General features: G+C 37.5%; 2 protein-coding genes across 2 annotated transcripts; both read right to left on the reverse strand.

Moving 5' to 3' along the window:
• Positions 1–25,544: 25,544 nt before the first annotated feature.
• On the reverse strand, positions 25,545–43,261 carry LOC124461634. The gene is made up of 3 exons (XM_047013138.1): positions 42,404–43,261; positions 35,654–35,797; positions 25,545–25,886 (listed from the first exon to the last, which is right to left on the reverse strand). The coding sequence occupies exons 1-3, from the start codon at positions 43,259–43,261 to the stop codon at positions 25,545–25,547; spliced, it is 1,344 nt and encodes a 447-aa protein (XP_046869094.1).
• Positions 43,262–43,713: 452 nt separating this feature from the next.
• Positions 43,714–44,634, reverse strand: LOC124461635. The gene has a single exon (XM_047013139.1). The coding sequence runs from the start codon at positions 44,632–44,634 to the stop codon at positions 43,714–43,716; it is 921 nt and encodes a 306-aa protein (XP_046869095.1).
• Positions 44,635–72,089: the final 27,455 nt, after the last annotated feature.

Below are 72,089 nucleotides of genomic sequence, written 5' to 3' on the forward strand. Positions count from 1 at the left end.
ACTGTTTAGCTTTCGAAAATCCACGCAGATTCTATAGCAGCCATCTTCTTTTTCACCACAACGACTCGACTGGCAAAATGGATGACGATCGGCGAACGATTCCAGCATTGATCCATTCGTCGACTTGTTGCTTCACTGCTGCAGAGCTTCAATAGGCGGCAGACGACTTGGTGCTTGGCGAAACGGCAAGATAACACCATCTGGGACAATCTGTAGACTAACTGCATCAGTTGATTCTGCTACTAGCCCTGCAGCATTCTGGGTTCTCTCTTCAACGTTTGGTTTTCAACGGCCTTGTAGTCGTTAATCATTGCTCGCACATCATTTTCGAAATCTGAGGGTACACCTATATCAGAATCGGTTTCTGTTACATTATATATAAAACTTGTATCCTGCTTCCGACGACGTATCGAAGAACTTCTCCATAAAGTCATAGCCGAGTACAACCTCATACGGCACATCTTCGTTTGCGACCACACAAATTTTTGGACTGTCTAGACGTCGTCCACCTTGACATCAGCTTGAAAAGTACCAAGCGGATGAGTAACTTTTCCGCCTAGACCAACCAAATTCTTGACAGCTTTCTGCAGACTTTTAACTCCAATCTTCTTTACAGCGCTTCTGGACACCAAAGACTTATCCGCTCCTGTGTCAACCAAAGCGTTAATGTTGCAACCTTTTATGTCCACTTCCTTTATGCGTTTTGGATTTTGTACTACACCAATGTTTGCAGTCTCCATGCGCTTTGAATTATACACTGCATCAATACTCGCAATCTTTGGACAGTTCTTGAGATATGACCTTCACCATTGCAGCGAAAATCTAAGATGCTCGCTCGATCCGCAGTTAAAGCAACGAGGCTTTTTCTCGTAGTTTCTCTGGCTAACTTTCTTCAGACCTTGTGGCACATCGGTCTTTGCCATTTCCATTGCGTGCTGATAGATTTCAAATTTTTCTCGTAGCCCTCTGAATGACTGGGCGCAATATAAGTTGATCATTAAGTCGTTCTTATGTTCAAACCGTCTACTATATAGCGCAGTACCGATTTCATATCTATATTGCGTTCTGCTGCGATTGACTTCATATGAAACATGTACTCCCGAAAGGTTTCCTCTTTCTGCATCTTACGCTCACGTAGCTTCTGATGTATATTAGCGCTACATTCGTCGTCCATGCAAATTCGTTTTCCAACTGGTCACGAAGATCATCATAACTGCGAACTGGAGTTGAATCTAAAAATAACTTTGCAACTTTAGTCATTTTAGATCGTGCCTGAACATATTTTTGCTTCATAGTTAGTCCATATTTTTCCTCAGGCCTCAGCATTCAGTTCAAAATTATTGAACCACATCTCCACAGGCATACTTTGTCCATCATAGTCGGGCACCACTTTAGCAAAATCGTCCGCTTGAATGCCTGAGTCACCCTGTTTCACTTCGTCAGCTTCTATTTTCAGCGTCAGCAACTGTATCAAATTTTTCAACATCGTGTTGTTCTCTTCTTCCATATTATTCTCTTTCGTGTTCTCTTCTCGTTTTTCGACCAAATCCAGCATCAACGCTTCGCGTACTTCTCTGGCTCTTGTTATGCATCCAACTTCTTGCTTCTCTTCTTATATTTCAATTTCGTCAGCTTTTCCAAGGTCTCGTGTTGTCGCGACATTTCGGCGCCCGCGCGTTTTTTGTCAGTGTTTTTTGCCGGCGTACGCTTCGTTTTCGTCATAACCGATTTTGTTCAACAACAACAACTTTTTAATTTTACAACTGTTCTCGGGAATTTTCCAATAGCAACTTACAACTTTAAATGATTTTTACCAACTTTTAAAAACCATTTCACAACTTAAGCACTGATTGTCTTTATATTAACCGATAGCAAGAGGTTGAGCCCCCAAATGTAATGGAATGTAATGGTTTTATTTGTATAAAAACAAATAGAGAGTTTTAATGCTATATCAGTTTACAAAAACAAAATTAGTTCAATAGGTTTCAGAAATTAGGCTTCATTAAATACAACATTTTAAAGCGACTTGATTCTTCTACTTATTTCACCGACGACTTTCGGCTTCACTCGCAGACAACTTTACACCGACGATGCTACTTCTCGACTCCCGCCAACTTTCTGCCTCTTCTCTTATTCGCCAGGGCTACAAAAACGACCAGCATCCCAGCACACATCTTACATGTATGAATTTTACCATAACCTACCACAATTTGACCTACATTAACATAGTGTGTAAATTTTGCTAAGTCGTAACAAATTTGATTGATTGATACTAACTATACATTAATATAGCAAACTTGTTAAGCATTTTACCTGTAATTGTGTGAGATGGATCGAGGTGAGATTCTAACTTTACGTATTGAGAGTTAGGGCTAGAGACTACAGGCCTTAAAGCTGAGCTGTAATCGCGTCTATTCGCTCATTACGATCTAATACAAACTGAGAATGACGGGCAGCAGGCAGATTTCGACTCGGCTAGAACAATTCGAGAAGTCCCGAACGCAGATGGGCAAAGGTCATGGTTCACACTAAAAGATGTGGAGTTTTGCGGTTTAGGTTCGATTGATGTTGTACAATGGACTAGGGAGCTAGAAGGATGCGCTTTAACCGTACAGTGGAGTCAGTTACAGCTTTTTGTGTATGCAAAAACGTTTATACGTAGTAAGAGAGATATTTGTAGTTGGGAGTCACTGAAAGTAGCTTTAAAAAACGAATTCAGAGTAAAGGTTTCATCAGCCGAAGTTCGTAGAAGACTAAGCAATCGACAGTTGAGGAGAGGTGAGAATTTGTATGAGTTTTTGTATTCGTTAATGGAAATCGCAAAGCCGATCGATTTGGATGACGAAAGTTTAATCGAGTATGTCGTAGAAGGTATACCAGATATACCAGACCTGAGAGCAAATAAGGCATTATTGTATCAAGCCAGAAAAGTGGCTGCGTTGAAATTTCAAATAGAGACCTACTTAAAATCCTATGATCCTAGGAATTCGTCAAAGAAAACAACATTGGAGTCATCTTTTCACAAGCAAGGTAGAGATAATAGAGGGAAAAGTTCGATAACAAAAGGTGATCGCAATGTTTTAAGTGTGGTGATCCTTCACACATGATGAGAGACTGTAACAAGAAAACGTTTACATGTTTTAAATGTGGCAAAACAGGCCATAGCTCATTTGAATGTAAGGGAAAAGATACCAGCAAAGTGGAAAGTACCAATGTTGTAGATGATAAGTTAGTAAAAGCATTAAGTAAATTTAACCCTCTAGGACGTAAGAGTGCCTCTAGGCACGTATTTTATTTTTAATTTAAAAAAAAACTACGTGCTTTTAGTTAATTTAAAAATGGTTAAAAATAACTGCCAAAAAGCACTGCCAATGTTGTAAAGCGCTCCGAAACTTTTATCGGTGCTTTTGATAAACATATTATCGAATCATGTGTTACTTCGCGCCAAAAATTTCAGCTGCTGCACTTTGTTCTTTGCTGTGTTGATAAAAGTGAATTTATACAACCAATTGAACTCAATATTTTTTTTCGTGAAAGGTAAGTTAATGTACTATTTAAATAAAGTTTAATATGTGCGAATATGTTAAAGTTCTGCTTTGTAGCATCGTAAAAGTGATAACTGCCTTGAGGCACTCTTGGGGCTCCACGGTAAAATTTGTTGCTAGCAGCTATTTCACAACTGCTTGCACTTCTTGTGTGATTTGTGTGTGATTTTTATTTATTGTTGAATTTTTTTAATAAAGATGAATAATGGATTTGAGAGCTCGCTATAAATGGTCTGATTTGACGGATGAACAACTGCTGGAGGATGAAGACGTGGCAGAGGCACTTAACACTCCATTAGAAGATGTCTCTACTGTATCCTTAACGTGCAGTAATATTGAAAACAATGATAATACTGTGCAGAGCCATGAGCCTTCCCGAAAAACTCGTAAGAGGCCTAGATCACCATTGCCAGTTATTGAAGGAGCAACACCTGTGTCTTTACCGTCTTCTGGTGGCTTTAATGGGCTTGGAAAGCCAATCATTACTTTGATTACTTTGATTTATAATACAACTCATTAATTTATTTATGAATAGGTATCGAATCAATTATAAAGGAACCTAGTAAAGTTATGTGGCGACAGCAATCTATGCAATTGCACATAAACAATGTTGCTTTTCAAGGCGACTCTTCGTTGCCATCCAAATAACAGATCTGAAAACTCCGTTTCAACTATTTTAAACTCGGACATTATAAGTATGATCGTCGATAAAACAACAAGTTTAAGATAACAACGGAAGATATTCATCACTATATAGGAATTTTAATTTACACTACCCTAATTTGAAAAGTTACTGGGGGCAAAACGCATTTGCACCCATACAAACTTGTATGACCCATAGCAAATTTGAAGCAATTAAGAAATACTTCTCATTGTGTGACGAGAGTAAGCGAATCAAAAATCGTGAGCCTGGCTACGATCCACTATTTCGCACGCGAAGAGTTATTGACATTTCGAATGAAAGATTTGACTCCGTGCCTAAGCAAGCTCGATTATGCGTTGACGAACAAATGGGCAGCACAAAAATGAAGCACCATTTGCGGCAATACATGCCCAATAAACCATACAAGTGGGGTATGAAATTATTTGTCCTATGTGATTCTTTTGGATATGCCTACCGATTTGAGGTATATAGCGGCGCAGGTGATAATGCGATATTACCTGGTTACCCTGATATCGGTGCGTCAGCCAACATAGTTGTACGCTTGACGAAAACTGTTGAAAGTTTCAAACATCATTTAATATATTTTGACAATTTTTACACATCTCTGCCTTTGATGGTGTACCTTCGGGCAAAAGGGATTTATAGTTTGGGAACGGTTTGGGTAAATCGGATACCAAACTGCAAGCTCCCAAACGATAGTGCCATCAAGGAAAAGCCAAGAGGTTTTTCAGTTGAGTACGTGCGTTCCTCATATGAGGTGGAGGTTAGTAACGTACTGAGGAAAGACAACAAGGCCGCAAGCGCAATCTAGAAATTGACTGCCCACAAGTTATACGGGAATATAACGCTCATATGGGAGGCGTGGATCTGATGGATGGGCTTATAGGCCGATACCATATAAGAAGTAAAACTCAGGATGCTGCAACCCGAATTTTCTACCATTTAGTAGATATGGCAACAACAAACGCCTACATCCTATATAGACGAATCCAAAAGGAAACCATGAGCAGCGAGAAATTCATTGAACTTCCGGATTTCCGAGAATCTATTGCTGCGGGTCTAGTGGGCTACCAGTCAAAAAACTTGCCAGGTCGTCCACTCAAGAAGAACAATTTACCTTCACCATCTTCATCTTTGTCTGCGCAATCAAGTCGGTCGTCATCAAAGACTTTGCTGTCGCATATTTCTCGGCGACCATTGCAGCCACAACTCAAACAAGGCCAAAAAAGGACTTGAGGTTTGACCATTTCAATCATTTTCCAGAGTGGTTGGATCGCAATACGGGAAAAAAAAGCTGCAAGCACTGCAAAACTTCCCAAACGCAGAGCATTTGCACAAAATGCTACTCGGCCAACAAGAATTGTTTTGCTGAGTATCAAAGCAACAAATAAAATTATTTAATCAAATAAAATAAAACAAAAATGAAAAAAAATTCAATTTATTTGGAAACTACTTTTTTACCCTCAAAGCCCCAAGCGTGCCTTGAGGCTCTTATTTACATTTTCTCACCTTCCAGGTGAACGAAAGCTTCTATATTTTTTCTGAGTTCATATTTAAGCTCAGCAGCCCCTATTTATCATATCATACGTAAAAGCGTGTTTGTCGAACTTGGAATTAAGTCATTAACAGGATATTCGAAGAGCCTTACAGGCATTGGTGGAAGTCATGTGATGACCTTTGGTAGTTTTAGCATAAGTGTCGAGATAGATGGCATTGAGATGGAAGTAGAGTTTCATATCGTTCCTGATGAAGACATGGCATATGAGGCAATTTTGGGTAGAACCATATTAGATCACGTGAGTTTGGTTGTTACAAAGAAAGGTACAAAGTTTGTGAGCATCAAGAGAAAAGAATCACTGTGTAAAACAAATAAATCTTGTGCTGAGTTGTTTAAGGAATTTGAAAGTATGAGTATGCACAGTGCAGAACAGAATAAACTGGAAATCAAGAGTGACTTGTCACATATCAGTGCAGAAATCGCTAGTGAAGTCAAGAGGTTGATTAAAAGTTACAAACCTATTAGAAATACAAACACTCGTATAGAAATGAAGATTGTGTACTAACGGATGAGTTGCCAGTTTATCAGCATCCAAGGCGTCTAGCAGAGTCTGATCAGAAAATTGTTGATAGTACAGTACAAGAATGGTTAGAGGAGAAGATAATAAGGCCAAGTTTTTCCGAATATGCTTCGCCTGTTGTACTTGTAACAAAAAAGAATGGGAAAAAGCGTCTGTGCTGCGATTACAGAAAGCTAAATGAGAAAGTGGTCCGAGATAATTTTCCTATGCCACAGTTGAATACCGTATTAGAAAAACTTTAAAGTGCGTTGGTTTATACTACTCTAGATCTAACAAACGGATTTTTCCATGTTCCTGTTGAGGAAAAATCTCAGAAGTACACAGCATTCGTAACTCAGAATGGTCAGTATGAATTCCTATATGTACCATTCGGAATTTCCAACTCTCCAGCAGTTTTTACAAGATTTATAATAGCAGTAATGAGAGAATCAGTGTAGAATGGAGATTCAGTGGTGTATATGGACGATTTAATTATACCAAGTGTTAGTGCGAATGATGGTCTAATTAAACTTAAAAGGGTGTTGAAGATAGCTACGGAAAATGGGTTGAGAATAAACTGGGAGAAATTTCAGATACTGCAGAGTAACGTAAATTTTTTGGGCTATATAGTTGGAAATGGAAGTATTAAGCCAAGTAAGGAGAAGACTAATGCTGTTTCAAGATTCCCGATCGCACATGATAAGAAGTCAGTTCAAAAATTTTTAGGGTTAACATCGTATTTCCGTAGATTTATAGAAAGATACGCAGTAACAGCTAAGCCCTTGACGGACATTTTGCGAAAAGACAACCAGTTTGTGTTTAAAGAGTTGCAAGTTAGCATTGATCAAAGGTCCCGTTTTAAAGTTATACAATCCTAAGCTAGAGACTGAGATTCACACTGATGCCTCGAAACAAGGTTTCGGAGCTACGCTTTTACAGAAAGATTCAGAAGATGGTTTATTTCATCCGGTACAATATAGGAGTCGGAAAAACTAAACCTTGCGAAGAGAAGTATAATTCATATGAACTTGAGGTTTTATCAGTTATTGGAGCATTAATAAAGTGGCGTGTATATGTGTTAGGATTGAGATTTAAGATTGTTACAGATTGTAATGCGTTCACGATAACAATGAAAAAGAAAGAGGTTCCGTTACGTGTAGCACGTTGGGCAATGTACCTACAAGATTTCGATTATCAGATTGAACATCGTTCAGGTTCAAAGATGCGGCATGTGGATGCTTTGAGCCGTTTGTCTTGTTTTCTGCTAACTGACACCATAACCTATAGATTGAGGGAAGCACAGTTGTCAGATGATTGGACTAAATTGATCAGGAGTTTAGTTCAGGAGAAGAGATAAGAAGATTTTACATTGAAAATGAAATATTGTTAAAGGACCCCAATCAAGAACTTATTGTCGTTTCCTCGCAGATAGAAAAAGAAATAATACAGATTGCACACAAACAAGGACATTTTGGATCTGGAAAGACTCAGGATATCGTTGAAAAATCGTATTATATTCAAAATTAAAAGAAAAGGTAGCCCGTGTTGTTGAGTGTTGCGTGGAATGTCTTATTGTTAATGCCAAAACCGGTAAAATGGAAGGACCTTGTAAGACCTCAACAGTGGCTGAGTTTATAAAGCCTTGGCTAGGATCATTCGGGTCGAATGACTTGTCAGGACAGCCGATTGTAGGAAATGAAGTGTCAGGCGGCCATAATCATGGCAGTCGGGCAGTAGCTAGTGAGCGAGACAGAACGACACGCAGCGGCCCTACCTATCTGATTGACTCACTCATTAGCAAATAAAGAGAAGCGTTGATTTAAAGAGCACTGGCAATCGTACTCTCTCCTCGATCACATCGCGCACCCAAATTATCACTAAGGCCATTTAAATAATATAAAATATATGTATTCTTAACACAAAGAAACATTAATAATATAAGACCAAATAAGGAAAGCACATCCTTTAATAATATTGAAATAAATAAACCGGGATAAAGTAAAATCCCACATATATAAAATTGTAAGCCGGTTTTTTATACCATACTCCCATAGGGTGAAATGGTATAAAGTCGCTAAAATGGATGTAACAGGCAGAAGGAAGCATCACCGACCCCACAAAGTATATATATTCTTGATCAGGATCAACAACCGAGTCGATCTAGCCATTTCGGTCTGTCCGTCTGTCCGTATGAACACCTAGATCTCGGAGACTATAAAAGCTAGAGCCACCAAATTTGGTATGTAGACTCGTGTAGTATGTAGAGTGATCGAGTTTATTTCAAATTTTTGCCACGCCCCTTTCCGCCCCCGCAATTTAGAAAAAGCTTTTATCTCAAAAACTATTCCAGCTAGAGTCACCATATTTGGTATGTATATTCGCCTAGTAAATGCACATGTTGTATGTATATAAATTTTGCCACGCCCTTTTCCGCCCCCGTAATTGGAAAAACTTCATTATCTCCCGTAATTTTTTAACTTATGCAATCAAATTTGGCACACCTAAATTTAATACTAATATCTAGCAAAATACCAAATTTGATCAAAATCGGACAAAAAGCAGTCGAGTTATGCATATAAACGTTTTTCCATAAGGCCGGAGTTAGCCGTTGGCTGGTGTGGGCGCTAGGGTGCTCGTATAATAGAGTGAGCCAGATACTAAGAGATACTAAGATATGCTTGTAAGAAGCATGTGAAAATGCATTTGTTTAATAAAGTTGAAATATTTGCTTTACTGGTGTATGGTATACCAAAGTCGTCAAGTCGACTTACTTCATTTTTATAAGGAATCAACCAATTTCGCCCATTTTTTTAAATATTCGTTATGGCGCAAGGAATTTTTGTTTTTCCAAAAGATAGCTAATTTGGAATTTAACCAATTAACTTAAGGCGTTTTAAAACGAATGAATAAAACATTCAATTCAATTCAATGTAAACCTCTAACGTCTAGTGTTGTATAACATATAGCTTTAATATACCAGTGCTGCTGCCATACATTTAATGACTGATGTATTGTTTATATGGCATTCGTCGCCAGATCATTGCATTCGTGACTGTTATATGTCAATCTTTTGCGTTCAATAAGAAAAATGAGGTTAAAATTTAAAAAATTAAGTGAGTTGTATATAAACCACATTAAAAATGCCACTTCCAAGACGTTCAAATACTGGTAGACGAAGAGAATGTCGTAGACGTAATGCGAACACGGTTGAAAACAACATGGAATTGGCGGCTCATAATTATGATAGCACAATTGATTATAGCATATATTCCAATATTGGACGTAATGAATAAAGAATGTGTGCATTGCAGAGCATTGAAATTTATGAACGAAACGCCTGCCATGTGCTGTGCTTCTGGAAAAGTTAATTGCCTGCATTAGAACCTCTACTAGACCCTTTGCACTCATTAATTTATGGCAATTCACAAGCGTCAAATAAGTTTTTGTAAAATATTCAAAAGTACAATTCGTGCTTTCAAATGACATCTTTTGGGGCTACAAATATTAAGAGAGATGGATTTATGCCGACCTTTAAGGTAATTACTTCTTAGTACTTACTATGCAATTTGATTTATGAGAAAAAAAATTCCAGATTCAAGGTCAGATATACCATAGGGCTGGGTCACTGTTGCCACTCCCAGATGCTGACCATCAGTTTTTACAAATATATTTCATTGGTGATGTTGATAGAGAATTGAACCAGCGCAATTGCTACAAATGTTAGAAGAGAAATCTTGAGTGAGCTGCAAAGATTTTTCCATCAGCACAAAGAATTGGTCAAATTATTCAAGAATGCACCGGATCAGATGCCCACCGATGACCATAAAATCATAATACGTGCTGACAGAACACCACTCGGACAACATGCCAGCCGATTTAATGCACTTAATACACAACAAACAATTTCATCAAAGAGATATTGTTTTGCATCGTAGGAATGAGCAACTAAATCGTATTTCTGAACTCCATCGTTGTTATGACGCATTACAATATCCGATTTTGTTCTGGAGAGGAGATGACGGTTGCCATCAAAAGAAGAACTAATTGATCACGTGTTTCCAAACATAGTTAAAAACTATACAAATCAGGATTGGCTGAGGGAACGAGCAATTTTAGCACTAACCAATTCAAATGTGAATGAAATAAATGATCAAATTCAACAGAAATTACCAGGTGACATAATATCATACTGCTAAAGAAGAAGACGCAGTAAATTATCCTGTGGAATTTCTAAATTCTTTGGAGCTATCCGGTATGCCACCACATATTTTAAAATTGAAAGTGGAACAAGACTTTGTATAAAAAAATTAATGCCTAATTTAATCGAAGCAACAATTCTAACTGGCAAAGAGGAGAAGTTGTATTAATACCAAGGATTCCATTGATATCAACTGACATGCCATTCGAATTAAAAAGTCTTCAATTCCCAGTGCGACGATAAATAAAGCGCAAGGACAAACCCTTCAACACCCTTCAAGTGTGTGGATTTAGAAGAGCCGTGCTTTTCTCACGGGCAATTATACGTGGCATGTTCCAGGGTGGGAGCACCAAATAATTGGTTTTTTATGCACCTGCAAACAAAACAAAAAATATTGTATGCTCAAAAGTATTAAACTAAGTTAAGTGCGTAGCAAAAAATTTGAAAATTGCCATATCGAACATTTAATGGATGAACTAAACAATTAATTCGCCAGCAAGTAAAAATGGGGCAGAGCAACGCTTGCCGGGCCAGCTAGTTTTACCAGATGCCAGCAAATATGCATAAGCGTTAACTCAAACTTATGGCGATAAGCAGTTGCCAGTAGCATACTCGTCCCGTTCATTCACTAAGAATGAAATAAATGAAAGTAATAAAAGTACTACTGAGCAAGAACTAGCTGCAATACACTGAACTATTGCACACTTTCGCCCATATATATATGGCAAACACTTCAGAGTCAAAACTGACCATAGACCACTAACGTATTTATTCTCTATGATAAATCCGAGCTCAAAACTAACAAAAATGAGACTTGACCTAGAAGAATATGAGTTTACAGTAGAATATCTGAAGGGAAAAAATAATTTTGTTGCGGATGCATTATCCCGCATTACAATACAGGATTTAAAAAATACAAAAGCAAATGTCCAATAAGTCACTACCAGGCAACAAAGTAGACAAAATAATCTTTGGCCAGAGAATAAAAATGTAAATACATTTAGGCACGTATCTAATGATGCTTCTAAGCCCAAAATACACGAAGTACTCTGCAATGATGAAGTATGAAAAGTAATGACCTTGCGCATAACACATAATTTATGTTTCCTCAAACATGGGAAAAAAGTTATAGCCAGAATTGAGATTGAATATCTGTGGAAATGGAATGGAAATCTATACTTAGGTCACTACTGCAGTATCCAGATTTTAGCAAAGAATTTTGTATAATAACAGATGCGAGCAAATATGCATGTGGAGCAGCGTTAACTCAAACTTATGAAAAACAAGCCTTAATATAAACCATAATTTTCAGTTAACCAATTAACTAAAGGCGTCTTAAAATGAGTGAATAAAATGAATTCAAATAACGAACCAGTGTTGTACAACGTATACCTCTAACGTATAGTGTTGTATAACATATAGCTTTAATATACCAGTGGTGCTGCCATACATTATCTATATATATGTAGGAAATGAAGTGTCAGGCGGGCATAATCATGGCAATCGGGCAGTAGCTAGTGAGCGAGACAAAACGACACGCAGCGGCCCTACCTATCTGGTTGGCTCACTCATTAGCAAATAAAGAGAAGCGTTGATTTAAAGAGCACTCGCAATCGTACTCTCTCCTCTATCACATCGCGCACCCAAATTATCACTAAGGCCATTTAAATAATATAAAATATATGTATTCTTAACACAAAGAAACATTATTAATAATATAAGACCAAATAAGGAAATCACATCCTTTAATATTATTGAAATCAATAAACCGGGATAAAGTAAAATCCCACATATATAAAATTGTAAGCCGGTTTTTTATACCATACTCCCATAGGGTGAAATGGTATATTAAAGTCGCTAAAATGGATGTAACAGGCAGAAGGAAGCATCACCGACCCCACAAAGTATATATATTCTTGATCAGGATCAACAACCGAGTCGATCTAGCCATTTCGGTCTGTCCGTCTGTCCGTATGAACACCTAGATCTCGGAGACTATAAAAGCTAGAGCCACCAAATTTGGTATGTAGACTCGTGTAGTATGTAGAGTGATCGAGTTTTTTTCAAATTTTTGCCACGCCCCTTTCCGCCCCCACAATTTAGAAAAAGCTTTTATCTCAAAAACTATTCCAGCTCGAGTCACCATATTTGGTATGTATATTTGCCTAGTAAATGCACATGTTGTATGTATATAAATTTTGCCACGCCCTTTTCCGCCCCCGTAATTTCAAAAACTTCATTATCTCCCGTAATTTTTAACTTATGCAATCAAATTTGGCACACCTAAATTTAATACTAATATCTAGCAAAATACCAAATTTGATCAAAATCGGACAAAAAAAGCAAGACAAGAAAAGCAAAAAGCATTCGAGTTATGCATATAAACGTTTTTCCATAAGGCCGGAGTTAGCCGTTGGCTGGTGTGGGCGCTAGGGTGCTCGTATGATAGAGGGAGCGAGATACTAAGAGATACTAAGATATGCTTGTAAGAAGCATGTGAAAAAGCATTTGTTTAATAAAGTTGAAATATTTGCTTTACTGGTGTATGGTATACCAAAGTCGTCAAGGCGACTTACTTCATTTTTATAAGGAATCAACCAATTTCGCCCATTTTTTTTAAATATTCGTTATGTGTAATGGTTGCGTGTAAATTTAAATACTAATTATCCGACGCATATTTGAGTTTATCGCAAACTATCGAGTGCGATCAAAAATATGTGGCGAATTCATAACCGTTTATAGTAATAATGCATCTCTGCAGAAGCTTTGCAGCGTAACCGCAGCTAACTTCATAAAGGGAGGGCTTTGAGAATAGAAGGGAAAGGGTATATAAGAACCTTCCACCCTCACTTCCACCTCTTTTCATTATTCTGGCTTAACGACGAATTGCTTTCGTTCCCCGAAGAATAAAGTGAACAGTTAAAATTTCTTTTGTGAAATTCACCAAATAAATAAATTCACTCGGGTTAAATAAAATATTCGTAAGCCCAGCAATAAGCCAAAAGTAAAAGGCAGCTGCAGTAATTAAATTTTTTGGATACCAATCTCGACATAGAGGCATAGGAGGCGTAAGCCTAACCTAAAGACCTCGTGGTGAACCCTAGAACCATAGGTTATTCAGCCTCTACATTATATTCATGTCACAAGGTATGTCGACTAGAAAATTTTTTTTACATTCGTCTAAAATCACATTATTCGATCTAGGAAAAATTTACGTAAATTTTGGCATAATCCGTCATAGGCCTATCACCAACACCACATGGCCAAAACGACAATTCAACCAAACTCTACAGAAGGAGAAAATTAATTCGCTCGTGTTAAACATCAGTCAACAGTGACGTCATAGTTTGACCAGTTTGAATGTTAGCTGTCACAAGGCGAAAAGTTGTGTGTCAAGGAGAGAAAATTAGAAAGTGGTCATACAGAAAATTTTTGTTTGTAAATGAACATACTCAGTTACAAAAATTGTTGGAAAAAAAAAAATATTAATTTTAGTTGTCGGGGTTGTAAACGAAAAAAAAATGTAATTGCAGAAGAAACGAAAATTTTTATCGAAATTAAAAGTGTCAATTCTATAACGGAAAGAAAGATACCCTTTTTCAGCGCACCTATGTTAGAGTTAATTTTTTTATTGTGAGTTTGTGTGTCGGTATTAAGCATTTAAAACACTAATAGAATCGTATAATTCGGTAAAACCAAACCATAAAAAGTATATTTAAAAACATCAAAAACCAACACATGATCCAGCTGCTGAAGGCCTTCATCGGTGGACTTTCCAAAATGTAAGTGTATTCTTTTTATCACTTTGACCTTTTTACCGCTAGAGCGCATAACATATGGTGATTAAGATTAAAGTGCAAAAGAAAAAAAGGTTTGACGACCACATATACCTATGTTATGCTGCTCACTCGCTATTTATATACGGTGAAGAGAAAAAATGCCTTTGCGAATGAAATTGTTTTTGAAGAATAAGCAAATAAGAAAAATGTATTTTGAATAGAAGTCTAAGTTCCCACAACATGATTATATAAAACCGATGAAATAGAATGTGCATTTGGGGTCCTTTAACATATCCAAATTTTTGTCTTTTGTTATTGGCAATGGACGGGAGGGTATAGATGCATAATGGCAGCCAACATCTAAGCCATACTAGAGTTAGACATCATATATTGGGATGAGTTCGTGTTAGATAGCTAGTTGATTAACTTAGTGGTATTTTTTTTTGTCCTGTTATTTGCGATTAAAAAGCCATATGTTTGTTCGTTTTTTTTGAGAATGCAATTCTCTCTTTTAGCTTCATTAGGGACTCTATAATAAATTATATGTAGCGAGATGTTTCGAAAACTGCAGCAACAACCCACCCCACCCGGAAGAGCTACGGTTACAAATTAGTGTCCCGATCCGCTGTAAGATCTTAATATCATGGTGTCAGTTTTTTTTTTTGATAGCCAACACTACCCTGCTACTGTACATAATTTTGGCGCCCAACACGTGGGACACACAGGTCAAGTGCAACGTTTATATTAGGTATAAATCGAAAGATTAAATGTAAGGATTTGGTCTTGAGTGGCTCATGATAATGTGACTCGTCAAAGGGAAGTTTTTTTATTAATTTATTTGCACAGTGTATGGAATTTGAGCTAGTTAGCAGAAGCTGATGGTTGTCAACCAACACTTTAGTAAAAATATTTAATTAAAGAACTCAAGAACCAAAAAAATATATATAGAGCATTTTTTTAATTCGCTCAGGTTTAAAGCCTAGACGGATCACAATTAGCTCGTTTTGCCTTCAGAGTGAATTTAATTTTTTTTTAATTAGAAGATATACACATTCGGAATTCGAGTGATTGCGCATGTGATTACCATCGACCAATGTTACCGGTATAAACTAAAGTCAAAAGTTACTTTCGTTTCGCATAAATTGCACTTACCCTGATTAAAAAAATTGTTAGTTAAAGATAATGTTTGAAAGGATACATACATGCACAATCTTTTGGAATCTCAAGGTAATGCCTAAGCGGACACTTGTCCAAAGATGAGCATAGTTATTAGAAGACATTTCTTAACACTTTTGGAAATCAGAGAACTAGATTCAATAGATAATATGAAAACGATAAAAAGCTCTAGAAAAAAAATTATAATCTATTTCACAAATTATATTTTCTTGTTCTGTGGGAAAAATTAAAAAAAAAAAAAAAATGCCTTTACAACACAGTACAGAGGAAGTAAATAATCCCGCAAATTCTGGGGAAAATATTTGCCTTGTCTGTAGCGAAACTCAAACACAAACGCAGATCAGAGTTATTACTATTTGCAAGCATTCATTTCACAAAGCTTGTATCCTAAATTATATAAAAGAAAAAGAAGAATGTCCAGCGTGTTTTACTAAAGTGCAGGAGAAGGACTTAAAGGTAATTAAAATAAACCCGCAAGGAAAAAAAGTTAGACCCGTCACCAGATCCTTTGCACGTAGCGTAAATGAAGACCCAAGAACAGAAGAGCTCATAAACGTAAACGTTATTGAAGCACTAATACACAACACAAGTCAAGCCGGCTTATTACCATTAGATGCAGGGAATAGTACGCAACAAGGAGTTGTTCCGCAATCAATACCCAGACCAATTCGTCAAAGAGGTAGACCAAGTCGTCGAAGGAACACACGACGTCCCGTTAATCAGCCTTTACGTAACGAAATTAATCGAGCGGAAATGGAATCTCTTATTCAGCAGGCAGTAGAACGGGTTATTTCTTCAATAAGTAGCAACGCGCAACGAAACAGTCATATTCGACAAAACATATCGCAGAGTAGTAGCAGAAGAACTCATTATCAATTAATAGGCACAAATAAAGAGGCTGAGGTGATTCAAAAGTGGGGAATCCATTTTGATGGATCTTCTAACGGGTTACCCGTGGAAGAATTTCTATATAGAGCAAAAACGTTGACTCGAGAACATTTAGGAGGAGATTTTGAAGCTTTATGTCGGAATATACACATTGTTTTGATTGGCAAAGCTAAAGATTGGTACTGGCGATACCATAAGGGAATTGACCATCTTACCTGGTCAGAGTTTTGTTTAGCGATACGCCATCAATATAAAGACAGTCGGTCCAATTATGAAATAAGGGAACAAATAAGAGCTCGCAAACAGAAACCTGGAGAAACTTTCGAAGGTTTTTACGAAGCAATATGTCAATTAATGGATCGATTGCCTACAAGATTAGAAGAAGACGAATTAGTAGAAATTGTACAAGGTAATTTATTAGCTGATCTAAAGGATCGACTACTTTTCGAGGAAATACGGTCAATCAGTCACCTACGTCATCTGGTACAAAAGATAGAGAATTTTCTTAAAGAATCGAGTCGTATCAAGTTTTCAAATACACGAGGAAAAGAGATAGGATCACACAGAGTATATGCATTAGAGGAAGTAGAAGAAGAAGCAAGCACAATTGAAGGTCATGCTCAAGTAGCAGCTCTGCAGAAAAACACTGAGAAGTTATCTTGTTGGAACTGTTGTACTCAAGGCCATAAGTGGGAAGATTGTTTAGAAGAGAGAAGAATATTTTGTTACGGGTGCGGTACGCCTAACATTTATAAGCCCAATTGTGTGAACTGCAAGAAGCGTTCGGAAAACCGGCAAGGAGGGGCATCCCAGTCAGTGAGGCTGTCCCACAACCAATAGAAACCAAAAAACCAAGCCTATCCGATTATTTAAATCAATCTAAAACAGATAGTCAAATAGAGAATAGCTCACATGTTAATCATAACCTTAGGTTTTTGCCTTATCACGAAAAATGGAAAAACTATCTAGAAATTAAGAACAGAATTTTTGAAGCACCGAAAAATAGAATAAAAAGAAATACACACCGAAGGAGGAAGTTTTTTAAAAATATAAGAGCTAAAAGTAAGATACTTATATCTACAATATTCCAAGACAAAACTGATATGCGTAGTTATGCACAAGTCTCCTTTTTACAATTTTCTGAATTGGGTTTGTTAGACACTGGTGCAAATGTAAGTTGCGTGGGTGCAGATTTAGCCCAGCAAGAATGGTCCAAATATAAACAATTTAAAAGCATGGGTTCCAATGTGAAAACAGCTGATGGAAAGCAGCATAAAGTTTTAGGGGTTATGCCAGTAAAGGTCCAATATAAGGACCAAGAGAAAGATATGGAATTATATGTTATACCTTCTATTAAGCAACGTCTGATACTAGGCATAGATTTTTGGAGAATTTTTAATCTAGCTCCAGGAATTATAAGTTCAGTAGAACGCTTATCTGAGTTTCAATTAGATACAGAAACAGAAACATGTCCGTTAAATGAAAAAGAGTTGCAACAATTAGAGATAGTCAAGGAGTTTTTTCCTAACTTTGAAAAACAGGGCCTTGGTCGCACGTCTTTGCTAGAACACCACATTGATGTAGGGGACGCCAAACCAGTAAAGCAGAGATATTATCCGGTAAGTTCTGCAGTAGAAAAGCTTTTATACCAAGAAGTAGATAGAATGATAAGCCTAGGAGTAATAGAACCATCTCAAAGCGCTTGGAGCTCTCCAATGAGAATGGTAGTGAAGCCTAACAAAGTGAGGTTATGCCTGGACGCGCGAATAGTGAATGAAGTAACTCACAAAGATGCATACCCATTGCAAAGCATTGAGGGTATATTTGCTAGATTACCGAAAGCAAATATCATTTCAAAACTAGATTTAAAAGACGCTTATTGGCAGATATGTCTAACAGAGCAATCAAAGGCGTTAACAGCATTCACAATTCCGGGAAGGCCATTGTATCAGTTTACAGTTATGCCTTTTGGACTCTGTAATGCCGCCGCAACCATGTGTCGCCTGATGGACGAAATTATTCCACCAGAGTTACGTCATTGTGCTTTTGGTTATCTTGATTACCTATGCATTGTAACATCAGATTTTCAGTCTCATTTAGCAGTTCTGGTAAGAATAGCAGAACAATTTCGTAAAGCCAATTTGACGCTTAACTTGGCCAAGAGCCAATTCTGTGTGACAAAAATAAATTATTTGGGCTATGTAATAGGTAGCGGAGGAATTTCCACAGATCCTGCTAAGATTTCCTGTATTTTGAATTGGCCAACGCCGAAGAGTTTGTAGCAAGTTCGTGGGTTTTTAGGAGTTTGCGGTTGGTACCGAAGGTTTATAGGAAATTTTGCAGAAATTAGCTGATTAGCCGATTACTGATATACAGGCTACAAAAAAAAAATTTACGTGGACTTTAGAGGCACAGAAAGCAATGGATAAACTTAAATCTCTTTTAACCACGGCTCCGGTATTAGCAAATCCAAATTTCGATCAGAAATTTTTCGTGCATTGTGATGCGTGCGATAAAGGGGTTGGAGCAGTTTTGGTTCAGTGGTCCGATAATCAAGAAGAAAAACCTATAGCATACATGTCTAAGAAACTAAGCAAGGCGTAAAGAAATTATAGCGTAACAGAACGTGAATGTTTAGCGGTCATTCTAGCCATAGAAAAGTTTCGATGTTATTTGGAGTTACAGGAGTTCGAAGTTGTAACGGATCACTCCAGTTTATTATGGCTAATGAGACAACAAAACGTATCAAGTCGATTAGCCAGATGGATATTACGTTTACAAGCGTTTAAGTTTACGATTTCACACCGAAAAGGAAAAGATCATATAGTTCCAGATGCTTTGTCAAGAATTTGGGAAGCAGACATAGAATCTCTGGAAAAGATGGAACCAATAATAGATTTGGAATCATCAGCATTTTTAGATAAGGAATATTTAGAACTCAAACAAAGGGTTTGTGAGAATTTAGAAAAATTCCCAGACTTAAGAGTGAGGGACAAATTTGTATATATTCGAACCGAACATTCATGTGGAAGCGAAGAAGATAATTCACACTGCTGGAAATTATGGGTACCGGAGAAATTAAGATTAATAGCAATAGAACAAGCTCATGATAATATGATATCGTCACATGGAGGTGTTCAAAAAACTATAGAGCGATTAAGAAGAAATTTATTTTGGCCAGGATTATCCAAACAGGTTCGAGAATACATAAGCACTTGCGTCACCTGTAAAGAAACGAAAGCTCCCAACAAAATATTAAGACCTCCAATGGGAGTACAAAGTGTTTCAGTCAGACCGTTTCAAAAATTGTATATTGACTTACTAGGACCATACCCGCGAAGTGAATCAGGACATATTGGTTTGCTTATAGTTCTTGACCATTTTAGCAGATACCATTGGCTTTGCCCAATGAAAAAATTTACATCAAATTTGATTCAGGAATTTCTAGAAAAGCAAATCTTTCACTGTTATGGAGTACCAGAAATTATTATCAGCGACAATGGATCCCAGTTCAAGGCGGTTGCCTTTGAAGCCTTTCTATCTAAATACGCAATTAAGCATATTTTTACTGCGCTATACTCACCGCAGAGTAACGCAGCTGAAAGAGTTAATAGATCGCTCTTGTCCGCGGTGCGCTAATATTTAAAACAGGATCAACGAGAATGGGATAAATATTTAACAAATATATCTTGTGCTCTTAGGTCAGAACTTCATCAGTCTCTAGGATGTTCACCATACAAGGCTCTATTTGGATTCAATATGATTAGTCATGGCAGAGCACCTACAAGCAACTGCTATAACCGTCCAAACCAGCTGCGGCAACACTACATTGGTCGCCCTGTACTGCCCACCACGCTTCTCAATCTCTGAAAAGGAATTTACCGATTTCTTTAACACACTCGGAGATCGCTTCATTGCAGCAGGGGACTATAACGCCAAACATAAGCACTGGGGATCTCGCCTGGTAAATCCTAAAGGAAAGCAGTTGTACAACACAATAGTCAACCCTCTCAATAAGATGAATTGCGTCTCACCGGATAGGCCTACTTATTGGCCCACAGATCCACAGAAAGTGCCTGACTTGATTGATTTCGCAGTAACCAAGAGGATTCCACGTAATCGGATCACTGCGGAAACACTGCTAGATTTAACTTCCGATCACTCTCCAGTGCTATTCACATTATTAACAAGACCTCAAGTACTTGATCGCCCATATAGGCTTACAAACAACAAAACAAATTGGCTTAAATTTAAAATGTACATGAGTGCCCACATTGACTGTTCGCCGAAACTGGATGCTGCAGAGGACATTGATATGTGCGTCTCTGCACTTGAGTCGATGATGGGAGCTGCAGCAAGAGTATCTACTCCACATGCCTCTTCTTACACCAAACCTGTTGACAGGCCTACGAACCGGCGGATAGAACAATTAGTAACGGAAAAACGACGTCTAAGAAGAGAATGGCAGATTACTCGATCACCAGCAGCAAAACTTCGCCTAAGGCAAGCTCATCGCAACCTCTCCAAGGCGTTAAGACAAGAGGAAAGCTGGGCTCAAAGGAAATACATAGAAAAGCTCAGTCCAACCAGCACTAAACATCCTCTGTGGAAAGCCCACCCAACTTTAAGCGCTCCTACAGAGAGAATTTCACCGATAAGGAGTCCAACCGGTGGATGGGCCCGCAGTGACGAAGAGAGGGCATCCGTATTTGCCACACATCTTAAAATGGTTTTCCAACCAAATCCAACATCAAACTCATCTGTACTTCCCCCTTCGAACACATTAACGGATAGTGAGTACTCGGAACTCCAATCGGACGAGATCACTGCAGTTATTAAAAACCACATAAAGCCGAAAAAAGCCCCTGGCCATGACCTAATCACACCGAAAATGATCCTAGAACTCCCTATCATTGCAATACAATATATCTGCAAACTGTTCAACGCTATAATAAAAATTGGCTACTTCCCAAGAACATGGAAAAAGTCCACTATCATCATGATTCCTAAAGTGGGAAAGGACAAAACCCAGCCATCATCCTATAGGCCAATTAGTTTGCTGTCATGTCTTTCGAAGCTTTTTGAAAAGGTCCTGCAGATCCGCCTAAACTCATTTCTGGCATCGGAGAACACAATCCCTTCACACCAGTTCGGCTTCCGCGAAAAAACATGGTACAATTGAACAAGTCAATCACATCCGAAATACGAACAGCATTCGAACTAAAAGAATACTGTGCGGCTGTCTTTCTCGACGTTGCCCAGGCTTTCGATAGAGTTTGGCTGGAGGGTCTGATGTTCAAAATCCGGCAAAAACTGCCACAGTACACACACAAACTCATGGAATCTTACCTTTACAATAGGAAATTCGCTGTAAGATGTAATGGCTCCGTCTCCGCTGATTTTGACATCAAAGCTGGTGTACCGCAAGGCAGTGTACTCGGCCCATTGCTCTACCTGCTGTACACTGCAGACCTACCAACGAGTTTAGGACTTACAATGTCCACTTTTGCCGATGACACGGCAATCCTTAGCAGATCCAAATGCCCAATACAAGCCTCTGCAAAACTAGAGGAACACCTTAAGGTGGTAGAGGAATGGCTAGCAACCTGGCGTATCCGGGTCAACGAGCAGAAATGCAAACATGTTACATTTACGCTTAACAGAAGAAACTGCCCAGCTCTAATGCTAAACAACGTACCAGTTCCTGAAGCCGTGGATGTCACTTACCTTGGCATCCACCTAGACAGAAGACTAACTTGGCGCAAGCACATCGAAGCAAAAAAGTCACAGCTTAAACTGAAAGCGAGTAGCCTACATTGGATCATCAATGCTCGGTCTCCTCTACGTCTGGAGTATTAAGTCCTCCTATACAACTCCGTACTGAAACCCATCTGGACTTACGGAGCCGTACTATGGGGAAATGCAAGTACCAGCAATGTCGATATTATATAAACAGCGCAGTCGAAGATTTTAAGATCAATCACTGGGGCCCCGTGGTATATACGAAACGACAACATTCAAAATGATCTAAATATACCTAGCGTAAAATCTGAAATAGGTACTCAACAACTAAAGTATTCTGCGAAACTGGATGCACACCCAAATGTTCTTGCCAATTCCCTTACGCGAACTAATAATAGAACTCGTCTTAAAAGAAATGACAGAGCAACCCAATAACAAGTGATTAGGGCCGCCTGCAATATCCCCAGGATTTATCTTGTTCACGCCACCGGGTGAACAGCAGAGAGTGAGGGGTAGGGTTTTTTTCCAAAACCGAATTCGGTCACACTGAGGAGGGTGACGAAGGGTTCTGCTGTAAATCGCCATATTCAATCCAGTACGAACATCTAACCCGGACACCCGTTCTTTCGTTGCTTTCGATAATATACCGGTTTTCAACCCGAAACATTCTCGTGTGTGTCGGGACACCTAACATGTAACATAAATAGAAATAAACCAGAATTAATCTTAAACGAAGTTCTCGCGCGTTTTAATTGCATTACTCACTCACCAGACCCCTGCAGAAATTGGCACCCGCCAATCACTTCAGGCTTATTCCGGTCCTTCCGCCCCGCCACAAACATTGGTCCTTCGAGCCGGATATCCTTCCGCTATTCCAGCTTGCATCGGCGGAATTCCTGATAAGTACAACATTTCTTATTATAAACTTACAAAAGTGTGAGGTTTCCCGCTCTTCCATAGCGACCTACACACTTCTGTATACTTGTATGTACATACCTGACCTGTTCCAAGGGTTACATGGTATTTCCCGATCATTTTTGTGTTTAGGAAGTGCATTTTTTTTTCATTCTTCGAAATTCTGATGGTCCAAAAGTCCAATTGCATAGCAATACATATGTATGTATATACACACATATACATACATACATACATACATGTAAAAACAGCTGTTTTCTAACCTGCAAGTAAAGGTGTTTAATAATCGAGAATGAATTTATAAAGTACCACTTACCTTTACTTAAAGTGTAAAGTACACTTCACGGGCTGATCATTAGTCCATCGGCATAAATTATTTATGTCAAATAATTTTTACATCCATACATACATATGTACATACAATTTAATTTTTGCCGCGGTAACCACTCTCATATGTACATACATACATACATATGTCCACATACAATTTGAATTCACCCACACAAAATTAATTGCAGCCACTCCGATTGGCTTTCCCCAATTTAATAATTCGAAACCTACATAATTAAAGCAGGAAATCGTGATTTTCGTTAAACAATTTACAATTAATTAAATTTACAAAACATAAAACACGGCAGAACAGCTGACTCCCGATCAGTGCTGACACTCAAGTCTCATCAGTGCTGACACTTGAGCCAAGCCGTGACTCGGTCACGACATCCATATTTTCCTTCGTGATTTTCGTATTGTGCAAAAATATTTCAATCGACTGATTGAATTTAATTCGCAAACTATTTTCTAAAGAAAAATAAAAACCTTTTATTTATATGGAATTAATATTTATGCTTGTCTTGATGCATTTTGATCTTTTCCTCACAGATCCATGAAATTGATCTTGTCCGTTTAATGAATTAATTCCAAGTTTTTTTCCTTCGTTGAAAAGTTATCGGCACTCCCAATCCTACTGATCTCAATTTTTCCATATTTTTAAATACTCTTATAAATTTTAACATTTTTCCACATTGTATAAATTTTAATATCCAAGTGATTATATATCCTTATAATTATTCCCACAACTGCGAGGAAAATTATAAATCCTTCTAATTTCATTTATGCGATCTTTGCTTATTCATTGTGGTCATTAAAAAGAGGAGACATTTCTCCTTTTCACTCCTCCTCTATCCTTAAATTATACAGTCCACTTACAGCTTCGTTTCGATCTCCTCGCTTGAGAGCTCTAAGTCCACGTTTGTTGCCATTCGATTCGTAATAGACCAGAGGACACTCTACGATGCCTCTTTCCGACTTTGTTGCCGTGTGCGAGGCATTAACGGCGTTCGAGGCTCGCGAGGCCCAGGCTTTAGCTGACGATGTGCCACTCGTCTCTATTAAAATACACTTAGACCAGCTTAAGTCACTTTGGGCAAAAGTCGAGGCAGAGTTTTCACGATGCTATAAAGCCTTGACGGCTCAAAAGAACGACGATAGTCCGAAGCACATAGCTACAATTAAAGCTAAACATGATTATTGTTATATGGTATATGTGCGAGGCGGGACTTTGTTTGGAGAGCGAATCGAGCAGTTGTCCACAAAAATGGCTCCCCACCAGTCAGGCTCTCCGTCGATTCCACCCATCAAAGCCACACAGTTCCCCCGTGCGAAGTCGAAATCTTTAACGGAGACAGCCTGGCTTGGCCTACATTCCGTGATTTGTTTACCGCGATTTTTATCCATAATCCAAGCCTAACACAAGTGGAGAAACTTTACCACTTAAGTTGCAAAACTCGCGGTGAAGCCAGAGCCATTGTTTCTAGGTCACCCTTGACCAATGAAGGGTTCCAGTCCGCGTGGGATAACCTCACTGCGCGATACGAAAATAATCGATTATTGATTATGAGCCAAGCCAAGCAGCTTCTACAGATCCCAGCTGTAACACAAGAGTCTGGCAAAGCGTTGAGAGAATTGCAGACCTCAATTCAAGGTTGCTTAACCGGTCTTAAGCTTTCTGGAGCTCGTACAGACAATTGGGATATCCTTCTTATAGCAATCTGTACGAGCAAAATGCCCAAATCCACCCTTCTGTTGTGGGAACAGTCCGTTCCAAATAAGACCGCCGTCTCATCATGGGACGACCTTAATCGATTCCTAACTGAACGCCACCGTGTACTAGAGGCCACAGATGTCCTTCAACCAAGCTCTAGCGGTCAGACCTTTCCGTCCGTAAGCCGAAAACCTACGGCACGAGCTCAGGCCTTTTCCGCTCAAGTACAAGAGAGCTCAGCACATGATGCTTGTATAATTTCGAATCCTGCGTCCTCCGATTCTTCCAGCAGCCCTCATGTAAACGTGGGAAGTTACTTCGCCTCCACTCGCAACACTGGCCTCCTGGGTACTGCAAGGGTAACTATTCATCATCGTGGCCAGCAGTTTCCAATCCGCGCTTTGATTGATATGGGATCCGAAGCGTCCTTTATTTCCCAAAGAATGTTTGAATTGATTAATCCTCCAAGCTGCAAAGTATCAACTAGCATTCGCGGCATTGGGCAATGCGATGCTGGTAGCGGCGACAAAGTGTGCCGCTTACAGATTTCTCCTCCTGACGAACCGCTGCGACGGTTCCAAGCAGTCGCCGTGGTGCTGCCTAGTGTAGCTGAAGCACTTCCGTCCCGCGCCGTCCCGAATAAGGTGAAGCAGGATTCGCTTGACCTTCCGCTCGCTGATCCGCAATTTCACCAAAAAGCTCCTGTGGATTTGGTGCTTGGAGCCGAGCTCCTTCCCACTATCCTTGGGGAACGAATCATCAAGAATGTTGGTGATTCCTTCGTGGGGATCGAGACGATGTTCGGATGGGTTCTCTGTGGATCCGTTACTGGAAAATCCAGAAGGTCTCGGTCCACCTCCTCCAGCAGGCCGAAGATGTCTCTAAGGACAGCAGCACCATCCGATTTAGAACGCAGTTCTAATTGCTGCAGGTGCCGCGTTTGTCAAGGGGCACACGCGCTCCGTCAGTGCCGACAGTTTCGAGGACTACGAGCTGACGACAGGCTACGGGTAGTCTTGAGCAACGGATACTGCCCGAACTGTTTGGCTCATGAGCATTCCAATGGTTCCTGCAGGAGCACAGCAGGATGCCATCGATGTGGCAAGCAACACCACACGCTCTTGCACATCGACAGCTCTGTCGCCTACATCCAACCCAAAGAGCAAAGACCCGAAAGGCACCCGCCTTTCATTCGGACTTCTATCCAGAGGTCATCAGCCATCGTGCCGCCTACTCCATCTGCATCCAAAGTTCCCCCTCCATCTCCACCCGTGTCTTGGCGATCCAGAACGCTGCCATCCCCCATCCTTAGACATGTCCAGCGAGGCAATTGCAACTTGTTGCAAGGGGGGCGGTATGTTCACGCCACCGGGTGAACAGCAGAGAGTGAGGGTAGGGTTTTTTTCCAAAACCGAATTCGGTCACACTGAGGAGGGTGACGAAGGGTTCTGCTGTAAATCGCCATATTCAATCCAGTACGAACATCTAACCCGGACACCCGTTCTTTCGTTGCTTTCGATAATATACCGGTTTTCAACCCGAAACATTCTCGTGTGTGTCGGGACACCTAACATGTAACATAAATAGAAATAAACCAGAATTAATCTTAAACGAAGTTCTCGCGCGTTTTAATTGCATTACTCACTCACCAGACCCCTGCAGAAATTGGCACCCGCCAATCACTTCAGGCTTATTCCGGTCCTTCCGCCCCGCCACAAACAATCTTAAGTACTAGTCTAAGAAAAATATCTCAATCTTGTTGTTAGGCTCTAATTTAAGAGTAGATTCAACAAATATATATTAAACGTTAAAAAAAAAAAAAAGAAAAAAAATTAGTCATGGCGACGAATATAAACTTTTGAGAAATTTACAATTGGTAGAAGAATCCATACCCTTTAATAGAACAGATACTCTTACCTTGATTCGTAAGGATATTCTAGACAATAGTAAAAAAGCATACGAATGTAATGTAAGGCAATACAATTTAAGATCCAGTCCCGTTTCATTTAAGGTCGTCCAAGAAATTTTTAAAAGAAATTTTAACTTGAGCAATTTTAGTCAGAACTATAAGAAATTAGGACCTCAGTTCTCGCAATGTCGAGTTAACAAGAAATTGGGAAATGCGTATTATTTATTGGAAACTTTGCAGGGGAAAGAAATTGGAACTTATCATGCGAAGGACATTCGACCTTAAAATTCCAGGTAATCTTCCTCCTGGTAGTTGTCAAATTACCTGTGTTTGTAATGGTTGCGTGTAAATTTAAATACTAATTATCCGACGCATATTTGAGTTTATCGCAAACTATCAAGTGCGATCAAAAATATGTGGCGAATTCATAACCGTTTATAGCAAGGGTGGCCACGGAAATTTAACTTGGGAGCCGGCTCTTTACGCGATCTCGAGCTCGCAACTTGTTGGCAGAGGGAGTGAGGGACAAGTAAAAATAAGGGTTGTTTTTGATGAGTGCTCGAGATTGCGTTCCTTTTTCCCCCTCCCCGTAAAATTCGGGACTTGTCCGTCTCTCTGCCCACAAGTTGCGAGCTCGAGATCGAGACCTTTTTCCCCCTCCCCGTAAAATTCGGGACTTGTCCGTCTCTCTGCCCACAAGTTCGACGACGATCGCTCGCTCGACCCAAAAAAGGTCGTTTTATGACCCGTCATAAAACTCGAGGCACACAAATTTTTGTGTGCGTCGACTCGCAAAAGTGACCTTTTTCTCTGCCCAGCCTCTGCCGGTAAAGAGCCACGGGAGCCAAAAGAGTAATAATGCATCTCTGCAGAAGCTTTGCAGCGTAACCGCAGCTAACTTCATAAAGGGAGGGCTTTGAGAATAGAAGGGAAAGGGTATATAAGAACCTTCCCACCTCACTTCCACCTCTTTTCATTATTCTGGCTTAACGACGAATTGCTTTCGTTCCCCGAAGAATAAAGTGAACAGTTAAAATTTGTTTTGTGAAATTCACCAAATAAATAAATTCACTCGGGTTAAATAAAATATTCGTAAGCCCAGCAACAAGCCAAAAAGTAAAAGGCAGCTGCAGTAATTAAATTTTTTGGATACCAATCTCGACATAGAGGCATAGGAGGCGTAAGACTAACCTCGTGGTGAACCCTAGAACCATAGGTTATTCAGCCTCTACATTATATTCATTTCACAAGGTATGTCGACTAGAAAATTTTTTTTACATTCGTCTAAAATCACATTATTCGATCTAGGAAAAATTTACGTAAATTTTGGCATAATCCGTCATAGGCCTATCACCAACACCACATGGCCAAAACAACTCTACAGAAGGAGAAAATTAATTCGCTCGTGTTAAACATCAGTCAACAGTGACGTCATAGTTTGACCAGTTTGAATGTTAGCTGTCACAAGGCGAAAAGTTGTGTGTAAAAGGAGAGAAAATTATAAAGTGGTCATACAGAAAATTTTTGTTTGTAAATGAACATACTCAGTCACAAAAATTGTTGGAAAAAAATATTAATTTTAGTTGTCGGGGTTGTAAACGAAAAAAAAATTGTAATTGCAGAAGAAACGAAAATTTTTATCGAAATTAAAAGTGTCAATTCTATAACGGAAAGAAAGATACCCTTTTTCAGCGCACCTATGTTAGAGTCAATTTTTTTATTGTGAGTTTGTGTGTCGGTATTAAGCATTTAAAACACTAATAGAATCGTATAATTCGGTAAAACCAAACCATAAAAAGTATATTTAAAAACATCAAAAACCAACACATGATCCAGCTGCTGAAGGCCTTCATCGGTGGACTTTCCAAAATGTAAGTGTATTCTTTTTATCACTTTTACCTTTTTACCGCTAGAGCGCATAACATATGGTGATTAAGATTAAAGTGCAAAAGAAAAAAATGTTTGACGACCACATATACCTATGTTATGCTGCTCACTCGCTATTATTGTTTTATGCATTCTAAATTTTATTTGCCTTTATCACACATACAAACTACACTTACGAATGATCATGATAATTTTGAATTAATTAACTTAAAATTATTAAAAGATATAAGTGCTATCAATAATCCGGTGTCGCGATTAATTTTTTTTGAATAACCTTGAAAAAATTTGTAACTATTTTATTGCATCAGTCTGCATCACTATTAAATGCAGGGTAAAAATCTGGTTATTCATATAGTTTACAGTAATCATTAAAAGAAAAAAAAAAAAGAAAACAACAAAAATATGTAATACAATAGTTAATAATGAAGCGTAGATTTAAGTAAAGTAGTGGGAGAATTTATATACGGTGAAGAGAAAAAATGCCTTTGCGAATGAAATTGTTTTTGAAGAATAAGCAAATAAGAAAAATGTATTTTGAATAGAAGTCTAAGTTCCCACAACATGATTATATAAAACCGATGAAATAGAATGTGCATTTGGGGTCCTTTAACATATCCAAATTTTTGTCTTTTGTTATTGGCCATGGACGGGAGGGTATAGATGCATAATGGCAGCCAACATCTAAGCCATACTAGAGTAAGACATCATATATTGGGAGGAGTTCGTGTTAGATAGCTAGTTGATTAACTTAGTGGTATTTTTTTTTGTCCTGTTATTTGCGACATTAAAAAGCCATATGTTTGTTCGTTTTTTTTGAGAATGCAATTCTCTCTTTTAGCTTCATTAGGGACTCTATAATAAATTATATGTAGCGAGATGTTTCGAAAACTGCAGCAACAACCCACCCCACCCGGAAGAGCTACGGTTACAAATTAGGGTCCCGATCCGCTGTAAGATCTTAATATCATGGTGTCAGTTTTTTTTTTTGAGAGCCAACACTACCCTGCTACTGTACATATGGCACAAGGAATCTTTGTTTTTCCAAAAGATAGCTAATTTGGAATTTAACCAATTAACTTAAGGCGTTTTAAAACGAATGAATAAAAATTTCAATTCAATTCAATGTAAACCTCTAACGTATAGTGTTGTATAACATATAGCTTTAATATACCAGTGCTGCTGCCATACATTTAATGACTGATGTATTGTTTATATGGCATTCGTCGCTAGATCATTGCATTCGTGACTGTTATATGTCAATGTTTTGCGTTCAATAAGAAAAGTGAGGTTAGAATTTAAAAAATTAAGTGAGTTGTATATAAACCACATTCAAAATGCCACTTCCAAGACGTTCAAATACTGGTAGACGAAGAGAATGTCGTAGACGTAATGCGAACACGGTTGAAAACAACATGGAATTGGCGGCTCATAATTATGATAGCACAATTGATTATAGCATATATTCCAATATTGGACGTAATGAATAAAGAATGTGTGCATTGCAGAGCATTGAAATTTATGAACGAAACGCCTGCCATGTGCTGTGCTTCTGGAAAAGTTAATTGCCTGCATTAGAACCTCTACTAGACCCTTTGCACTCATTAATTTATGGCAATTCACAAGCGTCAAATAAGTTTTTGTAAAATATTCAAAAGTACAATTCGTGCTTTCAAATGACATCTTTTGGGGCTACAAATATTATAAGAGATGGATTTATGCCGACCTTTAAGGTAATTACTTCTTAGTACTTACTATGCAATTTGATTTATGAGAAAAAAATTCCAGATTCAAGGTCAGATATACCATAGGGCTGGGTCACTGTTGCCACTCCCAGATGCTGACCATCAGTTTTTACAAATATATTTCATTGGTGATGTTGATAGAGAATTGAACCAGCGCAATTGCTACAAATGTTAGAAGAGAAATCTTGAGTGAGCTGCAAAGATTTTTCCATCAGCACAAAGAATTGGTCAAATTATTCAAGAATGCACCGGATCAGATGCCCACCGATGACCATAAAATCATAATACGTGCTGACAGAACACCACTCGGACAACATGCCAGCCGATTTAATGCACTTAATACACAACAAACAATTTCATCAAAGAGATATTGTTTTGCATCGTAGGAATGAGCAACTAAATCGTATTTCTGAACTCCATCGTTGTTATGACGCATTACAATATCCGATTTTGTTCTGGAGAGGAGATGACGGTTGCCATCAAAAGAAGAACTAATTGATCACGTGTTTCCAAACATAGTTAAAAACTATACAAATCAGGATTGGCTGAGGGAACGAGCAATTTTAGCACTAACCAATTCAAATGTGAATGAAATAAATGATCAAATTCAACAGAAATTACCAGGTGACATAATATCATACTGCTAAAGAAGAAGACGCAGTAAATTATCCTGTGGAATTTCTAAATTCTTTGGAGCTATCCGGTATGCCACCACATATTTTAAAATTGAAAGTGGAACAAGACTTTGTATAAAAAAATTAATGCCTAATTTAATCGAAGCAACAATTCTAACTGGCAAAGAGGAGAAGTTGTATTAATACCAAGGATTCCATTGATATCAACTGACATGCCATTCGAATTAAAAAGTCTTCAATTCCCAGTGCGACGATAAATAAAGCGCAAGGACAAACCCTTCAACACCCTTCAAGTGTGTGGATTTAGAAGAGCCGTGCTTTTCTCACGGGCAATTATACGTGGCATGTTCCAGGGTGGGAGCACCAAATAATTGGTTTTTTTATGCACCTGCAAACAAAACAAAAAATATTGTATGCTCAAAAGTATTAAACTAAGTTAAGTGCGTAGCAAAAAATTTGAAAATTGCCATATCGAACATTTAATGGATGAACTAAACAATTAATTCGCCAGCAAGTAAAAATGGGGCAGAGCAACGCTTGCCGGGCCAGCTAGTTTTACCAGATGCCAGCAAATATGCATAAGCGTTAACTCAAACTTATGGCGATAAGCAGTTGCCAGTAGCATACTCGTCCCGTTCATTCACTAAGAATGAAATAAATGAAAGTAATAAAAGTACTACTGAGCAAGAACTAGCTGCAATACACTGAACTATTGCACACTTTCGCCCATATATATATGGCAAACACTTCAGAGTCAAAACTGACCATAGACCACTAACGTATTTATTCTCTATGATAAATCCGAGCTCAAAACTAACAAAAATGAGACTTGACCTAGAAGAATATGAGTTTACAGTAGAATATCTGAAGGGAAAAAATAATTTTGTTGCGGATGCATTATCCCGCATTACAATACAGGATTTAAAAAATACAAAAGCAAATGTCCAATAAGTCACTACCAGGCAACAAAGTAGACAAAATAATCTTTGGCCAGAGAATAAAAATGTAAATACATTTAGGCACGTATCTAATGATGCTTCTAAGCCCAAAATACACGAAGTACTCTGCAATGATGAAGTATGAAAAGTAATGACCTTGCGCATAACACATAATTTATGTTTCCTCAAACATGGGAAAAAAGTTATAGCCAGAATTGAGATTGGATATCTGTGGAAATGGAATGGAAATCTAGACTTAGGTCACTACTGCAGTATCCAGATTTTAGCAAAGAATTTTGTATAATAACAGATGCGAGCAAATATGCATGTGGAGCAGCGTTAACTCAAACTTATGAAAAACAAGCCTTAATATAAACCATAATTTTCAGTTAACCAATTAACTAAAGGCGTCTTAAAATGAGTGAATAAAATGAATTCAAATAACGAACCAGTGTTGTACAACGTATACCTCTAACGTATAGTGTTGTATAACATATAGCTTTAATATACCAGTGGTGCTACCATACATTATCTATATATATGTAGGAAATGAAGTGTCAGGCGGGCATAATCATGGCAATCGGGCAGTAGCTAGTGAGCGAGACAAAACGACACGCAGCGGCCCTACCTATCTGGTTGGCTCACTCATTAGCAAATAAAGAGAAGCGTTGATTTAAAGAGCACTCGCAATCGTACTCTCTCCTCTATCACATCGCGCACCCAAATTATCACTAAGGCCATTTAAATAATATAAAATATATGTATTCTTAACACAAAGAAACATTATTAATAATATAAGACCAAATAAGGAAATCACATCCTTTAATATTATTGAAATCAATAAACCGGGATAAAGTAAAATCCCACATATATAAAATTGTAAGCCGGTTTTTTATACCATACTCCCATAGGGTGAAATGGTATATTAAAGTCGCTAAAATGGATGTAACAGGCAGAAGGAAGCATCACCGACCCCACAAAGTATATATATTCTTGATCAGGATCAACAACCGAGTCGATCTAGCCATTTCGGTCTGTCCGTCTGTCCGTATGAACACCTAGATCTCGGAGACTATAAAAGCTAGAGCCACCAAATTTGGTATGTAGACTCGTGTAGTATGTAGAGTGATCGAGTTTATTTCAAATTTTTGCCACGCCCCTTTCCGCCCCCGCAATTTAGAAAAAGCTTTTATCTCAAAAACTATTCCAGCTAGAGTCACCATATTTGGTATGTATATTCGCCTAGTAAATGCACATGTTGTATGTATATAAATTTTGCCACGCCCTTTTCCGCCCCCGTAATTGGAAAAACTTCATTATCTCCCGTAATTTTTTAACTTATGCAATCAAATTTGGCACACCTAAATTTAATACTAATATCTAGCAAAATACCAAATTTGATCAAAATCGGACAAAAAGCAGTCGAGTTATGCATATAAACGTTTTTCCATAAGGCCGGAGTTAGCCGTTGGCTGGTGTGGGCGCTAGGGTGCTCGTATAATAGAGTGAGCCAGATACTAAGAGATACTAAGATATGCTTGTAAGAAGCATGTGAAAATGCATTTGTTTAATAAAGTTGAAATATTTGCTTTACTGGTGTATGGTATACCAAAGTCGTCAAGTCGACTTACTTCATTTTTATAAGGAATCAACCAATTTCGCCCATTTTTTTTAAATATTCGTTATGGCGCAAGGAATTTTTGTTTTTCCAAAAGATAGCTAATTTGGAATTTGACCAATTAACTTAAGGCGTTTTAAAACGAATGAATAAAACATTCAATTCAATTCAATGTAAACCTCTAACGTCTAGTGTTGTATAACATATAGCTTTAATATACCAGTGCTGCTGCCATACATTTAATGACTGATGTATTGTTTATATGGCATTCGTCGCCAGATCATTGCATTCGTGACTGTTATATGTCAATCTTTTGCGTTCAATAAGAAAAATGAGGTTAAAATTTAAAAAATTAAGTGAGTTGTATATAAACCACATTAAAAATGCCACTTCCAAGACGTTCAAATACTGGTAGACGAAGAGAATGTCGTAGACGTAATGCGAACACGGTTGAAAACAACATGGAATTGGCGGCTCATAATTATGATAGCACAATTGATTATAGCATATATTCCAATATTGGACGTAATGAATAAAGAATGTGTGCATTGCAGAGCATTGAAATTTATGAACGAAACGCCTGCCATGTGCTGTGCTTCTGGAAAAGTTAATTGCCTGCATTAGAACCTCTACTAGACCCTTTGCACTCATTAATTTATGGCAATTCACAAGCGTCAAATAAGTTTTTGTAAAATATTCAAAAGTACAATTCGTGCTTTCAAATGACATCTTTTGGGGCTACAAATATTATAAGAGATGGATTTATGCCGACCTTTAAGGTAATTACTTCTTAGTACTTACTATGCAATTTGATTTATGAGAAAAAAATTCCAGATTCAAGGTCAGATATACCATAGGGCTGGGTCACTGTTGCCACTCCCAGATGCTGACCATCAGTTTTTACAAATATATTTCATTGGTGATGTTGATAGAGAATTGAACCAGCGCAATTGCTACAAATGTTAGAAGAGAAATCTTGAGTGAGCTGCAAAGATTTTTCCATCAGCACAAAGAATTGGTCAAATTATTCAAGAATGCACCGGATCAGATGCCCACCGATGACCATAAAATCATAATACGTGCTGACAGAACACCACTCGGACAACATGCCAGCCGATTTAATGCACTTAATACACAACAAACAATTTCATCAAAGAGATATTGTTTTGCATCGTAGGAATGAGCAACTAAATCGTATTTCTGAACTCCATCGTTGTTATGACGCATTACAATATCCGATTTTGTTCTGGAGAGGAGATGACGGTTGCCATCAAAAGAAGAACTAATTGATCACGTGTTTCCAAACATAGTTAAAAACTATACAAATCAGGATTGGCTGAGGGAACGAGCAATTTTAGCACTAACCAATTCAAATGTGAATGAAATAAATGATCAAATTCAACAGAAATTACCAGGTGACATAATATCATACTGCTAAAGAAGAAGACGCAGTAAATTATCCTGTGGAATTTCTAAATTCTTTGGAGCTATCCGGTATGCCACCACATATTTTAAAATTGAAAGTGGAACAAGACTTTGTATAAAAAAATTAATGCCTAATTTAATCGAAGCAACAATTCTAACTGGCAAAGAGGAGAAGTTGTATTAATACCAAGGATTCCATTGATATCAACTGACATGCCATTCGAATTAAAAAGTCTTCAATTCCCAGTGCGACGATAAATAAAGCGCAAGGACAAACCCTTCAACACCCTTCAAGTGTGTGGATTTAGAAGAGCCGTGCTTTTCTCACGGGCAATTATACGTGGCATGTTACAGGGTGGGAGCACCAAATAATTTGTTTATTTATGCACCTGCAAACAAAACAAAAAATATTGTATGCTCAAAAGTATTAAACTAAGTTAAGTGCGTAGCAAAAATTGCCAATTTACGGCCCGCTGCGTTCTCTTTATAGCTACCATATCGCCAACTTGATAGATAGCTTCACCTTTCTTGTTCTTATCATAATTCCTCTTGTAAATCGCCTGCGCCTTCTCTATATTAATCTTAGCCTTTTGTCGTAGCTTTAGACGATCGTCGTTGAACTGATCTACTTGTTCCTCCTGTAATATATCCAGCAAACGGTCATCTATATGGTTACGCATTCTCGTTCCAAAGAGGACTTCAAAAGGTGACATTTTCGTTGATGAATGCATCGTTCTGTTAATAGCCTTCTGTACTTGAGAAACCCCTTTATACCATTTCGTAGGTTCATCTGTTGATATTTTTCCGATCATAGGATACAACGGTTAACTCGTTCGATTTGGCCATTGCCCTTGCTACTCCTGTGGTTGACAGTACATGCTCTACATCGTTTGATCGAAGGAATTCTTTAAAAGCGTTTGATGTGAAGGCCACCCCTCTGTCACTTATGATCCTCTCGGGAAATCGAAAAATGTCTGTCCATTCGATGAGTCTTTTAATTACTTCTTGACCTGTAGACTTCGTTGGAAACAACCATACAAATTTCGAAAAACCATCTACCATTACCAAAATGAATTTGAACTGCTTGTCCTAAATGATCGAAACGTAAAGTATGTAGCGGTGTGTCTCCTTTGGTTATACAATGTAAATATCCTTCTTTTTTACCCAGCTGTTTATTATGAACTATACATTTTATGCAGTTTGCAATCAATCTTGATACTTTACTTTCCAAATGGTACTATTAGCTTTGGTACTACCAATAACTCATTACCTTCAACTTCTTTGAATAGCAAACCACCTTTCACGTTGAAGCTCTCATATGGTTGTTGCTTTAGTACCTCTATAATTGCGATAATATTATCATCTGTCTGCTGTGCCATCTTTAAAAGCGCTGTTATTTCATATTTTATACTAAGCACGACTGCGAATAACGGCTTAAACAGTCCACGTGCTGCATCTTAACTTCTGATCGGTGCTCCACGTTCAAATTGAAATCTTGTAGATACAATATCCATTGCGCAACTTTCCTTGGGTTGTCCAGCTTTGTCGTAGTTCGCTTAAATGCAATCCAGTCTGTCACCAATTTCACCGGGATCCCTAGCAAATAATGTCGAAATTTTTTTAACGCCATAAATGCTGCCTTGATTTCAAGAATGTAGCTATGCCTCTTCGAATCTGCTTTAGATCTTACTCCAAAAACAGATCGGATGCAAATTGTTGTCAAATAGCTCAAGTAGTATCGCTCCAAAACCGTATTTTGTAACATTGGTTCACTTATTATCGCCGTTTTCAATTGCTGCAACGCCTGAATCTTGGACTCATAATAAACTTAACATCTTTTTTCAGCAACTTGGTAAGGGGTCGTGCTATCTGCGCATACCGAGGAATAAACTTTCTAAAGAATCCGTTTAAAACAAGAAATGCCTGAATCGTTTTGTTATTTATATTTACCGGGCCAAATCTTTCCATCTTCAATTTCGTGACCTAGAAAGCATGCGTTTTTGCAAAAAACTACATTTTCCCCATTTTATTTTCAAATCATACTTTGTTGCAGTTTCTAATATCAATTTGATTTTGTTTAGACACTCGTTTGCTGACTTAGCATATACTATAATGTCATCCATATATAATTGCATTATATTCTTGTTAATCAGATCCTGAAATATGTGGTTAACGAAACGAATGAATGAAGCAGGAGAATTACGAAATCCAAATGGCGCTCTATTAAACTCGTATAATCCTTCTCTAGTAACAAACGCTATAAATGATTTGCTAGATTCCTCTATGGGCACATGGAAGAATCCATTTTCCAAATCGATAATCGCATAAAAGCTTGCTGCCTGCAATCTCTCAAGCACTTCATCCATTATAGGAACTGGAAAGCAGTCTTCCAAGACCATGCTATTTAGCTTCCTGTAGTCTACACAAACCCGCAAATTATTGTCTCATTAACTTGATTTTTAACCGCTTTCGCTTCTGTCGCTGACAAACGACTGGGTGACTGCCTAAATGGGATTATTGCGCCATCTGGTACAATTTTTAACTCAATAGGGCAATTTACCTTCTCTGCATCATTCGGCTGATAGCTATCCTGTATCAACGCTTCGACTTGATTTTGATATTGCGGTGGGGCCGAATAACTACATGAGATGTCAAAAACATTGTTTGGTGTCTTCAACCAGGCTCATAAATGTATATCCACGCTCATCGATCGATACTCTAAACTTCTCAACGAAGTCGTATCCCAAAATAACGTCACAGTCCATAGTGTTGCTCTCCACTACCAATTTTTGCTACGTCTTTAGGTTATCTAGGATGACTTCTGTCTCGAAAAAGCTTTTTGCTTTTGTTTAGCTTTTGCAACTTAGCATTAAGCAACTTTCTTTTAAATCAATCGTACCCAAGTATTTTAGAAAAGAGTTCTTTACAATAGTGACATCTGAGTGCGTATCGATCAAACCGTCAACATTTACGCCATTCAACGACACCAACTTGACCCGTTTTTGTATATTTATTTTACAAACAGCCGATAACTTTCTGGGGCAATTAGTTGAAATATGTCCACTTTCATTACAACTAAAACATTTTCTATCCGCACTATTACAGTCTTTACGCTCGTGCTCACTGCGTAAATTCTTTCTTTTTAATGTTTTCCACTTTTGCAATAGACGTGATTGCTCGAATTCGCCATATTGGTCTTGTAATTCTTTTAGCGATTTACAATTGTACATTGAGAACTTGAACTCGGTTTTAATATTTAGCCCATCAACTATGCACCGTATATCCGCCGCGTCTTCGATTTTTCCAGCACTAGCAATTTTTCTCATATTTAGCATATATTCGTGAAACGATTCACCACTGTGCATTTTACGATCGCGTAACTGTTGATGTAGGTAAGCGTTACTTAAATTTGACTCGAACTCACAACACAACATTTGTCTCAAACTCTGAAAATCACTCACTGTTTCTGACTCGAGATATAACTGTGCCGCACCACTCATTTTATTTCTCGCATCTGCTTGTCTGTGAGCTCGTAAGCTTCGGCACTCTGCTCGAATTTCTCAAACCATTTCTCTACCGGTATATTGTAATCGTCGAACACACATACAACTTTTTCGAAATGCTCAGGGTTTATTTTGACTTCTGCATACTTTCTCTCATCTGCTTCGATTTTAAGAGAAAACATTTGTATTAACTGTTGCATCTTTATATCTAGATCTCTGGGATCACTTTTTTCTACGTCACTAACTTGTTTAACTTCCATATTATTTTTTATCGATTCTTCTTCCACTTAACCAAACGTTTCGTTCAAGGTCTGCTTTTCAACAATCTTCTTTTTGTTCTTCTTTTCGTTTTTCGACTTCGCTGGTGTGCGCAATGATGGCGACATTTCGTTTTTTCACGACTTCGTGGCGCCGACTGACCGACTGTTCGAGAACGATTTCTTAGAAAAGCTACCGCTCACTACTGGAATTTTCACAACTGTACAACTTTTATTTGGATGTTTTGTACCAACTTTTACAAAATCAACCGCAATTTTACAACTTTATTGTTTTTTAAATTCCAGCACAACCACATTTATATTTTTCTAAGAACTTTCTCCACATTATACATGCACTAACACACACAAAACCGGCGAGCCCCCAAATGTCAGGTTAACATTATATGTATATGTAATAGTTTATTGTACTAATATTAACTGAAATGTTTAAATTGAGGTGTAGTACATATATTTCTTTGAGAATAATAATTAATTTCACAACTGCCGAACGCTCTCGTAACCTGTTTATATCTTCTTCGACTCACGACTCTCTCTCTTAGATGCCTCTCACTCTCAGCTGCTACACGCCTCATCAAAATACGGGAAATCTAATATCAGTGTGCCCATCTCGTCTTTACATACATATATGACAAACACTTCAGAGTCAAAGCCGACCATAGACCTCTAACGTTTTTATTTTCTATGATAAATCCGAGCTCAAAACTAACAAGAATCAGACTTGACCTAGAAGAATATGAGTTTATAGTAGAATATCTGAAGGGAAATTATCCCGCATTACAATACAGGATTTAAAAAATACAAAAGCAAATGTTTAATAAGTCACTACAAGGCAAAAAAGTAGACAAAATAATCTTTGGCCAGAGAATAAAAATAAAAATACAATTAGGCACGTACTTAATGATGCTTCTAAGCCCAAAATACATGAAGTACTCTGCAATGATGAAGTATGAAAAGTAATGACCTTGCGCATAACACATAATTTATGTTTCCTCCAACATGGGAAAAAAGTTATAGCAAGAATTGAGATTGGAGATCTGTACACCAATGGAAATCTAGACTTAGGTCACTACTGCAGTATCCAGATTTTAGCAAAAAATTTTGTATAATAACAGATGCGAGCAAATATGCATGTGGAGCAGCGGTAACTCAAACTAATGGCGATAAGCAGTTGCCAGTAGCATACACGTCTCATTCATTTACTAAGAATGAAAAAGGTGAAAGTAATAAATGTACTACTGAGCAAGAACTAGCTGCGATATACTGGGCAATTATACACTTTCGCCCATATATATATGGCAAACACTTCAGAGTCAAAACAGACCACTAACGAGAAGAATATGAGTTTACAGTAGAATATCTGAAGGGAAAAAATAATTTTGTTGCGGATGCATTATCCCGCTTTACAATACAGGATTTAAAAAATACAAAAGCAAATGTCCTGAAAGTCAATACCAGGCAACAAAGTAGACAGAATAATCTCTGGCCAGAGAATTAAACTGAAAACACAATTAGGCACGTACCTAATGATGCTTCTAAGCCCAAAATACATGAAGTACTCTGCAATGATGAAGTATGAAAAGTAATGACCTTGCGCATAACACATAATTTATGTTTCCTTAAACATGGGAAAAATTTATAGCAAGAATTGAGATTGGAGATCTGTACACCAATGGAAATCCAGACTTAGGTCAGTTTTTTCAAAGGCTTGAAAAACAAACCGGTATACTTGACATCAAACAACTCAAATTGGCACCGAGTGAAAAGATCTTTGTAACATTTTCAATAGAATCTTTTAAAGAAATTGGCAATAAAATATTGAAAACATTAAGAGTACCGCTAATCCATTATAGAATTATAGAAAAAAAAAAGATAAAGAAGCAATATTTTCTACATACCATGATGATCCCATACAGGGTGGCAATACAGGCATTACAAAAACTTTGGCCAAAGTAAAAGGACATTATTACTTGAAAAACATGACACGTCATGTAAAAGACTACATTAATAAATGTGAAAAATGCCTAAAGTCAAAAACGACGAAGCACATAAGTACACCCTTAGTTATTACAGAAACCCCCATACATGCTTTTGATAGGGTAATAGTAGACACCATAATCACTACCAAAATAATGGAAATGATTATGCAGTCACTCTAATATGTGACTTAACGAAATACTTAGTAGCAATACCAGTTCCCAAAAAAGCGCTACAACAATCTCAAAACCTATTTTTGAATCCTTTATTCTGAAGTTCGGTCCAATGTCATTACGGACATGGGAACAGAATACAAAAATTGAATTATAAATGACTTGTGCAAATATTTAAAAATAGACAACATTATGTCTACCGCACACCACTACCAAACCTTGGGTACCGTTGAAAGAAGTCATAAGACATTCAATGAGTACATTCGAAAAAACTGATTGGGACATATGGTTTTACAATATTTTGTGTTTTAACACAACCCCATCAGTAACACACAAATACTGTCCCTATAAACTTGTATTTGGTAAACAAAATTATTTAGCAATCCATTTTAATAGAATAAATAGAATAGAACCGTTATATAACGTGGATGACTATGCTAAAGAAGTTAAGTTTAGATTATAACTAGCATACAATAGAGCTAGAATAATGTTAGAAAAAAAACACAAAGAAAACCAGTAACACTTTTATGATAATAAGTCAGCAGATTTTAAAATAGAAATAGGAAATAAAGTTTTCTTAAAAAACGAAGCTGGTCAAAAGCTTGATTCAGTCTATTTAGGACCATTCGAAGTTGAAGAACTATCTAAAATTAACAACATAAAAATTGGGAACAATAAAAATAAGACAAAAACAGTACATAAGGATAGTGTTGAGTTTGGCGCTAAGGTTCGATGTTTTAGCGGGCCCACAAGAAAACACTCCACTTTTCACGTGATACTTCATTTATTTCTTCCACGTGTATTTCTTATGCTAATGGGGTGTGTATGGTGTGTGTGCCGTATGCGAGTCGTTATTATGCGAGCCGCTATGATTGTAAGCGAGCCGTTTGTAAGCGAGCCGCTATGATTGTAAGCTAGCCGTTTGTAAGCGAGCCGTTTGTAAGCGAGCCGCTATAAATTAATCGCCCTCACTCGCGGTTGTAACCAAACTGTTCTGTCCGCCGCTTAGTAACAAGCATAGAACCTAACATGTAAGCTTAAAGCGCAAGATGCAACGGTTAATTTCCCAGCACGTAGGCTGGCGCTTAAGAATAAGTATGAAAATGAAAGAGAATGAGTGATATGGGTTAACCCATTGGTGGCTGCGTCGGGTCTGCTGGGCAGTTAGCGAATTTCGGCGGCAACATTCCCCCCCCAGTAAAGCTGCTCTCTTCAGGGGGTTGCTTTGCTCCAAAACAGCCGACGTCTAATACAGCTACTTTAGCCACGGGCCGTTGAAGAGTCCCGTTGGCAGTTCTGATGATCACTCGACGCACCTGGTTGTCTTTGGCCAGGATTGTTTGCTCGACTATACCTTTTGGCCATCTATTTTGGGGCAGAGTCTCGTCCAATATTACAACGACGTCTCCAGCTGCTATTGGTGGTCTCTTCGTAAACCATTTTCCTCGCCTGGCTAAATCTGGAACGTATTCGCGTACCCATCGTCGCCAGAATTGATCGGCGAATTCTTGTACAGCTTGCCACATGTGCTGTACGGTATGTGTGGTTTCGAAGACTGGTTTATAGCCGCTTGCTGACCCTAGTAGTAGATGGTTAGGGGTGATAGCCTCGTCGTCTTTGCTGTCCAGAGAGACAAAAGTAAGCGGTCTGGAATTTAGGATGAATTCCACTTCCCAGAGTGCGCTTTTTAGCCCCGCGCTGGTGAATTTCCTCGCTGGGCAGATTGCGTAGAGTACAGTCTTGACGGAACGAACAAGTCGCTCCCATGCTCCCCCCATATGAGGAGCGGCTGGTGGATTAAATTTCCATTTGATGTCAACGAACGCCGGTTGCACGGCGTTGAAGTTGATCGTCTGCGCTTTGTCACAGATAATCTTTTCAGCAGCTTTGAAGTTAGTGCCATTGTCGCTGTAAATTTCTCTCGGGGTCCCGCGCCAATTGATGAAGTTTCGGATGCACATTATGCACGATGCAGTGTCCAAAGAGCACGCCAGTTCTATATGCACTGCCCGTATGGTTAGGCAGGTGAAAATAACGCCCCATCTTTTTTCGCTTCGCCGTCCTACAGCAACCAAGAAGGGCCCGAAGTAGTCGATACCGACGTAAGTGAAGGGACGTTGGTAGGCAGCCAGCCTGGCGATGGGCAAGGGAGCCATTTGCGGTGGAACAGGCATGGCGCTCTCATTTTTACAGCGTTGGCAAGACTTCCGCATGCCTTTGTATAAGACTCGTAGACGTGGTATGTAAAACATGCCTCGAATCCTGTTAATACACGTCTCATGGGATGTGTGGTGCATTTCCTGATGATACCAGTTCACTATGAGCCGAGTAATGTGGTGCCCATATGGGAGCAGTATTTGGTTTTGGCCGTTTAGGTTTTCTGCTCGCCCTCGGGTACGTAGGAGCTGGTTTTCATCTAGAAAGATATTCAAACATATGAGTTTAGAATTTGTTTTTAAAGGTTTACCTCTCGTTAAGTTGCGAATTTCTGGGTTGAATTCAGATGACTGCGCATGCCGCAGTAGGAGTGTGCGTGCCTGCTGAATCATCTCGTAAGACACCTCTGTAGGTGGCGATGCCTTCTTTTGTTTCGCTTTCAGTTTCTCAATGTAGAGAATGAAGCGCGCTAAAGCTCGATATAGCCTGCGCCAGTCGGAAAAATATTCCGCGTTAAGTTTAGCTCCATCGGCGAATTGTCGATGAAGAGTATGTTATGCCTGACTTCAGCATTGTTTGGTGGCCCCAAATCATCGCATTTTGGCCACTCGTGTTGATCCTGCAGCAAATAGTCTGGACCGTGTAGCCAAGTTTTATATTTATTGGCGTTGTTTGTTTTAGTAGCAAGATCTGCAGGGTTAAGGTTGGTTGGAACCCAATTCCATTGGCTAACGTTTGTGAATTCCAGTATTTCGCCCACGCGGTGCATGACGAATTGCTGAAACTTTCGTGGATCCATACGAAGCCATTTGAGAACAGTCTTTGAGTCGGACCAATAACAACTCGAGTTAATTGACAAACTTGGATTGCGTTGGATTCGGTTGCTCAGCTTTGCTCCGATAACTGCGGCCTGCAGTTCCATCCTTGGTATAGATAGTGGACTCAACGGTGCCACTTTCGCCTTGGAGGCCACGAAGCTGAGGTAGGTTCTTTCCCCCTGGCGTATCCGAAAGTAGCAGACTGCTGCGTATGCCAATTCGCTGGCGTCAACGAACGTGTGTAACTGGACATCATGGATTTGATCGCTGCTGTTGAAATAACATCTCGGGATGGTCAATCCGGCGATTGTTGTAAGGATCCGTTTCCATCGTATCCATTTGGGTAACAATGCGTCGGGCAAACCAGTATCCCAGCCAATGCCGCTTCTCCAGACTTCTTGCAGTAGGATTTTCAGCTCTATTGTAAAGCATGAGATGAAGCCGAGTGGGTCGTACATTGACATAAGTACTTGCAAGAGCTCGCGTTTGGTTGGTGTTTTGTCACTGTCTAAAACGTTGCGCTTCAGCCTGGCGAACTTGCAGATGAATGTGAATACGTCGGAGTTCGGCATTTAATATAAGCCGAGTACCTTTTCTGTTGCGGTAATTTCGACAGCTTCGGGGAGTAGCGAATCGCTCTTTAGTATTCGTAGGACCTCCTTTGAGTTCGAAGACCAATTGCGTATGTGGAAACCACCTGCTGCATGGATGTCTCTGACTTGAGTTGCGATGTTTCCGACTTCCACGTAGTTGTCGCCGCTGTATATAAAATCATCCACGTAGTGGTAGTCCTTCATGGCTTGTGCTGCTTGAGGGTACTGTTGGCAGAATCGATCTGCATTTTTGTCACGAATAAAGTGTGCAATGCAGGGTGCGCAATTGATTCCGAAAGTAAGCGCTTCCATAACATAGACGTTAGGCTCTTGCCTCTCGGATTTGCTGTCGAACCACAGAAACCTTTGCGCATGGGTGTCTGCTGGTCTCACTCGGATCTGGTGGAACATCTCGGCGATATCACCACAGATCGCCACTCGTCCCACTCGGAATGAGAGTAAGAGGTCAAACAGGGAGTTTAGGAGATCTGGACCACTCCAGATGTAGTCATTCAGGGCCTTGCCGCCGGATTGGGCGGCTGCGTCCCATACAAGCCGGACCTTCTCTGGTTTATTTGGATTTTTAGTTATGAAGGTTGGTAGATACCATGTCCGTCTGTTTGGTGCAGCTATTTCCTCCGGCGTCAGCATGCGAGCATAGCCCTTTTCGACGAGGTTTTCGATTTGCTTGGTGATTTGCTCCTTCAACTGTGTGGTTGTCGGTAAAATTGCTTTTGTAGGCATTTAAGCCGTTTTAGTGCGTTTGCGTAGCTATCAGGTAATAAAACTTCAGGGTCTTTCCACATTAGACCGACCTCGTACCTGCCGTTCTTCAAGGCGGTAGTAGATTCAAGTCTGGTTAGAGCTTGAGTTTCTTCTGGTGATGATAGCGGTTTTGCTGTGGTAGCGTCTAATGAGAACGCTTGTTTGATGATCTCATGCAGCTTGGCGTCTGCGTCTCGGCATCCACACATGTGAACGCTGACATTAGCTCTAATGGCCCTTGATGGCGTGGAGCTTTGTAGTGCCCATCCCAGTCGCGTCTTTGACGCTATTGGTTGGTGCCATGCCCCCTCTTTGATTTTAAGGGGTACGGCGAGGTTCCAGTTATTTGTGCCGATTAGGATGCTTGGGCGTGCGTTGGTGTATGATGCTATCGGTAGTCCCGCTAGGTGGGGGAATTCTTTGGCGAGAGCCCTTATGTCGATAGACTGTACAGGTAGATCCAGGGTATCTACACTGTGAACCTCTTCCAAGTAGAATTGATTGCCATTATGTGGATTGGCAACCGTAAGCGTGACACGTTCCGATGCATTTTCTTCGCGTGTTGTATCGTTGGTCCATTTTAGGCACAGTGGATCTGGAACGCCTTTTAAGCCGAGTTGCTTAAAGACCTTGTTGTCGATGAGCGTTAGTGCCGATCCCTCATCTAGAAATGCAAAAGTGTTAGTGACTTTCGTTTTATTGATGATTTGTATTGGAATGACAAGGAAATATGTTGAGCCAGACTCTCTGGATCGTTGGGTGTGCTTGCCCTCCGGTGTATGCACGTTGGTGACCATAGCTGGTCTGTTTGGGCTGCTGGATTTCGCAGCCTCTGGTATCGGCTGCATCTCATGGATCAATGGGTGATGTTTGCTTCGGCAGCCTCGTATGCCGCAAACCTTTTCACGTTGGCACTTTTGGTGATGACGGTTTAGGCATTGTTGGCAGAGCTTGTGATTTTTCAGAAAAGACATCTTTCGTTGATGTGGCGTGGCTTTGAACGATGGGCAGCTGTGTATTTTGTGCCCAGGTTCGTTACATACGACGCACGTAATTTCCTTGACCTGCTCTTTAGGTGCCTCTGTGTGATGATTTAGGCTTCCGCTCTTCTTATGGTAAAGCGGCGATGTTACCTGGCTTGCTGCTTCAGCTATGTCGTAGATCCATTTGCTAAAAGATTCCATTGATGGTACCTTAGTGTCTTTGGGAAACATTGCCCACTGCAGCTTCAATTGTGTGGGGAGTTTCTCTAGTAGCTCTTGTACGAGCATTGGGTTTTGCATGTAACCTGTGAGTCCACATGCTTCCATCGTTGAGTAGATGTTTCGTACACACAGTGCGTATTCGATAAGTGGTTCAAGCTTATCTTTTATTGCGGGTAGTTGCCGCGTTTTTTCCAGTAAGTTGTGCAAAATATGCTCTGGCCGACCGAAACACATACGTAATGTTTGTATGATTTCAGGGACCATTGCTGGTAACAGGAGTTTGGATTGAACTAACTCACGTGCTTTTCCCTTCAGGCTAGCTTGCAGCCGCATAAGATTTTCTGCATTCGTATACCCAGCGATTTCCGTACTTGTCTGAAAACTACTGTAGAATAGAGGCCAGTTCTGAGGATTGCCATCAAATGTTGGAAGCTCTTTCGGTATCGCTTGACGGGCTGCAAGTTGTGCCGCGCTTGGTATGGCTGTGTTTAGGTCTATGTCCATTCGCACTTTACTTTCTGGATAGTACGATGCAGCCCTGGTTTGAGTATTTGTGAAATTCCAGGGAGCCATCGGCGTAGCACTTAGGTGCGGTTGTTCGCGTGTCGTAGCACGCGTGTTGTTTGAGGTTAGGAACGGCAGCTGCGGTGCCTCGTGATCGTAATGCCACGTGTCACGCACAGCTGAGTGTGTGACCATCGCTTTTTGTTTGGCAGAAGTAAAAATAGGAATAGCCGTCCTAGCTGTGTCCGGGAATACTTTTGGCGGGCATAGTCCAAAGTCCCGATCCGGTTCTGGTAGCGGCGCCGTTGGTTTTGCTGGTGACGAAGTAGCCTGAGGTTCGCCTGCTCGTGTGGTATTTCCGAGGTTCTGCAGGGCGTTGCTCAATATGGTTGTGATGACTTCCGATGACACGTTGACGCAGTCGCAGTTCCAGCTGTTCTCAGATTTCTCGTCTATTACTCCAACGCAGTCGAAATGATACCAGGAACAGCATCGATTGCATTGCACCATGCGGTCATTGTCTTCCTGCATGCATTTCTTGCAATGATATATTCCACTTGATAAGTCTTTTGTTGCCATGGTTTACCAATGAGTTTATACTTTTAAGCGATGTTGATTAGTTATGTGACCTATGTAGGTCGTAAACGGTTGACCGTTGAGGTTATGTATCACAATTTAGTGATTGGTTATGCAATCATCGAGGTTAACCTCTATATGATTGGCGTGTAGAACCGTGGGTTGACCCGTCGAGTTGAGTTAAATAATTAACTTTTCCGGTTCATTTAGTGGTTTACCACTGTAAGATTAATTTATGGAATTAATCTGTAGAATTAATTTTTAGAATTAATTCATTGCCTTTATGGCGTAATTTATAGAATTAATTTATAGAATTAATTCCTGGCATAATTTATAGAATTAATTTATAGAATTAATTCCTGCCATTAATTTATAGAATTGTTGAGTTTGGCGCTAAGGTTCGATGTTTTAGCGGGCCCACAAGAAAACACTCCACTTTTCACGTGATACTTCATTTATTTCTTCCACGTGTATTTCTTATGCTAATGGGGTGTGTATGGTGTGTGTGCCGTATGCGAGTCGTTATTATGCGAGCCGCTATGATTGTAAGCGAGCCGTTTGTAAGCGAGCCGCTATGATTGTAAGCTAGCCGTTTGTAAGCGAGCCGTTTGTAAGCGAGCCGCTATAAATTAATCGCCCTCACTCGCGGTTGTAACCAAACTGTTCTGTCCGCCGCTTAGTAACAAGCATAGAACCTAACATGTAAGCTTAAAGCGCAAGATGCAACGGTTAATTTCCCAGCACGTAGGCTGGCGCTTAAGAATAAGTATGAAAATGAAAGAGAATGAGTGATATGGGTTAACCCATTGGTGGCTGCGTCGGGTCTGCTGGGCAGTTAGCGAATTTCGGCGGCAACAGATAGATTAAAAAAATGCAAAGATAATTAAAAAAATTTCAAAGACGCTAACATCGGCTATGCCGAAGTTTATATACCCTTGCAGTCCTTGGTAATAATAATTTTACATGTTGGTTTCTGCAACTAAATTCATCAATATACAAACAAAACAATTTTACTCTCTATTTTACAATTTGTTCTTCTTCCCTCATTCCCAAAGCAAAGCAACGCACGCATACACATACAGTTTATGTAGCGTTGCGTCTGTGTGTGTATGCATGTACTCTGTTGATGACGAAAGACGTAGTAGACAGCAAGCTGCCGACAGAGCTGGGAGCAGAGCCGATTATTATATTGACTGTAACTTGTGTTATGTTTATCCGATCACATTCAAATTTTGGGATCTGGGGTTTTATATCCAATATTATCACATATGTAAATTCCATAGCATACTCGAATTTTTATAAAAATGTTTCTTCTAGTTCTTCTAGAGCTATATGATATAGTGGTCCGATCCCGATGGTTTTTGTTATGTATCATTTAAAATCTAAAATAAGCATTTCCCAACATTGTTAAACCTAGTATTCCTTAGATATGGTAACATTGTCATTACACATCAATAAACGGTCAGTCTAGCATAAGCTCTCAAGAAGAACACGCGTACCTCTCAACTGTGGACACAACATTAATGGCGACGAGGCTAAAAACAAATTAAAACGTTTAGCTACAATAATTGTGTAAAATCTAGTTGGTCAGTCATTGATCCTCATCAAGATGCCAATAGAAAGCGCGGAATTTCAAGAATTGCTTTCCCAGCAACAGCAATTCACAACGAACATTCTAGAACAACAACGACAATGGATGAGAGAAATTCTTGGAAATAATTCTTCATCTAGTGCTAGTAATTCAAGCCACGCGGGTGAATTAGCTATGTGTCCTCCATTTCACAAATTTGACAAAGACAATCAAAATTGGGAGTCTTATCTAGAACAGTTATCGCAACATTTAAATGCATATTCGGTGAGTGCAGACGAAAAACCAAAAGCATATTTTCTTTCTTGGTGTGGCGTCAGTTTGTTCGAGCTTCTTAAAAATCTCTTCGGGAGTAACAACTTAAACACTCATACATATAAAGAGCTCACAGACAAACTTACTGTACATTTCACAACCAAGCGTCATATTGTAGCAGCGCGCTACGAATTTTTTAAGAAAGAGATGGAACATGGTCAAACACACATAGAGTGGGTAGCCGATTTGCGCAGGATCGCTCGTGAATGTCAATTTGTGTGTTCTGCACAAGGTTGTTTGTCCAACTACGTAGATGAAATGATCCGGGATCAGATCATCGAACATACCCCGTATGATGCAGTACGGGCAGCAGCTCTTCAAAAGCACCAGCCGACTCTTGAAGATGTGCGGAGACCTATGAGACAACGACAAAAACCGTTGCAACCCTTAAAGACAAGAGAGAGAGTCAATTTCCACTCAACGCGATCCATACATTCAAAAAGTATCAGAATAAACCGAACAAAGAGAAACAGAGCAAAAACTCGTGGAAGTCGTGTTCTGGGTGTGGAAGTCTCACACTAGAGAGAGATGCAAGTATCGTGACGCCGTATGTTACAAATGTGGTAGAAAAGGCCGTATGGCCCAGATATATATCTGTCGTGTGTATGTCAAAGCAAGACAAAAATAATTCACAGACACAAAAAAGAGAAGAAGCAAATTTAATGGAAGAAGTGAACACTATAACGGGTCAGGTCAAAAACGAAAATCGTAAAAAGCTAATTGATGTCAAAATATTGAATCAAGTTATTACTTTTCAAATGGACTCAGGGTCAACAGCTTCAGTGATAAATTTTGAAACATATTTATTACTGAATAAACCAAAATTGCAAGAATGTTCTAGAAAATGTTTCGCATATACGCACATTCCAATACCAATACTAGGTAGGATTGCCCACTGTCGCAAAGTGTGGAGAAAAAGTCGAAAATATTGTAATCATTGTTACTAGTAAAAGAGACGAAGCCAATCTTTTCGGAACAGATTTCTTTAAAAAATTTGGATTCGACATTGTCCAAATATGTAAGATTTATGAGCAAGAAAATATTCGAATTAACGAGCTTTGCTGCAAATATAAGTCAGTGTTTGAGCCTGCCATGGATACCATAAAAGATTTCAAAGCCAGCGTATTTTTAAAATCTACAGCAACACCCAAATTTTGAAAAAGCCGTCAAATTCCATTTGCTCAATTGGAACATTTCAAACCCGAAGAAAATCGTCTCACGGAAGCCAATATCTGGAAACCGATCAAATTATAGCAACTGGGCATCCCCCATTGTGTTAGCACCTAAGCCAGGTGGAGCCATTCGGATTTGTGGTGACTTTAAGCAAGCAGTTAACGCACAAATCGACATAGAGCAGTATCCATTACCAACAAAAGAGTCCCTATTTCACATAATTCGTCATGGTAAGCAATTCAGCTAAATAGACCTAAAAGACGCCTATCTTCAGATGGAACTAGATGAGGCAACCAAGCAATTCATGGTCGTCAACACGCCATTTGGGTTTATTTCAATATCAGCGCCTTCCGTATGGAATTGCCAGCGCATCGGCAATCCAGAGATATCTTGAGCAACTTCTAAAGGGAATAGAAGGTTGTGGCAACTACCTAGATGACATCATCATCTCAGCTCCAACAAGCGAAGAACATCTAAAACGAATCGAGCAAGTTTTAAACATACTTCAAGAAAACGGAATCAAATGCAAAAAGGAAAAGTGCTTCTTTTTGAAAGACGAAATCGAATACTTGGGAAGACGGATTAGTGCTGCTGGAATTTTGCCAGCAAATATTCGACGCACCACGATCTTCCGAATACCATTCAAGGAACTGTTCCTGATTCTGGTGAAAATGCAGCACCGTCGAATGAAACTTCAAATTGAAACCAATCTTCGCGACGACGTTCTGGTATACCTGTTCGACAAAGTACAAGAGAATCTAAAATAAGCATTTCCCAACATTGTTAAACCTAGTGTTCCTTAGATATGGTAACATTCTCATTACACATCAATAAACGGTCAGTCTAGTATAAGCTCTCAAGAAGAACACGCGTACCTCTCTACTGTGAACACAACAGTTTTCATACTTTATTTTTCCCGGGTAATAAAAAACACCGAAAAAAAAATTTCAGCCCGATAGCTCTTAAGACGGCTGAGTAAAACGCATTTGCACAGACGGACGGACGGACGGACGGACATGGCTATATCAACTCAACTTCTCATGCTGATCAAGAATATATATACTTTATGGGGTCGGATCCGTCTCCTTCTGTGCGTTACAAACATCTGACCAATTTTATAATACCTACCAAGGGTATAAAAAGGGAAATAAATATTTTTTTTATGGATTCGACTACTGTAACTACTTAATTTAATTCAAACAATATTAAAAAGTCAAAAGCGTGAGAACGCTTTGAACACCAATATCGATCACGCCGCTAAAGGGCTCCGTTCTTTAAACTCAACAACAACAATATCTTTTTTTCCTATCTGAAAAGACAAGATATATAATTGGCGCAGTCGGTAGGATCGGTAAAAGTGAACTTATTATTCTATCCGTGTGACACATAGAATTATTATCAATTAGTGAATAATCACTATAAAACTCCGATCGGACATCAAGAACTTACGGCAACGCTCAAAAGTCTATAACAGTGAAAAATATTTACGCCAACTGTGCGCGGAAATATCAACTGTGTGTTGCAACCAAAAAATTCCAATTGTGGAACAAAAACGCCAACTGTGTGCAGAAATTTTAACTGTGTGTGTTACAATCATAAACTTCAATTGTGGAACAACCACTAAAAACCAAAAATGGCCGTAGAACTCCCCGAAGCCCATTTCAATCAAGCACTGTCTTCGTTAAGACAGGTGGTAAACTATGATGGAGCACCAGAGAATCTGACATCATTCATAAGGAAGATAGATTTCATCATGCACCTATATCCAACCCATGACAAAAGGCAACATAACATATTGTTCAGCGCAATCGAGATGCAGCTCACTGGAGAGGCACAACGACTCTCGCAGATTGGACAAGCCAACACATGGCCGGAACTAAGAACATTCCTCATCAATGAATTGAAGACGCAGACCCCATGTGAGCTACTTCTTCGACGCCTCTACAACACCAACTATACAGGAAACCTTCGTAATTTTGTAACAGAATTAGAAGCTAAATAATATTGTTCACGCCACCGTGTGATCAGCAGTGAGCGGCGAAGAGCAGTGAGGAGTGATGAGGGTTTTTTGATCCTCGGCATCTACGGTCACACCAGGAGGAGTGACTTGATTTTTCCCATTGGCATCGCCATTTAATCTAGTACCAGCATCTAACCCGAACACTTTTCATTGGTCCTTCGAGCCGGATCTCCTTCCGCTCCTCCAGCTTGCATCGGCGGAATTCCTAATAAGTACAAAATTTCATTATTCATTTCATTTGACCCTACATACTAATAAAAGTGTGAGGTTTTCCCGCTTTTCCATAGCGACCTACACACTTTTATATATTGTATGTACATACCTGACCTGTTCCAAGGTTACATGGTAGTTCCTAATCCTTAGCGTGTTTGTCCAACGTTGTAGTTTTCCATTCCACGATTACCCATTTTTATTTATGTTCTTTTCCTCGCACTTGTCCAATTCCACTTTTTTACATATGCATTCACATGTACATGTAGTTTCCACAGCTGTTTGCCAAGTCCACGTAAAAGTTTAAAAAACAAAAAAAATTATTAAAGTGTTATAAAAAAAATTTCTTATGTGTTCGAATCATTTCCATGCCAAACTAATTGTCTCACGCGCGTATCTACTTGCATACATACATCGTCATCTGTTAATGTACGCGCATATGTACAAAACCACAAAACAAACAAAAATTTAAATAGCAATTAACTTATGCACCGCGAATTCTTGTGTGTTCGAATTGGTTCAATTGCCATTAGCAATTGGTTATGCCATTAGCAACACTTCCCATAACAGCCGACCCAAGAGGTCTACACTCCACATTAATGTAAACATAAACAATACCATTCCATTAAACATAGAGTGTCACAAGATAAGTGACAGTTTCCCTAAACATAGAGTGTCACAAGATAAGTGACAGTTTCCCTAAACATAGAGTGTCACAAGAAAAGTGACCAGAAGAAAACATTATAAACACTAAGATGTAAGCCAAACCAGAATATGATTTGATTCAATAAAGCAGTCTTGATTTAACACTCAACCAGAACCGACTCAATCTTAATTGGCGCAGTCGGTACTCTAGTTCACAGCTAAAATATTGTGGAAACTTTGAACGCATTCAAAGATAACGAAACAATATAATACTGTGGAAAACAAAACATTTAGTGACAAAATAAAATATATATATTGTGGAAACTTTGGAGAAAATCTAACAATAAGCCAACGAAACAATATAATATTATAAAAACATTTTGTGACAAATAACGAAACAATATAATATTGTAAAAACACTTTTTGCAAACAAACAGAATTATTGTGGAACCTTAAAAAAAAAAAAAAAAAAAATGTTAACGAAACAATAAAACATGAATAAAACAACATTAACAGATATAAGAATTGAACTTGCAAATTATATTGGTCTGAATTATGGAAATTTAAATAAAAAACTATTATTAACCAAAAATGACAATGACCATAGTACATATAACAAACAGACAACTAATAAAAATACAAACCAAAATACTGAACAGAGTCAAAATGTAAAACAGTCTCAAAATCCCAATAGACAACAGAGTCAAAATACGAGACAGTATGAAAATCCGAATAGACAACAGAGTCAGAACGTAAGACAAAATCAAAATTATCAGCAACCACAAAATTATCAGCAACCACCAGCAGAAGCAATGAGTGTAGATAATATAAATGAAGAAGTAGTAACCAGCACAGATAATCAAGAGTTTTTTACCAATTAGCCTTGGATGAAAAAAAAATTTTTATAAAAGGAACAATAGAGGAACATACTTATATTATTTTAGTAGATACAGGATCAACCATAAGCATTTTAAACACAACTAATGTACATAATTCCAAATACAAAATAATTGAAAAATATTCAAAAACCATACATACAATAAAAGGAAAAATAGAAAGTGACAGTTACTTAGTGAAAACAAAAGTGCCAAGGGAGTTTAAATATATAAATTATGCAAGAACAAAATGGGTGGCTATGCCCCTGGAAAAATCATATGATTTTCTATTGGGCATGGACTTCATTCAAAGGAATTTTGCAAATATTGATTTTCAAAATAAAATTATTAAACTTAACAATGGGGTCGAAATTCCATTCCTTTCCAAACAATCAGAAGATGTTTGCGTAATGGAAGTAAGTGAAATTGATGATCTTAAGTTAAAAGAACTCAATACTGAGGAAGAAATAATAAGAAATCTTTCAATCCCCAAATAATAAGAAATCTTCAAAAAAGTACGAAAAGTTATGTTTCAAAGAAGGGGATCACTTAACCAATACTAACACTATAGTTCATAGCATAAAAACTACTACAGACCAACCTATTAATTCAAAACTCTATCGGGTCTCCCAAAATATGAAGAAGAAATAAAGAAACAAATAATTTATATGGAAAACAATGGAATTATAAGAAAAAGCAAAAGCAAATATAGTTCTCCAATATGTGTCATACCTAAAAAAAGAGATAGCTCTGGAATTCAAAAGTATCGTATTTGTGTAGACTATAGGCGTTTAAACCAAGTAACCGTTCCAGATAAGTACCCAATACCTATCATGGACGCTGTATTAGACAAACTCGGTAAAGCCCAATATTTTACTACATTAGATTTAGCAAAAGGCTATCACCAAATTTTAATGGCAGAAGAAGATATAGAGAAAACAGCATTCATTTCAACAATGGGTTTATATGAATCTGTTAGAATGCCTTTTGGGTTAAAAAATGCCCCAGCCACATTTCAACGTTTAATGAATGAAATACTGAGGGATTATATAAACAAAAGTTGTGTTGTATACATGGACGATATTTTGATATTTTCAACAACACTTGAGGAACATAAGATTGCTCTAGAAAACATTTTCAAAATACTTACAAATCATAACTTAAAAATTCAACCAGACAAATGTTCCTTCATGAAACAATATACTGAATATTTAGGACACATTCTCACAAAGCAAGGGATTAAACCCAATCCACATAAAATAGAAGCAATAAAAGCAATGCAGCTACCTAAAACAGAAAAGCAATTGAAAGGATTTCTTGGTATGACAGGATTTTACAGAAAATTTATTAAGGACTATTCCAAAATAGCTTACCCAATGATCAGATATTTACAAAAAGGCACACAAATTAATACAAATGACCCACAGTTTATAGATGCCTTTGAAAACCTTAAAACACTTAAAAGCTCACATCCAATCTTAAAATATCCAGAGTTTGATAAACCATTTACCATTACAACAGATGCCAGTGACTTCGCAATAGGTGCAGTATTGTCTCAACAAGGGCAACCAGTTGCATTCGTTTCAAGAACTCTAAATAAACACGAAAAAAACTACAGTACAATTGATAAAGAATTTTTATCCATTATACATGCAGTAAACTATTTTACACACTGATAGGTAATAAATTCCAAATTATAACAGATCATGCTCCGATAAAATATCTAAACTCAAAATACAAAGGGAAAGAAATAACAGCAAGACACCAAAGATGGATTTTAAAATTACAAGAATTCGATTATGACATAATATATTTGAAAGGAAAAGACAATAAAGTGGCAGATTTTTTAAGTAGACAGGAAACAGCTGAACTAATAAACAAGGATAAAACAAAAGAGTCAAACTTTGAACTATCAGATACACAGCATTCAGCAGAGGAAGGAGGATTTACAAATTTCTATATAAAAGACGATATTGTAAACAAATATAAAACTCATATATTAGTAACTTATATAACAACGGACAATATTAATATTCAGCATGGTAGAAAAATAATAGAAGTAAGCCCAGCAGAACAGAAATTGAAATCGAAATCAAAATGCAAAATATATAAATAAAGGAACAGTAGGAATTTTTTCAGAAGTTCCAGACTCAGAATATTATAAGATACAATGTATCTTAATGAACATTTTTTCACACTGTAATAATATAAAATTTTTTAAATGTACTAAGAGAGCTCAGGAAATTTTAAGCGAGGAAGAGTTACACAAACAAATAGCTATTTACCACACCAAAGATTCATTACATAGCGGAATAAATGAAGCTTTTAATTCGTTAAAGAACAAAATATATTTTCCAAAGCTAAGAGACCATATTCAGTTGATAATTTCAAATTGTAAAAAATGTAAGGAAATTAAATATGACAGAAAACCAATCAAACCTAAGTTTCAATTCACAGAAACACCGGATGTTAAAAATCAAATATACATTTAGACATATTTCATATAAAACACAAATCGTTTGTTAGAATCATAGACAAGCTCACAAAATTCGCAGTCGCTTATAATATAACAGATAGAAACTGGAAAACTAAAATGCAAATTATGATTGAACACTTTGCCAAATTCAATAAGCCACATAAAATAATAATGGATAATGAATTTCGATCAGAACAGATAAAACAATACTTAAACCAAGAACAAATAGAAATCCATTATACAAAGCCAAATTCACATACAGGAAATGCAGACATAGAAAGACTACATTCTACTCTCATTGAAATAATAGCAGGAATAGATGATGATTTATCAATTTCATCCAAAATGCAATTAGCAATAACAGCTTATAATAACCGTAACAATAAAATGTACACCAAATTATGCAAAAAACATAGAAGATGAGGAAAAACTAAAAAACACTATTATCAAGCACAAAGAAAAAATTTTAAGCAAACAAAATAATATAAGAGAAGATTATTAGGAAGAAAGACAGGAAGGACCAATTAAAAACTATAAACGAGTTAGGCATAAGGATGAACCTTATTTTAGAATTACAACATTAAATAATATTCATCCATGTAATATAAAAAGACCGTCAAAGAAGGAAAAAATTAATTTCCAACAAAATACAGAAACAAAAATTTTTGTTCTCTTATCCTCAGATTTTCATAATTTTTTACGTTATAATGTGTGTTCAAGGCAGATTACAAATTGAACCGATTCAATCAAATGCAGGATATGCACCTATACAAACTTATTCCACGGAAATAGTTAATGAAACAGTAATTATACTACACATTATTAATATCGACCCTTTAAATAATATAATAAATCAAATGGAGACAAACATTAAAAATATTACCATCACAGGAAAAAAGGAGCTATTAGCCGAAATAAATCTAATTAGAGCTAAAATAAAATCCATAACCCCAAACAACAAAATAAAAAGAGGAATGTTAAATATTGTAGGAACAACATACAAATGGCTTTTTGGAATTATGGACGATGAAGATAGAACAGATGTTTTAGACCACCTTAACAATATTGACCAAAACAACCATAATATTATACAAGACATGAACCAACAAATTGTTATAAATACACATTTAATAAAACAATACACAACTTAGCAGAAACAATTAAACAAGACAGAACAATAATCAAGGACATACTTACAAGCATGGATAATCAAAATCAAGAAATAGAAATGAAAATACTTCATAATGACCAAATGGGGAAATTAAAAAATATAGAATTCAAAATAAATTATATTCAGGAAAACATAGCATCAGCAAAAAATAATATAATCGTACCAGAAATTTTATCAGAAGAGGAAATAAATAAATTTGACATTGATTTTTATAAATTAAAGCTAATCCGTATGGGCATTTTAAAATATAAGAATAATTGCATCATAATCGCAATTAAAATCCCAAAATCATTTATAACCATACATGTGTAAACATTAGGAATATTTTAAAAAAGCCCGCTCCTCGTCTCAGTGAATTTCCCCGATAACCGAATTTGGGCACACTAAAAGGGTATAATACGCTAAGGCGGGGTACGGGCACACTCTCTCGAATATAGAATAAGACCGCATGTGCAATTAATTTGAAAATAAATAAAATCCGGAAGTATAAAGACAATCCCAAGGGATTAATTACTTTAAAAAGTAGAGAGTTTACAAATCAGGTGTGGAGTTTGCCCTAAAGAACGTATTTTCATGAAATACACCGAGATCATTAAATTAAACAAAACAGCATTGTTTGAGTTGCTAGCGGCCAAGGAAGTACCTTGCGACAAAGAAGCGTCAATTTACCAATTGCGAGCATTGGTAAAACAAGTCATGGCACAGAATCAGTCTGGAGAGAGTGATGTACCCGAAGAGCAGGCAGTCAGCCCAGCAGTGTCTGCAAATGTGCTTGCCGGACAACTTGTGGATGTTGGTCCGGTGCCTCTTATTGAGCAGCGCGGCGTGGGAAACATTGAGCAGCCAAGTACACCGGATCAAGTGGGTGCTAACCAGTCGCCGACGATGTCTCGTGAGACCTCTGTAGGATCAGACGCGAACGTGCATGTTCGTGAAAGCGCACAAGCGAGCGAAACCGACGAATTGGCTTCGATTCTTAGTAGCATCGAATTGTATACAGCACGTAAAAATCTGGCGGAGCTAAAAACACGTGTTATGGAGCTGGAGGAGAACTTAAGCGGACCGGAATATAATTGCCGCATGAACTTGAAAGATGTCGAAACTACTGTACCTAAATTCTCTGGTGATGGTGATCTGTCCATTCACGTATGGATTCGTGAGCTGGAGAAAGCAGCAACAGTGTATGTACTGAGTGATGCCCAATGTTGGTCGTTGGGCAACCGACTGCTGGAGGGATCTGCTAAAGCATACATGACATATGAAAAGACTACAACCTGGAGCGAGCTGAAGGATGCCCTTGTGAAGGTATTTGGCCTACAAATGACAAACTACGAGATTGCTAACCAGATGAGGAAGCGCTCAATTGGCAAAGGAGAGTCACTCTTGCAGTATTTCATCATTATGCGAAATATTGCTCAGCAGGGCAATTTTGAAGACACCGATGTGGTCAAATACATTGTTGACGGACTACAAGATCGAACCGGATTGTCAGCTCCTTTGTATTATTGTACTTCTCTGAACGAATTGCGAGAGAAGATGATGCGTTTTCAAACAGTTCAGCCACCAGCCAAAAACTACGTTCCTCAGGCTCGTCAGACTTCAGACCGTGCGCAGGCCATTACGCCTGCTGCAAAGGATAAGAGATGTTTCAATTGCCGCCAGATTGGTCACTTAATGTTTGACTGTCCACGCCCGGAGAGACCAAAAGGAAGTTGCTATCGGTGCTTCAAAGTGGGCCATCAGTACCGGAATTGTCCAATGCGAACCCAGATCGCCGCCATGAGCTCTAGTGAAGACCCGGACACCATTGATGATAAGTCATTTATTCAATTAGTAAGTTTAAGAATATCTTGTAAAGGGGATGCACTGATGTCAATAATATTTTTGCCCTATTAGATTCCGGAAGCCCAGTAAGTTTTGGCAGTAGAGCGTTGATTCCGCATTTAGATTGCGATAAATTAGTTAAAAGTTCTTTTCATGGACTGAGCGGTGGCTCTATTCTGACTTTTGGAACAGTCAAATGTTTAGTTCTCTTTTGCAAAAAATATTATGAAATTCAATTTTTAGTTATTCACGATAATATTATGCCGACGCAACTACTTCTTGGTAGAGACGCCTTGAATAAAATAGGTCTTAAGTTCTCATTGATTGAAAATGTAAGAAAGTATGAAAAGAATTCCGCATCATTAAAGAGTACCATTGCTTTTGTTTACAAATCCTTCTGTGCATCCCTGTTTACTAAATATCCTAAGCTTAATACCATTAGTAATAACACCACTAATCTAGATAATAATTGTAATAACCCTAATGTAAACACGAATGCATCCCCGTTTCGAGAATGGCTAACAGAGTTGCAAACTGTTTGTGCAACGCTGTCAGATACCGGGAATACTACTGTTGGCAGTGAATTTGGATTAGGCGCGATGCGTGGGTGCCGAGACATTGTGCATGAGCATTACATTGACCGATTTTCAATTAATTACGGGTTGCCTAAATATATGATGAGAATATGTCTGACAGATACAACACCGTTTCATAGTAGTCCTAGAAGGTTATCATATTATGAAAGAGGAATCGTTTCTAAAACGGTTAGTGAGTTGTTAGCCAATAATGTAATCCGACCAAGCAACGCCATCGTCCTAGTGCGAAAAAAGGATGGCAATATACGAATGTGCGTTGATTATCGAGGTTTAAATAAGAAGACTGTGAGGGATAATTTTCCATTGCCTTTAATAGAAGATTGCCTAGAATACCTGGAGAGCAAGACCGTTTTCTCCGTCATAGATTTGAAAAGTGGGTTTTACCATGTAGGCATGGAAGAGGATTCAATTAAATACACAGCATTCGTTACACCCGATGGGCAGTTCGAATATCTGAGAATGCCTTTTGGTCTAAAGAACGGACCAGCTGTATTTCAGAGATGTATATCGAACATACTTAGTGATATGATTAGAGATCGAGAACTTGTAGTATATATGGACGACATTATTCTTGCCACCCGCACCGTAGATCAGCATCTTAAGTTGTTAGCAAAACTGTTAGATCGTTTTATTCAGTACAATTTAGAGCTCAATTTGAAGAAAAGCATTTTCCTACAGAAGAGCATAGATTATTTAGGATATGAAGTCAGTGAAAAGGGAATTTTACCAAATAATACACATTTAAAAGCTATTCAAGAATACCCAGAACCACTTAACAGCAAAGCGTTACACTCGTGCTTAGGCTTATTCTCTTATTTTCGCAAATTTGTTCCGAATTTCTCCCGCATAGCTAAACCGTTAACTGAGTTGCTTAAACAAGGTGGTCCTTTTCCGATGAACAAAACCGCTAAAAATGTATTTCTTACATTAAGATCCGCCTTATCCAGTCCGCCCGTATTAGCTATCTTTAACCCTAACTACGAAACTGAGTTGCATACTGACGCCAGTTCAAATGGCTTTGGTGCCTCTTTGATGCAAAGACAGACTGATGGTAAAATGCATCCAGTCTCTTATTATTCGCGAAAGGCGACAGCCGCCGAGTCCCGTTATCACAGTTTTGAGCTTGAAACTTTGGCCATAATATATGCCGTGCGCCGATTTCGCGTTTATTTAAAACACAGACCATTTTTGATCGTTACCGATTGTAATTCATTGGTCCAAACCTTGACTAAAAATCAATAAATCCCCGCATTGCGCGGTGGTCGTTGGAATTGGAAAACTTTGATTATACCATTGCTCACAGACCCGGTTCAAACATGGGCCATGTAGACGCATTAAGTCGGCAAACCGAGTTGTTAGAGAATATTGTAGAAGGTGATTTTGATCCTTGCGATTTATTAGTGAAGAGAGACCAGAATGCCCCAATTGAACCTTGTGAACCGCATATTACTTTTGAGGAAAGTTGCGTTAAACCGTGTGAGTCTGGTAGAGATTTGACCAAGCTGTGTGCCATTCAAGATGATAATTCATGTGAGTTAGTTAAATCGCCTGAGTTTGAAAGCGATTTTATAGAACCGTGTGTCCCCTCAGAGAAAAATGAGTTTAGTAGAGATTCGATTAGACCGTATGCCGTTTTAGAACAGAGTTGTTCAGAATCGTGTGAGATAAAACCGTGTGAGATAAAACCTTGTGAGATAAAACCGTTTGAGACAAAACCGTGTGAGACAGACCCGTGTGAGATAAAACCGTGTGAGATAAAACCGTTTGAGACAAAACCGTGTGAGATAGACCTGTGTGAGAAAAACCCGTGTAAGATAGACCCGTTTGAGAAAAACCCGCGTAAGATAGACCCGTGTGAGATAAACCCGTGTGAAATAGAACCATGTTCTCCTTTAGGGAAGAATTATTTAGGACCGTTTGGGACAAACCCGTGTGTTCATTTAGCGAAGAGTTGTTTCAGACCGTGTGAGCTATGTTTAGAAAGAAGTCGGTTAAAACTGGTTAAAAATAAACCTTGCGGTTCTTTAAATTAAAGTTCTGTTGATCCGAGATTGAGTAACCAAATTGAAAGAAGTGACCAGCTCGATCGAAATGAGTCGGCAAACGTGGTTGGTGTAGTGGGTGCGTCTCCGCAAGATGTTGATTTATTATTGCAGTCAGAACAAATAAGAGATCCGGATATCCGTAAACTAAGAGAAAATTTAGAAAAAGGCAATGATGTTGGATTTGAGTTAATAGATGGTATAGTGTACAAAAGAAATGCTAAGGAAAGACTGTGTTTGTATGCACCGGCTCGCATGCAAGGGGAATTAATAAGAAGGTGCCACGAGAAACTAGGTCACTTAGGCGTTGAGAAATGTGTAAACAATTTGAAAGAAAAGTACTGGTTCCCATTAATGAATCCAAAGGTTGAGTCGTTTATAAAAGATTGTCTGCCGTGTATTTTACATAGTGTTCCAAGAACTATACATAATAGAACCTTGCATAGTATTCCGAAAAGTCGGATTCCATTTGATACTATCCATGTTGACCACTTAGGTCCCTTACCGAGTGTTACATCAAAAAGAAAGCACCTTTTGGTAGTGATTGACGCATTTACAAAGTTTGTCAAATTGTATCCCGTAAATTCCACTAGTACCAAAGAAGTAACCGCCACGTTAGAAAAATATTTTAATTATTATAGCCGAAGAGTTATATCCGACAGAGGTACGTGTTTTACGTCGTTTGAGTTTGCTGAGTTTGTAGAATATCGAAATATTGACCACATTAAAGTAGCGACTGCTGCCCCTCAAGCCAATGGGCAGGTCGAACGTGTGAACCGTGTGTTGACCCCAATGTTGGGAAAGCTGTCAGAACCTTTAGCCCAAGCCGATTGGTATAAATTAGTTAATCGTGTCGAGTGCGCTATTAATAACTCAGTGAAGTGTAGTACCGGTAAAACTCCGTCAATGTTGTTGTTTGGTTGCGGTCAGCGAGGCCCCTTAGTAGACGAATTATCCGAGTATCTTGACGCGAAATTTAGTTCAGAAAACCCCTGTAACCTTGAGGCCACTAGGCAAGAGGCAAGTGCGAAAATTCAATTATCGCAGGAGCGCAATGAAAAGCGGTACGCCTTAAGGCATAGGGCACCATTATCCTATAGAGTCAATGATTTTGTTGCCATTCGCAATGTAGATGTCACTCCCGGGTCATGCAAAAAGTTCGCCCCTAAATACCGTGGTCCTTATAAGATAAATCGAGTTCTTCCAAATGACCGTTACGAAGTCACTGATATTGACGATTGTCAACTTACTCAATTGCCCTACAAAGGTATCTTAGAATCAGCCCGACTCAAGCCGTGGATGCATGCGTGTGATAAAACTGTGAGTTTCTGTTTGTAATATGTATTTGATAAGCAGTATTTATATGTATATTGTATGTTTGTTGAATTGTATGATCGAGGTCGATCAAATGTCAGGATTGGCCGAATGTAAACATTAGGAATATTTTAAAAAAAGCCCGCTCCTCGTCTCAGTGAATTTCCCCGATAACCGAATTTGGGCACACTAAAAGGGTATAATACGCTAAGGCGGGGTACGGGCACACTCTCTCGAATATAGTCAATAAGACCGCATGTGCAATTAATTTGAAAATAAATAAAATCCGGAAGTATAAAGACAATCCCAAGGGATTAATTACTTTAAAAAGTAGAGAGTTTACACATGTTAAGTTAATTATTCCTATACCAAAATATATATAAGATTATATAATCAAATATATACAAATAGACCAAGAAAATCAGTTAATTGTAGAAATAAATAATAAAACATTTACATATGAACCCAACAAAATTTTAAAAGAATTAAAATTAAGTAAAAGTTGTACCAGTAATAATAATTGCAAATTTATATTCAACAATATAACGAGTATCGAAGAAATTGACGATGATACAATTATAATCAAAAATGCCAAGAATACAAAAATATATCAAAATTGCGATAAAAGAAATATTATACTTAAGGGAAGTAACTTAATTCAATTCGGTAACTGTAAAAATTCAAAAAATTCAAAGTCAAATTCTAAATGAAATATTTTTTAACGAAAAAACAGAATTTCACGAAAAATTTTTTTATCCAACAGAACTATTGAATCAAACCTATAAAAACACAATTAACTTTGATCATGTAACAATAGATAATTTTGACAATTTAAAAGAAATCTCAGAACTTAAATACGAAAAGAAAATGACAAATGGCATATTTTTAACACTTTTTATTATTATTATTATTATATGTTTATCCATTTATATACATATATACTGTAAAAAGAAAAATATAAACATTAATGTAAACAGAATTCAGGAGAATTCATACTCTCAGAGGGGAGGAGTTATGCCATTAGCAACACTTCCCATAACAGCCGACCCAAGAGGTCTACACTCCACATTAATGTAAACATAAACAATACCATTCCATTAAACATAGAGTGTCACAAGATAAGTGACAGTTTCCCTAAACATAGAGTGTCACAAGATAAGTGACAGTTTCCCTAAACATAGAGTGTCACAAGAAAAGTGACCAGAAGAAAACATTATAAACACTAAGATGTAAGCCAAACCAGAATATGATTTGATTCAATAAAGCAGTCTTGATTTAACACTCAACCAGAACCGACTCAATCTTAATTGGCGCAGTCGGTACTCTAGTTCACAGCTAAAATATTGTGGAAACTTTGAACGCATTCAAAGATAACGAAACAATATAATGCTGTGGAAAACAAAACATTTAGTGACAAAATAAAATATATATATTGTGGAAACTTTGGAGAAAATCTAACAATAAGCCAACGAAACAATATAATATTATAAAAACATTTTGTGACAAATAACGAAACAATATAATATTGTAAAAACACTTTTTGCAAACAAACAGAATTATTGTGGAATCTTAAAAAAAAAAAAAAAAAAATGTTAACGAAACAATAAAACATGAATAAAACAACATTAACAGATATAAGAATTGAACTTGCAAATTATATTGGTCTGAATTATGGAAATTTAAATAAAAAACTATTATTAACCAAAAATGACAATGACCATAGTACATATAACAAACAGACAACTAATAAAAATACAAACCAAAATACTGAACAGAGTCAAAATGTAAAACAGTCTCAAAATCCCAATAGACAACAGAGTCAAAATACGAGACAGTATGAAAATCCGAATAGACAACAGAGTCAGAACGTAAGACAAAATCAAAATTATCAGCAACCACAAAATTATCAGCAACCACCAGCAGAAGCAATGAGTGTAGATAATATAAATGAGGAAGTAGTAACCAGCACAGATAATCAAGAGTTTTTTACCAATTAGCCTTGGATGAAAAAAAAATTTTTATAAAAGGAACAATAGAGGAACATACTTATATTATTTTAGTAGATACAGGATCAACCATAAGCATTTTAAACACAACTAATGTACATAATTCCAAATACAAAATAATTGAAAAATATTCAAAAACCATACATACAATAAAGGGAAAAATAGAAAGTGACAGTTACTTAGTGAAAACAAAAGTGCCAAGGAAGTTTAAATATATAAATTATGCAAGAACAAAAGGGGTGGCTATGCCCCTGGAAAAATCATATGATTTTCTATTGGGCATGGACTTCATTCAAAAGAAATTTTGCAAATATTGATTTTCAAAACAAAATTATTAAACTTAACAATGGGGTCGAAATTCCATTCCTTTCCAAACAATCAGAAGATGTTTGCGTAATGGAAGTAAGTGAAATTGATGATCTTAAGTTAAAAGAACTCAATACTGAGGAAGAACAAATAATAAGAAATCTTTCAAAAAAGTACGAAAAGTTATGTTTCAAAGAAGGGGATCACTTAACCAATACTAACACTATAGTTCATAGCATAAAAACTACTACAGACCAACCTATTAATTCAAAACTCTATCGGGTCTCCCCAAAATATGAAGAAGAAATAAAGAAACAAATAATTTATATGGAAAACAATGGAATTATAAGAAAAAGCAAAAGCAAATATAGTTCTCCAATATGTGTCATACCTAAAAAAAGAGATAGCTCTGGAATTCAAAAGTATCGTATTTGTGTAGACTATAGGCGTTTAAACCAAGTAACCGTTCCAGATAAGTACCCAATACCTATCATGGACGCTGTATTAGACAAACTCGGTAAAGCCCAATATTTTACTACATTAGATTTAGCAAATTTACCGTTCCAGATAAGTACCCAATACCTATCATGGACGCTGTATTAGACAAACTCGGTAAAACCCAATATTTTACTAAGTACCCAATACCTATCATGGACGCTGTATTAGACAAACTCGGTAAAGCCCAATATTTTACTACATTAGATTTAGCAAAAGGCTATCACCAAATTTTAATGGCAGAAGAAGATATAGAGAAAACAGCATTCATTTCAACAATGGGTTTATATGAATCTGTTAGAATGCCTTTTGGGTTAAAAAATGCCCCAGCCACATTTCAACGTTTAATGAATGAAATACTGAGGGATTATATAAACAAAAGTTGTGTTGTATACATGGACGATATTTTGATATTTTCAACAACACTTGAGGAACATAAGATTGCTCTAGAAAACATTTTCAAAATACTTAGAAATCATAACTTAAAAATTCAACCAGACAAATGTTCCTTCATGAAACAGTATACTGAATATTTAGGACACATTCTCACAAAGCAAGGGATTAAACCCAATCCACATAAAATAGAAGCAATAACAGCAATGCAGCTACCTAAAACAGAAAAGCAATTGAAAGGATTTCTTGGTATGACAGGATTTTACAGAAAATTTATTAAGGACTATTCCAAAATAGCTTACCCAATGATCAGATATTTACAAAAAGGCACACAAATTAATACAAATGACCCACAGTTTATAGATGCCTTTGAAAACCTTAAAACACTTAAAAGCTCACATCCAATCTTAAAATATCCAGAGTTTGATAAACCATTTACCATTACAACAGATGCCAGTGACTTCGCAATAGGTGCAGTATTGTCTCAACAAGGGCAACCAGTTGCATTCGTTTCAAGAACTCTAAATAAACACGAAAAAAACTACAGTACAATTGATAAAGAATTTTTATCCATTATACATGCAGTAAACTATTTTACACTGATAGGTAATAAATTCCAAATTATATATGCTCCGATAAAATATCTAAACTCAAAATACAAAGGGAAAGAAATGACAGCAAGACACCAAAGATGGATTTTAAAATTACAAGAATTCGATTATGACATAATATATTTGAAAGGAAAAGACAATAAAGTGGCAGATTTTTTAAGTAGACAGGAAACAGCTGAACTAATAAACAAGGATAAAACAAAAGAGTCAAACTTTGAACTATCAGATACACAGCATTCAGCAGAGGAAGGAGGATTTACAAATTTCTATATAAAAGACGATATTGTAAACAAATATAAAACTCATATATTAGTAACTTATACAACAACGGGCAATATTAATATTCAGCATGGTAGAAAAATAATAGAAGTAAGCCCAGCAGAAACAGAAATTGAAATCGAAATCAAAATGCAAAATAATATAAATAAAGGAACAGTAGGAATTTTTTCAGAAGTTCCAGACTCAGAATTTTATAAGATACAATGTATCTTAATGAACATTTTTTCACACTGTAATAATATAAAATTTTTTAAATGTACTAAGAGAGCTCAGGAAATTTCAAGCGAGGAAGAGTTACACAAACAAATAGCTATTTACCACACCAAAGATTCATTACATAGCGGAATAAATGAAGCTTTTAATTCGTTAAAGAACAAAATATATTTTCCAAAGCTAAGAGACCATATTCAGTTGATAATTTCAAATTGTAAAAAATGTAAGGAAATTAAATATGACAGAAAACCAATCAAACCTAAGTTTCAATTCACAGAAACACCGGATGTTAAAAATCAAATTATACATTTAGACATATTTCATATAAAACACAAATCGTTTGTTAGAATCATAGACAAGCTCACAAAATTCGCAGTCGCTTATAATATAACATATAGAAACTGGAAAACTAAAATGCAAATTATGATTGAACACTTTGCCAAATTCAATAAGCCACATAAAATAATAATGGATAATGAATTTCGATCAGAACAGATAAAACAATACTTAAACCAAGAACAAATAGAAATCCATTATACAAAGCCAAATTCACGTACAGGAAATGCAGACATAGAAAGACTACATTCTACTCTCATTGAAATAATAGCAGGAATAGATGATGATTTATCAATTTCATCCAAAATGCAATTAGCAATAACAGCTTTTAATAACCGTAACAATAAAATGTACACCAAATTATGCAAAAAACATAGAAGATGAGGAAAAACTAAAAAACACTATTATCAAGCACAAAGAAAAAATTTTAAGCAAACAAAATAATACAAGAGAAGATTATTAGGAAGAAAGACAGGAAGGACCAATTAAAAACTATAAACGAGTCAGGCATAAGGATGAACCTTATTTTAGAATTACAACATTAAATTAATTTCCAACAAAATACAGAAACAAAAATTTTTTTTCTCTTATCCTCAGATTTTCATAATTTTTTACGTTATAATGTGTGTTCAAGGCAGATTACAAATTGAACTGATTCAATCAAATGCAGGATATGCACCTATACAAACTTATTCACGGAAATAGTTAATGAAACAGTAATTATACTACACATTATTAATATCGACCCTTTAAATAATATAATAAATCAAATGGAGACAAACATTAAAAATATTAACATCACAGGAAAAAAGGAGCTATTAGCCGAAATAAATCTAATTAGAGCTAAAATAAAATCCATAACCCCAAACAACAAAATAAAAAGAGGAATGTTAAATATTGTAGGAACAACATACAAATGGCTTTTTGGAATTATGGACGATGAAGATAGAACAGATGTTTTAGACCACCTTAACAATATTGACCAAAACAACCATAATATTATACAAGACATGAACCAACAAATTGTTATAAATACACATTTTAATAAAACAATACACAACTTAGCAGAAACAATTAAACAAGACAGAACTATAATCAAGGACATACTTACAAGCATGGACAATCAAAATCAAGAAATAGAAATGAAAATACTTCATAATGACCAAATGGGGAAATTAAAAAATATAGTATTCAAAATAAATTATATTCAGGAAAACATAGCATCAGCAAAAAATAATATAATCGTACCAAAAATTTTATCAGAAGAGGAAATAAATAAATTTGACATTGATTTTTATAAATTAAAGCTAATCCGTATGGGCATTTTAAAATATAAGAATAATTGCATCATAATCGCAATTAAAATCCCAAAATCATTTATAACCATAGATGTTAAGTTAATTATTCCTATACCAAATATAGATTATATACAAATAGACCAAGAAAATCAGTTAATTGTAGAAATAAATAATAAAACATTTACATATGAACCCAACAAAATTTTAAAAGAATTAAAATTAAGTAAAAGTTGTACCAGTAATAATAATTGCAAATTTATATTCAACAATTTAACGAGTATCGAAGAAATTGACGATGATACAATTATAATCAAAAATGCCAAGAATACAAAAATATATCAAAATTGCGATAAAAGAAATATTATACTTAAGGGAAGTAACTTAATTCAATTCGGTAACTGTAAAAATTCAAAAAATTCAAAGTCAAATTCTAAATGAAATATTTTTTAACGAAAAAACAGAATTTCACGAAAAATTTTTTTATCCAACAGAACTATTGAATCAAACCTATAAAAACACAATTAACTTTGATCATGTAACAATAGATAATTTTGACAATTTAAAAGAAATCTCAGAACTTAAATACGAAAAGAAAATGACAAATGGCATATTTTTAACACTTTTTATACCCTTGCAAAAAGGGTATATTAATTTTGGTCAGAAGTAACGCATAGAAGGAAGAATTTCCGACCATATAAAGTATATATATTCTTGATCAGCACGACGAGACGAGTTCAAATTGCCATGTCCGTCCGTCCGTCCGTCCGTCCGTCCGTCCGTCCGTCCGTCTGTCCGTCTGTCCGTCCGTCTGGATCAACGCAAACTCCTCCTAGACCGTAAGAGCTACAGAGTTGAAATTTTGCATGTAGGCTTGTATATACTGCAGGCGTTGTATATCTCGGATTCAGCCGGATCGGACCACTATATCATATAGCTCCCATACAAACGTCAAAGTCACGAACAGTGACTTTTCTCAATAACTTCGTTATTTTTTGAGCTATTGTCGTGAAATTTAATATTGGTGAGTTTATTATATATATAAACGACCATGCCAAATTTGATCAAGATCGGGTGACTATATCATATAGCTCCCATAGGAACGATCGGTCGAAAACAGTGACTTTCTTCAATAACTTCGTTACTTTTGACGCGATTGTTTTCAAATTAAGCATTTGTGAGTTCAATATATCTGTTAATGGCTGTGCCGAATTTGATAAAGATCGGGTAACTATATCATATAGCTCCTATAGGAGCAATCGGTCGAAAACAGTGACTTTGATCAATATCTTCGTTATTTCCTATGCTAAGATTGTAGGCCGTTCTTTCGCAAAGATTAGCCTTTTTAGCTTAAACGATTTTCACTTTGATGGCTGTAGGTGAGGAAAGAGTTACCATAAAAGTTGCAAGGGTATACAAACTTTGACGCGGTCAAAATTAGCCCCGACCCTCTGGTTATTATTATTATTATTATATGTTTATCCATTTATATACATATATACTGTAAAAAGAAAAATATAAACATTAATGTAAACAGAATTCAGGAGAATTCATACTCTCAGAGGGGAGGAGTTATGCCATTAGCAACACTTCCCATAACAGCCGACCCAAGAGGTCTACACACCACATTAATGTAAACATAAACAATACCATTCCATTAAACATAGAGTGTCACAAGATAAGTGACAGTTTCCCTAAACATAGAGTGTCACAAGATAAGTGACAGTTTCCCTAAACATAGAGTGTCACAAGAAAAGTGACCAAAAGAAAACATTATAAACACTTAGATGTAAGCCAAACCAGAAAATGATTTGATTCAATAAAGCAGTCTTGATTTAACACTCAACCAGAACAGACTCAATCTTAATTCGCGCGTATCCACTTACATACATACATAGTCATCTGTTGATGTACGCGCATATGTACATATCCATATACACATAATTTATTCGCACATTTACCACAACACAAAAAACAAAAAAAAAATTTTAATAGCAATTAACGTATGCACCGCGATTTCTTGTGCGTTCGAATTGGTTGCGAAATTAATTTCCTCACGCGCGTATCCGAAAACCAGTGCACTTGCTTACATATGTACATACATACTTACATAGTCATACATTGCACATATGTACATATCCACAACACATAATCCATTTCGGTGTCGCGCATTGATTTAACACAAAAAAAGGAGGGGAAAA

The sequence above is a fragment of the Drosophila willistoni genome, unplaced genomic scaffold (genome assembly GCF_018902025.1).
Source record: "Drosophila willistoni isolate 14030-0811.24 unplaced genomic scaffold, UCI_dwil_1.1 Seg571, whole genome shotgun sequence".
Taxonomy (NCBI): Eukaryota; Metazoa; Arthropoda; class Insecta; order Diptera; family Drosophilidae; genus Drosophila; species Drosophila willistoni.

Bases quoted from the DNA above. Each gene is read 5' to 3' on its own strand.
- LOC124461634 (XM_047013138.1), bottom strand. From the start codon at position 43,261: ATGCCTGTTCCACCGCAAATGGCTCCCTTGCCCATCGCCAGGCTGGCT. The intron at 35,798-42,403 runs GTGCGTCGAGTG...GATATATTACAG, and splicing joins TCCTGGCCAAAGACAACCAG to GAGGAACAAGTAGATCAGTT. The intron at 25,887-35,653 runs GTAGCTATAAAG...TGCTGTCCTTAG, and splicing joins TCTATCAAGTTGGCGATATG to AGACATCTTCGGCCTGCTGG.
- LOC124461635 (XM_047013139.1), bottom strand. From the start codon at position 44,634: ATGCCGAACTCCGACGTATTCACATTCATCTGCAAGTTCGCCAGGCTG.